We start from the raw sequence: 72,089 nt of genomic DNA on the forward strand, positions 1-72,089 counted from the left end.
TTCTCTTACTAACCCCAGTTTATTATTGCCTTTTATAATTTCCATAATGATGTAGTCCATGAAGATGGCAAACATATCACACTCTTAGGTGACTCCTTCCTAATTTTGAACCACTCACTTTCATACTTTACAAAGCTACATAATCCTTGCATGATCTTCTATGGTATGCAAATGCTATAGTGTTCAAGGACCCATTGCATGCTTTCTCTTCGAAGCAAATCATATGCTTTGGTTATGCTGATAAAGAATAACTACCCAAATAATGGTTGGATGTACTGCCACTTCACCTCAATGACTTGTTTGATGGTAAATGTCTGATCAACTCTAAATCCTGTTTGCCGTTCCCTTAATTTACCTAATGCTAATGTTTTGATACAATTCAGAGGTACTTGCATGAAGAGCTTGCTGAATAACTACAATTCTTTATTAAGGTGGAGAGTGACACAGTTAATTCAGAGACTAAGGTCCTGAACTTAAGGAAAAGTAACTTCGATGGTGTGAGATGTGAATTGGCTAGAATAGACTGACGAATGATACTTAAAGGGTTGATAGTGGCGAGGCAATGGCAAACATTTAAAGGTGGAGGCCCAAGCTTTCGTCGCTTGGAATAGGTAATACCCCCCTAGTGGTTTGCCTTTGGTGGGAATTGTGTGGTAAAGATCACATGGGTGAACTTCAACAATTTTACATCCCTGTCTGGAATAAAAACAAAATGGGGAAGGTGGCTCAACCGTGGCTAACAAGGGAAATTAAGGATAGTGTTAAATCCAAGGAAAAGGCATATAAATTGGCCAGAAAAAGCAGCAAACCTGAGGACTGGGAGAATTTTATAATTCAGCAGAGGAGGACAAAGGGTTTAATTAGGAGGGGGAAAATAGAGTATGAGAAGAAGCTTGCTGGGAACATAAAAGCTGACTGCAAAAGCTTCTATAGATATGTGAAGAGAAAAAGATTAGTGAAGACAAACGTAGGTCCCTTGCAGTCAGATTCAGGTGAATTTATAATGGGGAACAAAGAAATGGCAGACCAGTTGAACAAATACTTTGGTTCTGTCTTCACGAAGGAAAACACAAATAACCTTCCAGAAATACTAGGGGACCGAGGGTTTAGTGAGAAGGAGGAACTGAAGGAAATCCTTATTAGGCAGGAAATTGTGTTAGGGAAATTGATGGGATTGAAGGCTGATAAATCCCCAGGGCCTGATAGTATGCATCCCAGAGTACTTAAGGAAGTAGCCCTAGAAATAATGGATGCATTGGTGATCATTTTCCAACAGTCTATCGACTCTGGATCAGTTCCTATGGACTGGAGGGTAGCTAATGTAACAGAATCAGGCCACTCGGCCCAACAGATCCATGCCGGTGTTTATGCTCCATTACGTGTCTCCTCCAACCCTTCTTCGTCTAACTCCATTAACACATCTTTCTATTCCTTTCTCCCTCATGTGTTTATCTAGCATCCCCTTAAATTCATCTATACTAGTTGCATCAACTCTTCCGTGTCATAGCGAATTCCACATTCTAACTACTCTCTTGGTAAAGAAGGTTCTCCTGAATTCCCTATTGGATTTATTAGTGACTATCTTATTTTTATGGCCCCTAGTTCTAGTCTCTCCCGCAAGTGGAAACATCTTCTCTACATCTACCCTATCAAATCCCTTCATAATCCTGAAGACCTCTATCAGGTCAACCCTCAGTCTTCTCTCTTCTAGAGAAAAGAGCCCCAGCCTGTTTAATACTTCCTGATAGGTATAATCTCTCAGTTCTGGTATCATCGAGTAAAGGATTTTGCACCTTCTCCAGTGCTTCTATATCATTTTTATAATATGGAGACCGGAACTGTTCACAGTAGTCGAAGTGTGGTCTAACCAACTTTCTGTACAAGTTTAACATAACTTCTCTGCTTTTCAATTCAATCTCTCTAGAAATGAACCCCAGTGTTTTGTTTTTTTATGGCCTCATTAACCTGTGTCGCTATTTTTAGTGATTTATGTATCTGTACCCCAAGATTTCTCTGTTCCTCTACTCCATTTAGACATTTATATTCCAAATAATATCTGACCTCCTTATTCTTCCTCCAAAATGTAACCCCTCACACTTATCTATGTCATCCGCAAATTTTGAAATTGTATTTCCGGTTCCCGGGTCCAACTCATTCATGTATATGGTGAACAGCAATGGTCCCAGCACTGATCCTTATGGAACACCACTTCCCATCTTTTGCCAGCCTTTTAACCCCTACTACCTTTTTGAGGAGATTTATGTTCTTGCAATGTCACTCAACCTCTCTGGTCCAGAAAGGGAACAATTTAAACTGTGGATTCTCATTTCTACAGGTATTAAATTGTTGTTAGAGACTTTCAAAGGAAAATTCCTTTTTTTTCTGTCTTTTTTTTCTTTTTCTCTTTATCCAGCTTTATTTTCCTTTTTTAATTTTACTTTCTGTTCCTGATTTGACTTTAATTGATGCTATTTCCTTCTCCATTGTTCCTCTGTTTCTTTTTCAATCCTTCAATCTCATTGGTTATGGAGATTGACTGCTGGTTTTGTCGTTCGTCAAGGTCCTAGATGCCCTGTTGACCTCGCCGCCTTGATATGAGCTTGCACATCCAGTGCAACAATTTTTTGAGCTGCTGGGTGAAGGAAAATGTCTAACTAACGATGCCCCATGCCAGCAAGTTCTGGATCATAGTTGCCAACCCTACAGCATAGTACAATAAACAGAAATTGGTGATTCACTAAATGTTAAAAAAAACCTTGATTAACTGCATAATTATTGGCCTGGATTTTATAGATAGATAGATCATAGAAAATAGGTGCAGGAGTAGGCCATTCGGCCCTTCGACCCTGCACCACCATTCAATGAGTTAATGGCTGAACATGCAACTTCAGTACCCCATTCCTGCTTTCTTGCCATACCCCTTGATTCCCCCTCGTAGTAAGGACTACATCTAACTCCTTTTTGAATATATTTAGTGAATTGGCCTCAACAACTTTCTGTGGTAGAGAATTCCACAGGTTCACCACTCTCTGGGTGAAGACGTTTCTCCTCATCTCGGTCCTAAATGGCTTACCCCTTATCCTTAGACTGTGACCCCTGGTTCTGGACTTCCCCAACATTGGGAACATTCTTCCTGCATCTAACCTGTCTAAACCCGTCAGAATTTTAAACGTTTCTATGAGATCCCCTCTCATTCTTCTGACCTCCAGTGAATACAAGCCCAGTTGATCCAGTCTTTCTTGATAGGTCAGTCCCGCCATCCCGGAAATCAGTCTGGTGAACCTTCGCTGCACTCCCTCAATAGAAAGAATGTCCTTCATCAAGTTAGGAGACCAAAACTGTACACAATACTCCAGGTGTGGCCTCACCAAGGCCCTGTACAACTGTAGTAACACCTCCCTGTCCCTGTACTCAAATCCCCTCGCTATGAAGGCCAACATGCCATTTGCTTTCTTAACCGCCTGCTGTACCTCCATGCCAACCTTCAATGACTGATGTACCATGACACCCAGGTCTCGTTGCACCTCCCCTTTTCCTAATCTGTCACCATTCAGATAATAGTCTGTCTCTCTGTTTTTACCACCAAAGTGGATAACCTCACATTTATCCACATTATACTTCATCTGCCATGCATTTGCCCACTCACCTAACCTATCCAAGTCACTCTGCAGCCTTATAGCATCCTCCTCGCAGCTCACACTGCCCCCAACTTAGTGTCATCTGCAAATTTAGAGATACTACATTTAATCCCCTCGTCTAAATCATTAATGTACAATGTAAACAGCTGAGGCCCCAGCACAGAACCTTGTGGTACCCCAGTAGTCACTGCCTGCCATTCTGAAAAGTACCCATGTACTCCTACCCTTTGTTTCCTGTCTGCCAACCAGTTCTCAATCCACGTCAGCATAATACCCGTAATCCCATGGGGCCGATGACTGCGTACGCACAGCATACGCCATCGTAAGTGCCCAGAATGGCTTCGCAAGTTCCGGTTTTCCGCATGTGCTTGGACAGATCCTTTGCTTCCATGACAAAATTAATTTCGCTGGTGCAGAGTTGGGCTACTTGCCAACTACTGCCCAGCGAATGTCCATGAATCCCTCATGCCTGGTAAAAGCAGATATAAGACCTACTTTTACCAGCGTTAGGGTTCAAATAAATGTTAAAATAATTTTTTTTAATGATTTAAACATTCACATGCATTTCAAATTAGTTTATTTAAATTTTGGCCCATTTTAAAATGTTTAAATTTATTTTTGAAAAAATTTACATTTTTATTTTAAATGCTTAATTACAGGGTCTTTTAATTAATTTTGAACATGGAAACATTTATTTTTATTTAAGTGGTTTGAATTCTTGTTTATTTGGGGATTTCTAATATGCTTATGGGAATTCCATATGTAAATGAAATCCCCATAAGTATCATAGGAAACCCCTTTTTGATTGGTTGGCCTGGCCCATGTGATCCCAGGGGCGCTTGCGAACCGCATGCATCCTTGGGATCCATGGGCCTGTACGCCTGCATGCCGAGGACCTGAAGAATCTCAAGATCCGGAGACACCAGGAATGTTCGGAATTTTTTTTTAGTTCGTTGCCGTGTTCTTTTGGTACACCTTGACCGCAAATTCAGGGCCATTGTCATTAAACTGTTTTGAATGAATACAAGTTTGAGAAAATCAGTAATAGCACTGATTGAAAAGTTTAACACAAAGAAATAATCCAAGTGGTATTATTTACGTTTAGTTAAAATAACTAATTAATATTCTCTTTAGTGAGTATTCTAAGAGTCTGAGTACTTACAATTTCCATGTGATTTTCTGGCCTCCAGGTGTCCAATGAGAACTCGCAAAACACAAATTGTTTGATGAATAGAAATACGGCCTTAGCTTCTGAAAAAAGCAGCACCTCGGTCAAACAATGCGGTGGAACAAATACAGAATTTCAAAACCTAAAACCAGGTACAGTTACATTATACCTTGGGTTTTATTTATTTTGACCAGGAAGATAGAGGATATACAGTTTCATTATTAAAAGTCCCTCATTCAATGACTTTCTACAAACATTTCAGCACACCAATAATGGGTTCTTTGTATAATGCTACTGTAATTTTAATAGCCATGTATGAATGGATAGTGCACTCTTAGTATCATATTGCCTTCTTTAGAATAGGACATTGTTGTTCTCTTCCTAAAGATGCAAGATAACATCAGGGCAAGTATGCTTTTGGCATGTAAGTACCTATCCATGATCTGTGAATACAGACTAGCCATATACTATTTATGCTGCAGAGAACCTGAATGCAGAGTAAAGGCAGGGGTTGCTTAACATGCAAGCTTTATGAGAAGCCGTAGGCAGAACAGTACTGCAGATTATATACAGAGACAGAGAATAAGGATGTGTTTGCTTCCAGTCTCAAGTATGCATACCTCATCCAGGTGCCGCAGACCAAAACAGGTACAAGCTTACGGTGGGAATTTACAACTTTTTAAGACCATCATTGTCTTTTTCGATTTGAATCATTTAAAAGAGCACTGTTTTCATGGTGAAAGTTGTAGGGCAAATCTTTTAATATTTTAGGAGGAAAATACCAATGCATTGTTTTTTCATACGAAATTCATATGCAAGTGATAAGGTGATGTGCTGGAACACAATTTGTCATTGTATTATGCATTTGTAAACAAAGATTTGTCAATTCCTTTTTCATGAAGATGGTCCTCCTTTTTAAAATATATAGTGAAAACTTGCTGTTGTAAACATATCTCTTATTAAGATTTGATTATTAAGTGTGAATGTGCCTTATTGGAAGCATTGTCTTAAAGTGCATATCAGACAGTGTTCGTTACATATAGGACACAAAGGATATCTTATCTTGTTCTGACAGGTGCTGGTTTTCATCCCCAAGCAAGCAGAGACTGCCCCCAAAACACCGATTGTCCTTAAAAAGCAATTGGCTTATATACTGTTTAAAGGATAATTTCAGCTCTGTACATTATTAAAAAAAAACAGGGACATGTTTGAGGAAACGTGATCTTATTTGTTTTAATTCTTGTTATGTATTATTGTCATTTTATCTCAGAAAGATTTGCTTTACTTGTAAAAACAATATCAACTCTCTTCAGTTATCCTAATTAAATTTGCCTGGCTCTGTAGAGTACCTTAGATTCATTAATAATGTTGTATAACATTAAATCAAAATGTAATTTAAATTTGTATGTTTCATGGTGAAACATTGCTTTTATGGAGGAATAAGTATCGAGTAAGTTATTAACTGAGAACTTAGAGGTTTGAAGCTGGTATCATAAAGTGAAGTGCAACTTCACAAGATTGCTGCGCACCAAGTAATGATTCCCAGATTGATAGTTAACCCTTCCAGCATCAACTGCAAGCAGTTAGCTAATATTTACATTACTTTGAAGGTACTTCTCCTAGAAGCCTGCCAAATATGCCAGTGTAACATATTCCTTTGCAGAAAATAATTTTATGTTGCTAAGAAACAACTTTCACACAGCCAATTAAGTACTCTTGAAGTTTAGTCATAATTGTAATGTAGGGAAACGTGGTAGTCAATACGTGCATAGCAAGGTTTGACAAACAGCAATGAGGGAAATGACAAAATAATTTGTTTGAGGGATAAATGTTGGTCAAAATACCTGGAGACCTCTGCTGCTCTTCTTCAAATAGTACCATGGGATGTTTTATATATACCTGAGGTTAAATCTAGGAGTTTAACATCTCATCCAAGAGGCAGCACCTCTGACAGTGCAGCCCTCCCTCAGTCCTGTACTGAAGTGTCAAGCTAGATTATGTGCACAAGTCTCTGGAGTGGGGCTTGAGCACATGGCTTTCTGGTTCAGAGACAAGAGTATGACCACTGAGCTAAGGCAAACACCTAAATGCAATACTTTAGGATTTCTATCATGATTTCCATGACTTCAGTGCCCTATATCTAGATATTTGACCTCAAAATGTGATGTCAGCTGTACACCTTTAAACATATTAAATAATACTGTGACAATATATGTTCTATATAGAAAAACATTGGGCTAAAACCTCCACTTTTTTTGCATGCTTACCGCCCGCTTTACCGCTGAAATGACGTATAACGTCCAGATATCGCCCATTTAGCCACAAAATGGAAACTGACGGGCATTTTTCAGAAACTTATCGCCAAGCATTACTTTCCCCATGTGCTTAATGACGGGAAAAAATAATACCGACTGCCCACTTTTTTTGGGCGGAATCATCAGAATGGTCGAATAAACACCTATAATATCGCCCAGTGTTAATTTACGCACTGATTTAATGCCAAAATTCAATAATACCGCCCACCCACTTTTTTTGGTTGTAAAGAGCATATTTGAAACTAGCGGCCATGCGTCACTTTCACCACTTCGCACACATATCGCCCATAATATCGCTTGCCCAAAAAACCGCCCAGAAAAAGTGGAACTAACCGGAACTAATCACAGCGTTATGGACGCCATGTTCTACATCACATGTCGCATCCTTTAAAAGGCTGCTGTGCTTCAACCTCAGGGGAGTTCGGATGTACTCTGCAGGTCGTTGGAGTTGATGTGAACATTTCTACAAACATCTTGACCATACTGTGACCGATCTGAATTTAATAGATGTCTTCGTCGGGACAATCATTGTTTGTGACCAATCGGTGGAAATCAGAGTGCGATTGCAATGGGGCCTGTCCTTTCCAACCCTCTCTTGATGACCAATTACATGTACTGACTCGAGATCGCCGAAGGTAGGCTCCACAGCATTATGTGCCCAATGTAAGACGTGCCAGACTCATGAGGAGGACCAGACGTTACACCCCCCGCAAGTACAGCGAGAAGCAGTCTTACCTCAATGGCAGACATTTAAAGATCACATGGATGAACTTCAACAATTGTACATCCCTGACTGGAGTAAAAATAAAACGGGGAAGGTGGCTCAACCGTGGCTAACTAGGGAAATTAGGGATAGTGTTAAATCCAAGGAAGAGGCATATAAATTGGCCAGAAAAAGCAGCAAACCTGAGGACTGGGAGAGAGTATGAGAGGAAGCTTGCTGGGAATATAAAAACTGACTGCAAAAGTTTCTATAGATATGTAAAGAGAAAAAGATTAGTGAAGACAAATGTAGGTCCCTTGCAGTCAGAATCAGGTGAATTTATAATGAGGAACAAGGAAATGGCAGACCGGTTGAACAAATACTTTGGTTCTGTCTTCACGAAGGAAGACACAAATAACCTTCCGGATGTACTAGGGGACCGAGGGTCCAGTGAGAAGGAGGAACTGAAGGAAATGCTTATTAGGCGGGAAATTGTGTTAGGGGAATTGATGGGATTGAAGGCCGATAAATCCCCAGGACTTGATAGTCTGCATTCCAGAGTACTTAAGGAAGTGGCCCTGGAAATAGTGGATGCATTGGTGATCATTTTCCAACAGTCTATCGACTCTGGATCAGTTCCTATGGACTGGAGGGTAGCTAATGTAACACCACTTTTTTTTTTTAAAAAGGGGGGAGAGAGAAAATGGGTAATTATAGACCGGTTAGCCTGACATCGGAAGTGGGGAAAATGTTGGAATCAATTATTAAAGATGAAATAGCAGTGCATTTGGAAAGCAGTGACAGGATCGGTCCAAGTCAGCATGGATTTATGAAAGGAAAATCATGCTTGACAAATCTTCTAGAATTTTTTGAGGATGTAACTAGTAGAGTGGACAAGGGAGAACCAGTGGATGTGGTGTATTTGGATTTTCAGAAGACTTTTGACAAAGTCCCACACAAGGGATTAATGTGCAAAATTAAAGTACATGGTATTGGGGGTAATGTATTGACATGGATAGAGAACTGGTTGGCAGACAGGAAGCAGAAAGTTGGGATAAACGGGTCCTTATCAGAATGGCAGGCAGTGACTAGTGGGGTGCCGCAGGGCTCAGTGCTGGGACCCCAGCTATTTACAATATACATCAATGATTTAGATGAAGGAATTGAGTGTAATATCTCCAAGTTTGCAGATGACACTAAGCTGGGTGGCGGTGTGAGCTGTGAGGAGGATGCTAAGAGGCTGCAGGATGACTTGGACAGGTTAGGTGAGTGGGCAAATGCATGGCAGATGCAGTATAATGTGGATAAATGTGAGGTTATCCACTTTGGTGGCAAAAACAAGAAGGCAGAATATTATCTGAATGGTGGCAGATTAGGAAAAGGGGAGGTGCATCGAGACCTGGGTGTCATGGTACATCAGTCATTGAAAGTTGGCATGCAGGTACAGCAGGAGGTGAAAAAGGCAAATGGCATGTTGGCCTTCATAGCTAGGGGATTTGAGTATAGGAGCAGGGAGGTCTTACTGCTGTTGTACAGGGCCTTGGTGAGGCCTCACCTGAAATATTGTGTTCAGTTTTTGTCTCCGAATCTGAGGAAGGACGTTCTTGCTATTGAGGGAGTGCAGCAAAGGTTCACCAGACTGATTCCTGGGATGGCAGGACTGACATATGAGGAGAGGCTGGATCGACTGGACCTGTATTCATTGGAGTTTAGAAGAAAGAGAGGGGATCTCATAGAAACATATCTGTCGGGATTGGATAGGAAGAATATTCCCAATACTGGGGAAGTCCAGAACCAGGAGTCACAATCTAAGGATAAGGGGTAAGCCATTTAGGACCGAAATGAGGAGAAATTTCTTCACTCAGAGTTGTTAACCTCTGGAATTCACTACCGCTGAAAGTTGTTGAGGCCAGTTCATTAGATATATTCAAGAGGGAGTTAGATATGGCCCTTATGGCTAAAGGGATCAAGGGGTATGGAGAGAAAGCAGGAAAGGGGTACTGAGGCGAATGATCAGCCATGATCTTATTGAATGGTGGTGCAGACTCGAAGGGCCTATTTTCTATGTTTCTATATTTACCTCAACTTGTCCAACACCACCTGCCTTCGGCGACTGTGCTTCCACAAAGAGGTTAACACAGGTATGCCCGCTGATAAGGGGAGATCTGCAGCCTGCCAGCACCATTAGTACTGCACTGTCTGTTGAGGTCAAAGTCACCGCGGCATTGTCCTATGCCTCGGGTTCTTTTCAGGCCACAGCTGGCAACACTTGTGGATATCCCACACATTGCTGTATTAGGCAGGTCACTGAAGCCCTGTACGCACGCAGGATGGACTTGATCAGCTTCCCTGTGACCAGAGTGAGAGGGCTCTAGGATTCTCCAGAATTGCAAACTTCCCCAAGGTGCAGGGAACAATAGACTGTACGCCCATCGTGATGCAGGCACCTTTTCAGGATGCAGAGATTTTCAGGAACCGCAAGAGATTCCACTCTCTGAATGTCCCACAGGTTGTCGACTGTCAGCAAATTATACTGGCGGTGAATGCTCAATTTCCGGGCAGCATCCATGATGCTCACATCCTGCGTGAGAGCACTGCATCTGACTTGTTTAACAATCAGCCACAAGGTCAATGCTGGATGCTTGATGACAAAGGATATGGCCTCACCACAAGTGATGACACTCGCAATATCGTGGAGAAAATCATTGGAGTGCTTAAGCAGTGCTTTAAATACCTGGACCACTCAGGAGGCGAGCTCCAATACCACCCTGAGCAGGTAGCTCAATTTGTGGTGGTGTGTTCCATACTGCACAACTTGGCTATCAGGAGGGGACAAGAATTGCCTGATGAGTCTGACAGTCCACCTCACCAGAGAGAGGAAGAGGAGGATGAGGAGGCGGATGCTGAAATGGGCCCAGACAGTCAGACTGATGCTGAAGCCATGCCCCCTCCTCCCTGTAGACCGCATGAAAGGGCCGGTGGTGGCATGATAGATGGAAGAGCCTTACGTCAGGAGCTCATCAATGATCGTTTTGCCTGAAAGAACATTGGTGTTATTTACAAGACTGACACACTGCTGGGTGTGCAGGTGATACATCAATGGTGGGCATCACCTTGGTGACATTTAAAGTTTAAGTTGATTGAAGTTAAGTGTCATTATATCTTTTGATGTTAAGGAATCACCAGTGTGTAACGGTGCAGCTATCTGAGCCAATGCGCAACAAGGTTTTGTTAAATAAAAAACATTTAAACCGAACATTTGTCTGAAATCATCAGTATTTCTGTAAAAACCAACCCTCCCCCCCCCCCCCTTTTCCTCCCCACCTGTACCCCTTCCCCTTCCCCTCCTGACTCCAAGCCGTCTGGCTGAGGAGCTCCACAGTTGATGCTTCATTGTGGGTGGGGGGAGATGACGGCCGAAACGCTGCTTGGACAGATACGGGAGAGGACAGTCCCAAGGTGGGAACCCGTGCTCTGAGCCAGAAGCAAGATGTGAGTTGCTGGCTCTGATGTGTGGTTGGCAATGGGGGTGTGGCACCTTGGGGTGTAGTGCCGCGCTCCGGGACCACTTGGACCCCTCTGCTACCAGTGTTCTTGGCTACCAGCTTCAGTGCCTCCACCATCCCTTCCATGTTATATCTTATTTGTTGGACAAAAGCTCGGTGCCAACTATGTTCGTGGTGCTTAGTAAGCTTTTTGCTGCTGGTCAATCTCCCTCGTGCCTCCCACAACAGCCAAGCAAGCACACACCACAGTCACACACGCCTTCAGTCCCTCTGAGCTCCCTCTCTCTCTGTCTCTTCTTCTGCGCATGTCATGATGCCCTTGACCTCCTGAATCACGGGAATCGAGCGTTGCCATGTCGTTGATAAGGACGGCAACACTTTACGGCAGAAGGTCAGCGAGATTTAATGCTACCGCCCATTTCATATCGCTCGCGGTAACGCCCATTTTCAAAAATGGAGTCTAGATGCTTTGGGAATGGGCGAGAAGCCAGCGATCTGAAAACCATTTTTTACCACCCACGCTGGAAATAACACCCATTTTTGGACGATAAGCACAAAAGTGGAAAATCTAGCCCATTGAAACCAACATCATTTTTGAAAGGTTGGTTATACATCTGTTTTTAGCTGGATTCGTGGTTACATGGGGAGGAAGAGGGAAGAACCAAATAATTTGAATTCTTTTAAAGAATGAAAGGTACCGTTAAATGGATGCAGCCACTTAAAGTTAATTGCATATGGGGACAAACATGTTGGTAGCCTTTCCTAAGGCTGGTAATGTCTTTAATTTAGATTTTAACCTTTTCATAAATTGTTTGGATTTAAAATAAAATGGTTAGTAAAGCCAGTGGCTAGCACAGTAAATGTGTAGTCAACAAACAGAGTCTGTGGCTAAGTGATGTAGTAGCATAACACTTGAACCCTCTGTTTCTTGGATGACAAAGTGCAGATGGTAGAGAGGATAGTGATTCTTATTTCCCCTTCCAGGCAACCTCCCCATAGGTAAGTGATACACTCATAATAAATGGTCAGTCTGAGTACTGTGTGTAATGAGCAAGTGTGACCTTTGCTTCTTTATTAAGGTTCCAGAGTGCAGGTACCTCTTGGGTGGCCTGCTTATATACTGAGCTCCCAAGGGATGCTGGGATCCCTTGGGACTCCAGCAGGTGGGCCCTCTGGTGGTCAGGTGTGATGCAGGTTACAAGGGGTTAAATATATAACATCACTCCCCGTGAAGTCAACAATACACTTATTTACAAGGTGAGATGATCTGGGGCTTTGCACTCCCTTGTCAATCGTCTCGGTACAAATGCTGGTGTGGGTGGGTTGGTCAGTTCTTCACTGGGCTGTTGGGCAGCCAGCCTTGCCGGGCTGCTGGGGATGATGAGTTCGGTTTTGTGGTCAACTGTGATGTCAGTTGCCACTTGTGTGTGTGTTGGAAGGTCACAGTTGGTGGTGTCCTCTTCAGGTTGTTCGTAGCTGTTGGTGAACCACAATTTGATTTGGTCCAAGTGTTTTCTGTGCGTTTGTCCTTTGGTCAGTTTGACCTGAAATACCCTACTCCCCTCTTTGGCTGTGACCGTGCCAGCAAGCCATTTGGGACCATGTCCATAATTGAGCACAAACACAGGATCATTGATCTCAATATCGCGTAACAAATTTGCATGTTCATGGTACAGACTTTGTTGATGCCGCTTGTCCTCCACCTGATGTAGCTCAGGGTGGACCAGAGAGAGCCTTATTTTAAGCGCCCTTTTCATGAGCAGCTCAGCTGGGGGAATTCCGGTGAGTGAGTGGGGTCTGGTGCGGTAGCTGAGCAGTACTCGGGACAACCGTTTTTGCAGGGAGCCTTCCGACACGCGTTTCAAACTTTGCTTGATGGTCTGAACTGCCCGTTCTGCCTGGCCGTTGGATACGGGCTTGAACGGGGCAGATGTGACATGTCTGATCCCGTTGCGGGTCATGAATTCTTTCAATTCAGCACTGGTGAAGCACGGCCCATTGTCGCTGACGAGGACATCAGGCAGGCCATGCGTGGCAAACATAGCTCGTAAACTTTCAATGGTAGTCATGGATGTGCTTACAGACATTATTGCACATTCAATCCACTTTGAGTAAGCGTCCACGACAACCAAAAACATTTTTCCTTGGAATGGGCCCGCATAGTCTACATGGATCCTCCACCACGGTTTGGATGGCCAGGACCACAAACTTAGCGGTGCCTCTCTGAGTGCATTGCTCAACTGAGAGCAAGTGTTGCACTGGCGCACACATGACTCTAAATCTGAGTCGATGCCAGGCCACCACACATGGGATCTGGCTATGGCTTTCATCATCACAATGCCTGAGTGGGTGCTGTGCAGTTCGCAAATGAATGTGTCTCTGCCTTTCTTGGGCAAGTCTATGCGATTGCCCCACAAAAGACAGTCCGCCTGCAGGAACAGCTCATCTTTGCATCTGTGGAATGGCTTAATTGCTTCCTGCCTCTCCAATGGGACACTGGTCCCATGGAGGACACAGTTTTTTCCAGGGACAGTAAAGGATCCTGGTTGGTCCAGGTCCTGAATTGGCAGGCCGTAACGGGGGATTTCTCATTCTCAAATGCCTCCATGACCATGAGCAAGTCTGCTGGTTGTGCCATTTCCACCCCGGTGGTGGGCAATGGTAGCCGACTGAGAGCATCTGCGCAGTTCTCTATGCCCAGTCTGTGACGGATTACATAGTTGTATGCCGACAGCGTGAGCGCCCATCTTTGGATGCGGCAGAGGCATTGGTATTAATCCCTTTGCTTTCCGAGAATAGCAATATGAGCGGCTTGTGGTCAGTTTCAAGCTCGAACTTGAGGCCAAATAAGTACTGGTGCAGTTTTATTACCCCGTAAATGCACGCCAGAGCCTCTTTTTCAACCATGCTGTAGGCCCTTTCGGCCTTCGACAAACTCCTGTATGCATACGCAACTGGTTGCAACATTCCCGATTCATTAGCCTGTTGTAACACACACCCGACCCCGTATGATGACGCATCGCAAGCTAACACCAATCGTTTACATGGGTTATACAGGACAAGCAGTTTGTTAGAACACAATAAATTTCTGGCTTTCTTAAAGGCAGCTTCTTGTGAAATCCCCCATATCCAGTCATCTTCCTTGCGCAGTTGCGCATGTTGGGGATCTGGCAGGGTGCTTAACCCAGTTAGGAAATTACCGAAGTAGTTAAGGAGTCCCAGGAAAGACCGCAGCTCCGTCACGTTCTGTGGTCGCGGCGTGTACTTGATGGCCTCCGTCTTGGCGTCGGTGGGTCTGATGCCGTATGCTGCGATTCTCCTTCTTAAGAATTCGACATCCTGTGCCAGGAAAACACACTTCGAGCGTTTCAACCTGAGCCCCACACGATCCAACCAACGAAGAACCTCCTCCAGATTCTTCAAGTGCTCCATGGTGTCCCGACCTGTAACCAATATGTCGTCCTGGAAGACCACTGTGCAAGGAACCGACTTTAGCAGGCTCTCCATGTTCCTCTGGAAGATCGCTTCGGCCGACCGAATCCTGAACGGGCACGGGTTGTAGATAAACAGACCTTTGTGCGTGTTGATGCAGGTGAGGTCTTTCGAAGACTCCTCCAGCTCCTGCGTCATGTTGGCCGAGGTCAGGTTCAGCTTTGTGAACCTCTTCCCTCCAGCCAGGGTCGCAAATAGGTCGTCTGCCTTGGGTAGCGGGTACTGGTCCTGCAGCGAAAAACGGTTAATCGTTACTTTATAGTCCCCGCAAATTCTAACCGTACTGACCTCCTTGAGTACCGGAACAATTGGACTGGCCCAGTCATTGAATTCCACCGGCGCGATGATGCCTTCACGTTGCAGCCTGTCCAGCTCGATTTCCACTTTTTCACGCATCATGAACGGTACCGCCCGAGCCGTGTGGTGAATGGATTGCCTACCCGGAACCAAATGGATCTGCACTTTCACCCTCGAGAAGCTTCCGATGCCTGGCTCGAATAATGTAGGGAATTTTCTTAGAACCTGGGTACATGCGGTGTTGTCGACGAATGAGAGCACTCGGATGTCGTCCCAGCTCCAGCGGATTTTCCCCAGCCAGAATATGATATAATTGGGATTACGGAGACATGGCTCCAGGGTCACCAAGGCTGGGAACTCAACATCTAGGTGTATTCAACCTTCAGGAAGGATAGACAGAAAGGAAAAGGAGGTAGGGTAGCATTACTGGTTAAAGAGGAAATTAACGCAAGAGTAAGAAAGGACATTAGCTTGGATGATGTGGAATCTGTATGGGTAGAGCTGCCAAATTCCAAAGGGCAGAAAACGCTAGTGGGAGTTGTGTACAGACCACAAAACAGTAATAGTGAGGTTGGGGACAGCATCAAACAAGAAATTAGGGATGCATGCAATAAAGGTACAGCAATTATCATGGGTGACTTTAATCAACATATAGATTGGGCTAACCAAACTGGTAGCAATACGGTGGAGGAGGATTTCCTGGAGTGTATTGGGGATGGTTTTCCAGATCAATATGTCGAGGAACCAACTAGAGGGCTGGCCATCCTAGACTGGGTGATGTGTAATGAGATAGGACTAATTAGCAATCTTGTTGTGCGAGGCCCCTGGGGGAAGAGTGACCATAATATGGTAGAATTCTTTATTAAGATGGAGAGTGACACAGTTAATTCAGAGACTAGGGTCCTGAACTTAAGGAAAGGTAACTTCGATGGTATGAGAGGTGAATTGGCTAGAATAGACTGGTGAATGATATTTAAAGGGTTGACGGTGGATAGGCAATGGAAGACATTTAAATATCACATGGATGAATTTTAACAATTGTACATCTCTGTCTGGAGTAAAAATAAACAGGGAAGGTGGCTCCAACGTGACTAACAAGGGAAATTAGGGATAGTGTTAAATCCAAGGAAGAGGCATATAAATTGGCCAGAAAAAGCAGCATACCTGAGGACTGGGAGAAATTTAGAATTCAAGAGAGGAGGACAAAGAGTTTGATTCGGAGGGGGAAAATGGAGTATGAGAGGAAGCTTGCTCGGAACATAAAAACTGACTGCAAAAGCTTCTATAGATATGTGAAGAGAAAAAGATTAGTGAAGACAAACATAGGTCCCTTGCAGTCAGAATCAAGTGAATTTATAATGGGGAACAAAGAAATGGCAGACCAAATGAACAAATACTTTGATTCTATCTTCACGAAAGAAGACACATACAACCTTCTGGAAATACTAGGGGACCGAAGGTCTAGCGAGAAGGAGAACTGAAGGAAATCCTTATTAATCAGGAAATTGTGTTAGGGAAATTGATGGGATTGAAGGCCGATAAATCCCCAGGGCCATATAGTCTGCATCCAAGAGTACTTAAGGAAGTGGCCATCAAAAAAGTGGATGCATTGGTGATCATTTTCCAACTGTCTATCGACTCTGGATCAGTTCCTATGGACTGGAGGGTAGCTAATGTAACACCACTTTTTAAAAAAGGAGGGAGAGAGAAAATGGGTAATTATAGACTGGTTAGCCTGACATCAGTAGTGGGGAAAATGTTGGAATCAATTATTAAAGATGAAATAGCAGCACATTTGAAAGCAGTGACAAGATCGGTCCAAGTCAGCATGGATTTATGAAAGGGAAATCAGGCTTGACAAATCTTCTGGAATTTTTTGAGAATGTAACTTGTAGAGTGGATAAGGGAGAACCAGTGGATGTGGTGTATTTGGACTTTCAAAAGTCTTTTGACAAAGTCCCACACAAGAGATTAGTGTGCAAAATTAAAGCACATGGTATTGGGGGTATTGTATTGACGTGCATAGAGAACGCGTTGGCAGACAGGAAGCAGAGAGTGGGGATAAATGGGTCCTTCTCAGAATGGCAGGCAGTGACTAGTGGGGTGCCACAGGGCTCAGTGCTGAGACCCCAGCTATTTACAATATACATCAATGATTTAGATGAAGGAATTGAGTGTAATATCTTCAAGTTTGCAGACGACACTAAACTTGGTGGCGGTGTGAGCTGTGAGGAGGATGCTAAGAGGCTACAGGATGACTTGGACAGGTTAGGTGAGTAGGCAAATGCATGGCAGGTGCAGTATAATGTAGATAAATGTGAGGTTATCCACTTTGGTGGCAAAAACAGGAAGGCAGAATATTATCTGAATGGTGGCAGATTAGGAAAAGGGGAGGTGCAACGAGACCTAGATGTCATGGTACATCAGTCATTGAAAGTTGGCATGCAGGTGCAGCAAGCGGTGAAGAAGGCAAATGGTATGTTGGCCTTCATAGCTAGGGGATTTGAGTATAGGAGCAGGAAGGTCTTACTGCAGTTGTAGAGGGCCTTGGTGAGGCCTCACCTGGAATATTGTGTTCAGTTTTGGTCTCCTAATCTGAGGAAGGACGTTATTGCTATTGAGGGAGTGCAGCGAAGGTTCACCAGTCTGATTCCCGGGATGGCGGGACAGATATATGGGGAGAGACTGGATCGACTGGGCCTGTATTCACTGGAGTTTAGAAGATTGAGAGGGGATCTGATAGAAATATATCAAATTCTGACGGGACTGGACAGGTTAGATGCAGGAAGAATGTTCCCGATGTTGAGGAAGTCCAGAACCAGGGGTCCCAGACTAAGGATAATGGATAAGCCATTTAGGACCGAGCTGAGGAGAAACTTCTTCACTCAGAGAGTTGTTAACCTCTGGTATTCTCTACCGCAGAGAGTTGTTGATGCCAGTTCGTTAGATATATTCAAGAGGGAGTTAGATATGGCCGTAATGGCTAAAGGACTCAAGGGGTATGAAGAGAAAGCAGGAAAGGGGTACTGAGGTGAATGATCAGCCTTGATCTTATTGAATGGTGGTGCAGGCTCGAAGGGCCGAGTGGCCTACTCCTGCACCTATTTTCTATGTTTCTATGTTTCTGCCAAACAACATGGGGCCATCCCCTGGCACAATCCACAGGGGAGTTCGTGTACTGCTCCATCATAGGAGACTTTGACTTCAGCACTGCCAATTACAGGAATTAGTTCCTTTGTGTAAGTCCTTAGTTTGGTGTGAATGGGGCTGAGCTTGGGTCTGTGTGCCTTCTTTCCCCACAGCCTATCGTAGGCCGTTTTACTCATTATGCACTGACTTGCCCCCGTGTCCAGCTCCATAGACACTGGAATACCGTTCAGTTCAACTTTCAACATTATTAGTGGCCATTTCTTCGTGAACATGTGTGCCCCGTACACCTCTGCCTCCTCGGTACAAGTTTCCAATTCCGTCTGATCCACTGTGGATCAATCTTCCTCTGCAACGTGGTGGTTTGCAGGGTTTTCAGGGTTTGCAGCTCGCCTGCACATTCGTTGGAGGTGTCACATTATTCTGCAGCCATTGCACACATAGTGCTTAAAGCGGCATTGATGGGGCCGGTGATCACCTCTGCAACGCCAACAGGGTGTTAACTGCCTCTCATTAACAGATGATGGTGGACTCTGGGTCAATTGATGCCGGGCCACAGCAGCCGGCTTGTACGTTCTGCCCTGTACATTTCTGCTCAAAGCCGACGTTACTTTATGCACAGTACTGGCCGAAACTTCTTTGTTCTGCGAAATCTGCTTGGTGTTGTCGCCGGTGGACATAAATGCCTGGGCTATCGTTATGGCTTTACTCAGATTCGGAGTTTCTACAGTCAACAGTTTGCGAAGGATTGTCTCATGTCCAATGCCCATTACAAAAATTCTCTGAGCATTTGTTCTCGGAATCCCTCAAACTCACAATGCCCTGCAAGGCGCCTTAGTTCGGCAACGTAGCTCGCCACTTCCTGGCCCTCCGATCGTTGACACGCGTAGGTCCGATATCTCGCCATCAAACCACTTTCCTTAGGATTTAAGTGCTCCCGGACCAGCGTATGCAGTTCTTTGTAGAATTTCTCTGTTGGTTTTACCGGGACCATGAGATTCTTCATGAGACCACAGGCTGTTGCCCCACAGACAGTTAGGAGGATCGCCCTTTGTTTGGTCGCGTTCTTGTTCCCTTCCAGCTCATTGGCCACGAAGTATTGGTCGAGTTTCTTCACGAAGGCCTCCCAATCGTTCCCCTCTGAGAACTTCTCCAGAATGCAGATTGTTCTTTGCATTTTCGCGCGGTTGTTCATTACCTCGTCGCCAATTGATACACTCATAATAAATGGTCAGACTGAGTACTGTGTGTAATGAGCAAGTGTGACCTTTGCTCCTTTATTGAGGTTCCAGAGTGCAGGTACCTCGTGGGTGGCCTGCTTATATACTGTGCTCCCAAGGGATGCTGGGGTCCTTTGGGACTCCAACAGGTAGGCCCTCTGGTGGTCAGGTGTGATGCAGGTTACAAGGGGTTAAATACATAACAGTAATCATTGCAGCATCTCTGGCGGAGCAGGCTCGAGGGGCTAAATGGCCTAATCCTGTTCCTAATTCTTATGGTCTAAGAAGGCAGAGAGTGCCAGTCGTGTGGTGTATGTTAGCTGCAAGTGCCCTTGCAGTAAATAGCACAGCTCTGCTCATGGTTATCTGCTGATTCATAGCTTGTCTATCCAGTTCCACATGGTCATTGCCAGGTAGGTGCACCTCAGTCTGTAAGTGTGGGTGGGAGGATACAGCAAGTGTGTGGGTGTAATGTGGCTCTGGTGCAACCAGTCCTGCTTGGCATTCTTCGTTGTGCCTCCTCCTCTTCCTTCAAAGAAGACATGTTAAGGGCGATTTCCATTGCGAAAGCAATGTTCCAGTGTTATGGATGTACTAACAAATGTCAGAGCCAGAACACTTGGCATAAATAAATGGAAATAGGAATGAAAAAAGAAAAATGGCTGAGAAATAGCTGCAAAATGCTGCTACAGATTTTACTGTAGAGTTTTCTAAATCCATTTCTGTAAACAATACACTCTTATAATTTTATATGGGCAGGTAGATGTTTGAGCACTATACTGGTTTAATGATATTATTGGGGTCTAATTTCAATTTAATTACAAACTAGCAGTTGCTTCTGGCACTAGTACAAAGCTTGATTAGAAAATTGGATGTGATGCTAAATGAATATAATGGATCATTACCCACTTTTCCAAATCGGTTATGCCTACTTTACACCCATTAGTTTGGTGTAGCTAATCAGAAAATCTTCCCTCCAGCAATTACATAAGAACATAAGAGCATAAGAAATAGGAACAGGAGTAGGCCATATGGCCCCTCGAGCCTGCTCCGACATTCAATAAGATCATGGCTGATCTGATCATGGACTCAACTCCACGTCCCCGCCCACTCTCCATAACCCCTTATCGTTCAAGAAACTGTCTATTACTGTCTTAAATTTATTCAATGTCCCAGCTTCCACAGCTCTCCGAGGCAGCAAGTTCCACAGATTTACAACCCGCTGAGAGAAGAAATTCCTCCTCATCTCTGTTTTAAATGGGTGGCTCCTTATTCTAGGATCATGCCCTCTAATTCTAGTCTCCCCCATCAGTGGAAACATCCTCTCTGCATCCCCCTTGTCAAGTTCCCTCATAATCTTATACATTTCAATAAGATCACCTCTCATTCTTCTGAACTCCAATGAGTAGAGGCCCAACCTACTCAACCTTTCCTCATAAGTCAACCCCCTCATCCCCAAAATCAACCTAGTGAACCTTCTCTGAACTGCCTCCAAAGCAAGTATATCCTTTCGTAAATATGGAAACCAAAACTGCACGCAGTATTCCAGGTGTGGCCTCACCAATACCTTGTAGCAAATCTTCCCTGCTTTTATACTCCATCCCCTTTGCAATAAAGACCAAGATACCATTAGCCTTCCTGATCACTTGCTGTACCTGCATACTATCCTTTTGTGTTTCATGCACAAGTACCGCCAGGTCCCGCTGTACTGTGGCACTTTGCAATCTTTCTCTATTTAAATAATAACTTGCTCTGATTTTTTTCTACCAAAGTGCATGACCTCACACTTTCCAACATTATACTCCATCTGCCAAATTTTTGCCCACTCACTTAGCCTGTCTATGTCATTTTGCAGATTTTTTTGTGTCCACCTCACGCATTGCTTTTCCTCCCATCATTCTGCCTTGCCTGCTCGAAGAGGATGGCCACTGGCTTGTAAGATGAAAAAACAGGAGAATACTGAACTAAGCACAAATGTATACTGTTAGTGATAACATTAAATCCATTAGGACTAGAAATTCATTATAGCCAAGGATTAAAAAAAAATTCATTTCAGGATGTGGGTGTCGCTACCAAGACCAGCATTTATTGCTCATCCCTAATTGCCTTTGAGAAGGTTGTGGTGAGCCGCTGCAGTCCTTGCGGTGAATGTACTCCCATGCGCCTACTGCCCTTGTCCTAGGTGGTAGAGGTCGCGGATTTGGAAGCTGCTGCCGAAGGAGCCGTGGCAAGTTGCTGCAGTGCATCTTTTGGATGGTACATACAGTGCGCCGATGGTGGAGGGAGTGAATGTAGAAGGTAGTGGATGGGGTGCCAATCAAGCGGGCTGCTTTGACCTGGATGATGTCAAGCTACTTGAGTATTGTTGAAGCTGTACTCATCCAGGCAAGTGGAGAGTATTCCATCACACTCCTGACATATAGATGGTAGAAAGGCTTTGCGGAGTCAGAAGGTGAGATACTCGCTGCAGAATACCCAGCCTCTGACCCGCTCTTGTTGCCACAGTATTTATGTGGCTGGTCCAGTTAAGTTTCTGGTCAGTGGTGACGCCCAGGAAGTTGATGGTGGGGAATTCGGCAATGGTAAGGCCATTGAATATCAAGGGGAGGTGGTTAGACTCTTGCTTGCTGGAGATGGTCATTGCCTGGCACTTGTGTGGTGCAAATGTTATTTGCCACTTATCAGCCCAAGCCTGATTCTCATCTGCGGGCATGGACTGTTTCATTTTCTGAGGAGTTGCGAATAGAACTGACCACTGTGCAATCATCAGCGAACATACCCACTTCTGACCTTATGATGGAGGGAAGATCATTGATGAAGCAGCTGAAGATGGTTGGGCCTAGGACACTGGCCTGAGGAACTCCTGTAGCGATATCCTGGGGCTGGGATGATTGATCTCCAACATCACAACCATCTTCCTTTGTGCTCGGTATGACTCTACCCAGTGGAGAGTTTCCCCCCGATTCCCATCATTTTCAATTTTACGAGGGCTCCTTGATGCCACACTCGGTCAAATGCTGCCTGATGTCAAGGGCAGTTACTCTCATCTCACCTCTGGAATTCAGCTCTTTTGTCCATGTTTGGGCCAAGGCTGTAATGTGGTCTGGAGCCGAGTGGGATTCCACTCCCTGAATGTGCAGCTCGTTGTCGACCACAACCGAATAAGCATGGCAGTAAATGCTAATTTTCCAGGCAGCATCCATGATGCGCACATCTTGTGTGAGAGCACTGTCTCTGACATGTTTAACAGTCAGCCACAAGGTCACGGTTGGATGCTGAGGGATAAGGGATATGGCCTTGCCAACTGGCTCATGACCCCCCTGTGTAAGCCTCGGACAGAAGCCGAGAAGTGTTACAATGAAAGCCATATAGCCACACGCAATATTGTCAAAAAGACAATTGGAATGCTGAAGCAGCGCTTCAGATGCCTGGACCGCTCTGGAGCCAGCCTGCAATACCACCCTGACCAGGTCGCTGAGTTTATTGTGGTGTGCTGCATGTTGCATAACCTAGCTATAAGGAGAGGACAACAATTGCCAGATGGGGCTGCCGGTCCACCTCAGGAGAGAGTGGAGGTGAAAGAGGCAGACGAGGATGAGAAGGAGGATGATGAGGACCTCATGGAGGACAAACAGCCTGGCGATGAACCCATGCCCCCATGCCCCTCTGCACGACTGGAAAAGCCCTGTGCGAGTTACGCAGCTCCCAAACTCTTGCATCAGCAGCTCATAAATGAACGCTTTGCATGAACTTACATTGGTGACAGTTACAGTTACAGTTACGGAAAGACAATGGTTACAGTTGCGTTATGTTACATCCTTGCCTGACTTGGTCATTGTTTTCCAACAATTGTATTCATGTTTTACTTTACCTTACGTTATTAGAAGACAACGCACAACAATTATAAAATTCACGAAAAATGTTTAATAATTTAACACTGTAACTATCTTTTTTTGAACTGTAACAACCATCACCCAACAATAAATTTAAAAAACAACAACAACAATAAGAACACAACAATAATAACAACAATAAAACACACCCCTCCCTACCTGCGACCTCGCTTCCCTCCAGATCCTGTACCCCTGCTGTGTCTTAGCTCCCCGTTTGAATCCTCGGGTAGCGGGACGAGGACAAGTTGCAGCAGGCGAGATCAAGACTTCCTGCTTTGCGAGGTGGGGGCGGGGAAGTGGTGATGGTGGCAGGATCCTCTCGGGGTGGTGGAGGAGAAGACGTTTCTGAGGAAACTACTTCCGAGCCAGAAGGAAGTTCTTCCTCCTGATTCGCATCTGTACTGGCGGTTGGTGGGACGGCACCTTGGAGTGCAGTACCGCCTCCCACCAGCCTCGCATGCCACAAGGCATGGATGGTGGTGGCCTGCTCACGTATCTCCCTGATCATCTGCTGCATATCCTCCAATATGCGAGTGGACATCCGGGCAATGCTCCCCGTGAACCCACCAAATGCCTGGAGGAGCTCGCGACTAAGGAAGGACATTAGCTTGGATGATGTGGAATCGGTATGGGTGGAGCTACGGAATACCAAAGGGCAGAAAACGCTAGTGGGAGTTGCGTACAGACCACCAAACAGTAGTATGAGGTTGGGGACAGCATCAAACAAGAAATTAGGGATGCGTGCAATAAAGGTACAGCAGTTATCATGGGTGACTTTAATCTACATATTGATTGGGCTAACCAAACTGGTAGCAATGCGGTGGAGGAGGATTTCCTAGAGTGTATTAGGGATGGTTTTCTAGACCAATATGTCGAGGAACCAACTAGAGGGCTGGCCATCCTAGACTGGGTGATGTGTAATGAGAAGGGACTAATTAGCAATCTTGTTGTGTGAGACACCTTGGGGAAGAGTGACCATAATATGGTAGAATTCTTCATTAAGCTGGAGAGTGACACAGTTAATTCAGAGACTAGGGTCCTGAACTTAAGGAAAGGTAACATCGATGGTATGAGGCGTGAATTGGCTAGAATAGACTGACAAATGATACTTAAACGGTTGACGGTGAATAGGCAATGGCAAATATTTAAAGATCACATGGATGACCTTCAACAATTGTACATCACTGTCTGGAGTAAAAATAAAACAGGGAAGGTGGCTTAAATGTAGCTAACAAGGGAAATTAGGGATAGTGTTAAATCCAAGGAAGAGGCATATAAATTGGCCAGAAAAAGCAGCGAACCAGAGGACTGGGAGAAATTTAGAATTCAGCAGAGGAGAATAAAGGGTTTAATTAGGAGGGGGGAAATAGAGTGTGAGAGGAAGCTTGCCAGGAGCATGAAAACTGACTGCAAAAGCTTCTATAGATATATGAAGAGAAAAATATTAGTGAAGACAAATGTAGGTCCCTTGCAGTCAGATTCAGGTGAATTTATAATGGGGAACAAAGAAATGGCAGAGCAGTTGAACAAATATTTTGGTTCTGTCTTCACGAAGGAAGACACAAATAACCTTCCGGAAGTACGAGGGGACCGAGGGTCTAGTGAGAAGGAAGAACTGAAGGAAATCCTTATTAGGCGGGAAATTGTGTTAGGGAAATTGATGGGATTAAAGGCCGATAAATCCCCGGGGCCTGATAGTCTGCATCCCAGGGTACTTAAGGAAGTTGCCCTAGAAATAGTGGATGCATTGGTGATCATTTTCCAACAGTCTATCGACTCTGGATCAGTTCCTATGGACTGGAGGGTAGCTAATGTAACACCACTTTTTAAAAAAGGAGGGAGAGAGAAAACGGGGAATTATAGACCAGTTAGCCTGACATCAGTAGTGGGGAAAATGTTGGAATCAATTATTAAAGATGAAATCGCAGCGCATTTGGAAAGCAGTGACAGGATCGGTCCAAGTTAGCATGGATTTATGAAAGGGAAGTCATGCTTGACAAATCTTCTGGAATTTTTTGAGGATGTATCTAGTAGAGTGGACAAGGGAGAAACAGTGGATGTGGTGTATATGGACTTTCAAAAGGCTTTTGACAAGGTCCCACACAAGAGATTATTGTGCAAAATTAAAGTACATGGTATTGAGGGTAATGTACTGACGTGGATAGAGAACTGGTTGGCAGACAGGAAGCAGAGAGTCGGGATAAACGGGTCCTTTTCAGAATGGCAGGCAGTGACTAGTGGAGTGCCGCAGGGCTCAGTGCTGGGACCCCAGCTCTTTACAATATATATTAATGATTTAGATGAAGGAATGGAGTGTAATATCTCCAAGTTTGCAGATGACACTAAACTGGGTGGCAGTGTGAGCTGTGAGGAGGACGCTAAGAGGCTGCAGGGTGACTTGGACAGGTTAGGTGAGTGGGCAAATGCATGGCAGATGCAGTATAATGTGGATAAGTGTGAGGTTATCCACTTTGGGGGCAAATACACGGAGGCAGAATATTATCTGAATGACGGCAGATTAAGAAAAGGGAAGGTGCACCGAGACCTGGGTGCCATGGTTCATCAGTCATTGAAAGTTGGCATGCAGGTACAGCAGGCGGTGGAGAAGACAAATGGTATGCTGGCCTTCATAGCTAAGGGATTTGAGTATAGGAGCAGGGAGGTCTTACTGCAGTTGTACAGGGCCTTGGTGAGGCCTCACCTGGAATATTGTGTTCAGTTTTGGTCTCCTAATCTGAGGAAGGACGTTATTGCTATTGAGGGAGTGCAGCGAAGGTTCACCAGACTGATTCCCGGAATGGCTGGACTGACATATGAGGAGAGACTGGAGCAACTGGGCCTTTATACACTGGAGTTTCGAAGGATGAGAGGGGATCTCATAGAAACATATAAGATTCTGACAGGACTGGACAGTTTCAATGCGGGAAGATTGTTCCTGATGTTGGGGAAGTCCAGAACCAGGTGACACAGTCTTAGGATAAGGGGTAGGCCATTTAGGACAGAGATGAGGAGAAACTTTTTCACTCAGAGAGTTGTTAACCTGTGGAATTCCCTACCGCAGAGATTTGTTGATGCCAGTTCATTGGATATATTCAAGAGGGAGTTAGATATGGCCCTTACGGCTAAAGGGATCAAGGGGTATGGAGAGAAAGCAGGAAAGGGGTACTGAGGGAATGATCAGCCATGATCTTATTGAATGGTGGTGCAGGCTCGAAGGGCCGAATGGCCTACTCCCGCACCTATTTTCTATGTTGCTATGCTTCTATGTTATCGCGACACTCTCCATGCACAGTTTGTACTTGCCCTCAATGCGATCTGGCAGTAGCTGCGTGTGCTGACCTCGCTGACTCGACCTCTGTGGGTTCGGCGTGAGCACTAAATGCCTTGAAGTGGCTGGCTGCAAGCCGCTTGGTCCCGCTACTTCATCTGTTGAAGATGACGAAGTGGCCGCAGGTACAACTGCAACAGGGATGCAAGGGGCATCCTCGTCCATTTCCAGAACATCCTCCTCTGGCTCGGTGGTGTCCTCCTCCTCTTCAACACCCATGGTGGTGACCACCTGTAAGTTGACAGACGCAGGGGCAGGGGTGGGTGCAGGTGTAGGTGTGGCCTCCCTTTAAGCCTCTGGTGGTGCGTGACCTGCAAAACAATTGAGCTTATTGAGCTTATTAGAACAGAAGAGTACATATGAATCTTGTGTGATGCTGGCATACGTAGGGGGTGACGACATTAAATGTGACCGAGAGATGTTACATATTAATGCATCATATGGTAGTACATATGGTAGTACATCTATGTGGAGAGCTGTGGAGGCTGGATTGGTCGGAGATTTTTGAGCGATAAGGGAGTAAAGAGTTATGGGGAGCGAAATGAGCCCTACATCAGATCAGCAATGATCTTATCAAATGGCGGAGCAGGCTCGAGGGGCCAGATGGCCTGCTCCTGCTCCTATTTCTTATCTTATGTTGTTAACCTGAGAGTAGCAGAGAAGTTGCTTGCATAACATGACATTCGTATATTATAATGAAATGACGTTACATTACTTTAACACTGCTTTACACATTACTTACGTGACGCAAGGGACGGTTCTGCAACTCCATGGGTGCTGGCCGAGTGACTGTGGGTTGCCACAAGTGCCGCCGCACGTTCCTTGAGGTCGGTGGGCAGGACGAGCTGAACAAGGCCTCCTCCGGTGTGCCTCTGCTGTGAGCGATTGTTAGATATCTTCCTCTGCAAATGTGACACAAGCATGGCATAAGCTAATTGACTATGTACTATCATGGAAAGATAACAGGTTTCAATGTTATACGCTCATATGGTTTGTATCCACAATTGATACATGGCTTTAACATCTACGTTCGGATAAAATATTTCATAAGATCGTGTTTAGTTAATGCTGGACACAAAACATCTTGACTACAATCTCCATAAGGGCCCCCGGGGGGATGGGGGTGGGGTGGTAATCAGGACCGCTCGGGAATGCCAGGAGCTAATGTCCGAAAGTGTCCCAGGGCAGACAGTGAACAAGGGCAGCTCTCCCCCAGTCCAGGCTGGCTCACTGTGTAAGTGACAGCAGCCGGAGAGACTGACACAGTCTGGGTAAAGATCACCGGACCCCTCATTGCTCAGTCGTGCCCCATCCACCAATGTAATCCAAAAGGAGATGGTGCCAAATTTAGACTTAAAAAGACTTAAAAAGGGTGCAAATTCCAAGCCCTGCCCAGATCTTAGCAGGGAATTTATGCAAGAATAACCAGCTTAATTTCAATCTGGGAGATTTACATATTATGTGGATCATTACAATTTAAAATATATTTCATAATTACTCTTGCCGAAGCAACGAGGTTGTTCCAGTGCTTGTGGCACTGGTCCGACCTCCTCGCCTCGTGGGACGCCGATGAGACCAATTCGGCAATCTCGCCCCAAAGCTTACGGTAGGCCCAGGGTGGAGGTTTCCCGGCCCACCTCAAGTGCACCTCGTTAACCAGGGCCTCGTTCGCTTCCTCTGAAAAGGGCTTTGCCCTCCTTCTCTCCCCTTTACATCTTGCATACACTGACCTGACTCGTGCCCTGACATTTTCTTCACGATTATCTCTTTCTCTCTCTCTCTATTTCTTTTGCTCTCTCCTCTCTGACTCTCCTCTCCTCTCCCTCTCTCTCTCCCCCACCCTTTGCCTTCTGCACATGCCTGGATGACCCCTGACCTCCCGAAAAAAAACGCATGCGCAGACAGGCCATTGCTAGGGATGCCTTGCCTTCCACATCGCTAGGGCCCATTTCGCATCGCTAAGGCCTAATTCACATCGCTGAGCTATCGCTGGGCTATCGGCAGGAAAAAAAAGCCGAAAGTTGCTATCCGAAAAATGGGCGCTCTTCCAGCAATCCTGAGAGCTGAAACATCGCTCAGGCTGGATCATCGGCCATTTTTTGGGCCCTAGCGATCTAAGTGGAAAGTCCAGCCCATGGAGCCTCTTCCTCCCATTAGTTGTTTAATCTTCCACCACCATTCACAAGTGGATATGGCAGGACTGCAGGGCTTTGATCTGATCCGTTGATTATGGGATCGCTTAGCTCTGTTTATAGCATGCTGCTTCCGCTGCTTAACATGCTTGTAGTCGTGTGTTGCAGCTTCCCCAGGTTGGTACCTCATTTTTAGTATGCCTGGCATGCTCTTCCACACTCCTCATTGAACCAGGGTTGGTCTCCTGGCTTGATGGTAATGGTAGAGTAAGGGATATGCCGGGCCATGAGGTTACAGATTGTGGTGGAATACAATTCTGCTGCTGCTGATGGATGTCCAGTTTTGAGCTGCTAGGTCTGTTCTGAATCTATCTCATTTAGCATGCTGGTAGTGCCACACAACACGATGGAGAGTGTCTTCAGTGTGAAGGTGGGACTTCGTCTCTACAATCACTGACGTCACGATCTTCCTGGCGTTGACGTTCCTGGTGATATCTTTTCCCAGTGGCACTACGGGGAGTGGGGGGGGGGGGGTTGCCAGATTTAGCATGAAGCATTGGATTCGCCTCGCCGATACTAGTCTAGCGCCCGATTAGCACCATTTACTAGTGCTAAAAGGAGGCACTAAGGGGATGAATTTTCCCACCTTTAGGTCTCAAGGCATCCCAAAATGAAGAAAATTGCTATAGTTGCTGGCCTTTTGGACATGATCCTATGAATGATCAAATATTGGTGACTGCTGTATACCAATGGCATCTTTACTTAAATGAATATTAAAAACTTAGTTTTTAATTCTATAAAACAAAGTGCTGAAAACATCTATAAATAAAATACTGATAGGGTAGGTGTTGGACCCTATTTTGCAGTAGAAATAAGGGCGAGGCCAACAGTACTCTGTTATTCACATGGACATCATGCAGTAACTTCCAACGATCACACATGCATAGTTAACATGTAAATCAGGAAGTTGCTGTCCGAGATGCCTGTGCTCCTCCAAAAGCTGCATGAAAACGGCATCTCGCTGTCTGACTCACCATTCAAATACATTGAACAACGTGAAGTTGCTGTACTTACCAGATATATATGAACTAAACTCACTAGAAAAAGTTAAGAGTTGGTCGATTCCAGTTTACACTCTTAACAGCATGGTAAGTCTTAATTATTGCCAAACAACCTCTCTTGCACGGAAAATTATCTTTTACAAGTGTGGGGTCTCATTCTTTCAGATTTTAATTATTATTGGAGATTTAAAAAAAATATTTTTTTACTTTTACTTTTTGTGTCTTTTATCTCTCTCTCCCTTAATTCAATCTTTCTTTTCCTTTAGCTTTCTGTATCTGACTTAACATTGAATTCAATATTCTAACTGATACTTCCTGGTTCAGAGTCTGAGCTGCTCATTAACGATTCTTCAGTCTGATTGGTTAAGGAGATATACAGTTGCTTACCCTATTCACACAGGTTGCAGATGCTCTGTCGAAGGTGCTGCGCTTTTTGACAACTAATTTTTACAGCTAATGAAGTACTTTTGAAGTGCAGTCACTGTTATAATACAGGAAGCATGGCAGCCAAATTGCACATAGCAAGGTCCCACAAACAGCAATGTGATAATGACCAAATAATCTGTTTTTGTGATTTTTTTAAATTCACAGGCAAGGCCTTGCCTAATTGCCCTTGAGCAGGTGGTGGTGGTGGTGAGCCACCATTTCAGAGGGCAGCTAAGAGTCAACCACATTGCTGTGGGTCTGGAGTCACATATAGGCCAGTCCGGGTAAGGATCGCAGATTTCCTTCCCTAAAGGACATTAGTGAATCAGATGTGTTTTTTTACAGCAATCCTGTAGTTTCATTGTTACCATTACCGACACTGTATTATCTTTTGAATTAACTGAATTTAAATTTCTCAGCTATCATGATGGGATTTGATCTCATGTCTCCACATCATTAGTCCGGGCCTCTGGATTACTAGTGCAGAGTAGTAATAACCACTATATTACCGTACCCTTGGTGATTGAGCGATAAATACTGGCCAGGATACTGAGGGGAAACTCCTCTGTTCTTCTTTGAAATAGTGCCATGGGATCTTTAACATCTACCTGAGAGAGCAGACATGGCCTCGGTTTAACATCTCATCCAAAAGATGGTACCTCTGACTGTGTCAGCGCTGACTGGAGAATCGGCCTAGATTTTTGTGCTCAAGACTCTGGAGTGGGACTTGAACCCACAACCTCCCAACTCAGAGGCTACCAACTGAGCCACAGCAGACACTAATTTACTGTAGGTTCCAGTGCAAAACCCCATAGAAAGTCTATGGGCAAATGCAAGTGTGACAAACATCTGGTGCCATTCGTTCACCAATGACAGTAAAATCCAGCCGATTAATCTATTCATTAATAAATATTTAAATCATGATCTATTGACATCATTCAAGAATGACGTTTCATGACACTTTTATTCTCTATTATATAGACAGTTGGTTGAGCTGCACTAGAATGTAATGTTGAATAATGTTTTAAAACCTCTTTAATAGGTCAGCAAATTCTTCTTTATTTGAACACTGGGAAAAATACATTGCAAGAGATGATTTCTGTTTACAATGAGTTAGAAATAAGTCGGTAAGTACAATAAGACAACTGATTTTAGTGGACATGCTGTGGATTTTAAAACTTATGAGGTTTTAAACGTATTTGTAGCTTAAAGTGAAAATATGATCCATGTGAATCAATCAAAACATAATGGAGATAGCTGCAATTAGACCAAAAAGAGTTATAATCACGTTTAGCAGTAACTTTCCTAAAATATTCTTTATTGTCTGGTGGTTGCAGAGTGAATTACTGGCTTTCATAAATAGAGAGAAATTTGAATGTCAGCCTCATTTTAGCTTATATCCCCTTTTATTACAAACCACTTTTATTACTCATGGTCCTCTCATATGTTAGGGGGTTCTGGTGTTGTGAAATCTGCTCCCAATTACATTGTGAGCCAGACTCCACAGCACCAGTCGCAACACAAAACAACTGGGCAGGCATGATTTTCATTTCACAGCCATGATTTTTACCCAATAGCTGAGGAGGCTTTTACAAACCAGCCAGTGGGAAATCATCTAATTTGCCAGTACAAGTGGGCTGAGCATTCAGACTGTCTGTAATCAGAAAAATGGCAGCCAGTGTGTACATAGGCAACAGTTATATTTGCTTCAGCTAGTACAGCTGTCGCCAGGAACAAAATGGAAAATTGTCCTCTATATTTTGAATTACCAGACATTTTTAAGTCAGATATTATGGGGAGCACCAATAGAAAGATATCAGTAGACAAATGTTCTTTGAAATCAATGGAATGATTATCGAAGCGTTCTTTAAAGGGCGGATGATCTGTTCTGCCAGATTAATGCCCAATCGCCGAAGACAAAAATCTATTCCAACATACCTAAATGATGTAACCTGGTAGATAACAAGGGAACAATGGGCTAATTTAGTGAAGGAGCCGTGCTCAAAGGGATCAAGGGTCAGAGTTGGGGCTTCAACATTGTAGCTCCGACTCTCCAACCTACACTCCCTGTTTACTGCTACGAACAGGATCATGGAATTAGCTCATCATAATCTTGGATGCATAAAATTCCAAGAATTTGTGGTTAAATGTGTTAATGCATTAATTAAAATAGCACATAGTTTCCATGTTTTACAATCACAAATTTTATATTGACTACTTTGAAATCAATATTAAACAAATTGCAATGTAATTATGTACATGTGAATTCAGTGCCCAATTCTTTTTTTTAAAAAAGCATCTTGTTATACCTGGATTGTGGTTACAAATGGGAAATTAATTTCCAGAAAAAAATGAACTAGCTTAGCTCTCATTTGGAACCATAAACAGCAGAAATGTATTCTGTTCATAGTAACAATAACAATATTTTTCTGGATTTCATTTATCCTGACTGCTATAAAGCCAAATGTTTCCCCATTATAAAGGCTCATCAACTAGGTTTATGCGGCAAATCAAAACAAGGTAGCTGCCATTCTACTTGAATCTCACCCCTGTCTCTCTGCCATTGCAAATGCTGTATTGGCATAGAATTGAGTTTCTCTGTCACTGTTGGTAAATGGAGCTGCTGAAAGGTTTTTGAAATTGTGCATGCATCAACACACAACGCACAGTGCTGATATATACAATTTTTCTTAAAAAAATTAATTTCTTGTATTTTTCATCTCATGTTTACAATAATACATAGAAAAGCCTGAAAGTTAAACTCATGCAGTGGAAAACAAGAACAAATTATCAGTGCACAGATGAGTCTTATGTTTGATGTACTTTTGATTATTGATTCCCTTGCAGTTTTTATGTAGTCATATAAATTACATTTAAAAGCTGTGGGTAAAGTTAACTTGGGTACAAGGATATTAGGTATAAAAGTAGTAATGATGGCGAAACTGTCAGCGTTCGCCATCATTATTCCTCTGAAACTAACAACAAAGTCTGGAGTTTGCACGTACGGAGATAAATGTAGAATTCCAGAATTTGCTGTCAATGATTTTTAGCTTCTCCACAGGCTGCGCTGTTGAACTCCCTGGAGCTCACAATCAATTAAAATCACTGAACTGACAAAATCATCCGCTTTTATGCTGGAATATTGCTGTTAAAAACCCCCCGAAAAAGTTAAGTCTTGTTGAAAAAGGTGTAACTGAGTTTTTAACAGTGTGCTGTCTGCTGAACAATCGTTCTGGCCCTGAAAAACTAATTTTATATTTGTGGCATGTCAAATGTTTCCATTATGATAAAAATTCCATGTTTTTTATTTTACATACATATATATATATATTTTTTAAGTTTGTTTATATTTCAGCTTCTACCTTTAATCCCATGTGTATATCCCAATTTTTATTTTGCTTTCTGTAAAATGATTAAAAGGTGAAGGAAAATCAGTGCATTTTATTTCGTGGTTTGCTGTCTGTGGGAATTCTTCAATGTAACTGGCTGATTAGCCAGCTTAATGACATCACTGTTGCTGGACACTGAAGATCCCCTAGACTTGGCATCAGATTCAAATTAACATTGAGAGATGAAATTGATGCCACAATGATTGCTAGATCTTTGAGGGCAGCTTTCTTCAAGGTCAGAGGCGAGTGCCATCACTTCACCACTGATCGCAAATTCCGGCCAGTGTAAAGTAATTTATGATATATTCCACAGACCAGATACTACGTTGACAATTCCTTGGAAAGTTCTTAATAAAGAAAAGTTACGTCTTTCATCACTCCCAAATGAAATACTGCTGGCTCCTATGAAGCTAAGGAAACCATCTTCATTAAATGTATCCACCAGAACGAACAAGAAAGTTAAAAATGTGCCCAGTATTGAAGGAATACCCAGTGGAATGCAGGGCTCACAATCTGAGCGAAATATCAGTAATACTGAACTTCACCTGGATTCCTCACAAGACACAAAACCCCATATTCAGCAAAGTAAGCAGACTTCCATGTTTTTCTCATTCTCTTTCTTTAGTATAGTACTATTTTGCAGAGATGTTAGAAAATATGTAGAGATTAATGGATACCTGGAAGTGATTACAAGGCAGTAATCTCATCAGGTGTTCCAGTAATGTATAAATTGTGAGTACAAAGCTAGAACGACTTATATTCATTTTGGGAACATACAGGGTTAGAAAATACCATTGTGGTAATCTAACCATTCCTAAAGTTAAAAAAAAAATCACTGTATTGTAGAAATTCTGATTCTTGCAATCCCAGGGCAGGAATAATAATCAATAGAATATATTTCAACTTATTGTACGTGGCAATTCCAACCTCAATTTCTGCTTTGCAATGTAATGCTGGAGTCCATTATTAAGAAAGCAGTAGCAGGACATCTGGAAAAGCATGATTCAATCAAGCAGAGTCAGCATGGTTTTATGAAAGGGAAATCAGGTTTGACAAATTTTCTGGAGTTCTTTGAGGATGTAACGAGCAGGATGGATAAGGGAGAACCAATGGATGCGGTGTATTTGGATTTCCAGAAGGCATTTGATAAGGTGCCACATAAGAGGTTATTGCACAAGATAAAAGCTCATGGGGTTGGCGGTAATATATTAGCATGGATGGAGGATTGGCTAACTAACAGAAAACAGAGAGCCGGGATAAATGGGTCAATTTCCGGTTGGCAAACAGTGACTAGTGGGGTGCCGCACGGATCGGTACTAGGTCCTCAACTATTTACAATCTATATTAATGATTTGGATGAAGGGACCAAGTATAATGTAGCCAAGGTTGCTGATGATACCAAGATGGGTGGGAAAGCAAATTGTGAGGAGGACACAAAAAATCTGCAAAGTGATATAGACAGGCTAAGTGAGTGGGCAAAGATTTGGCAGATGGAGTATAATGTGGGAAAATGTGAGGTTATCCACTTTGGCAGAAATAATAGAAAAGCAAATTATAATTTAAATGGAGAAAAATTGCTAAATGCTGCAGTTCAGAGAGACCTGGGGGTCCTTGTGCATGAAACACAAAACGTTAGTATGCAGGTACATCAAGTAATCAGGAAGGCCTTTATTGCAAGGAGGATAAAGTATAAAAGCAGAGAAGTCCTGCTACAACTGTACAGGGTATTGGTGAGGCCACACCTGGAATATTGTGTACAGTTTTGGTCTCCGTATTTAAGGAAGGATATACTTGTATTGGAGGCAGTTCAGAGAAGGTTCACTAGGTTGATTCCGGAGATAAGGGATTTGACTTATGAGGATAGGTTGAATAGGTTGGGCCTATACACATTGGAGTTCAGAAGAACGAGAGGTGATCTTATTGAAACTTATAAGATAATGAGGGGGCTCGACAAGGTGGATACAGAGAAGATATTTCCACTCATAGGGGAAACTAAAACTAGGGGACATAGAATAAGGGTCCGCCCATTTAAAACTGAGATGAGGAGACATTTCTTCTCTGAGGGTTGTAAATCTATGGAATTCTCTGCCCCAGAGAGCTGTGGAGGCTGGGTCATTGAATCTGAGGAAGGACGTTTTTGCTATTGAGGGAGTGCAGCGAATGTTCACCAGACTGATTCCCGGGATGGCGGGACTGATATATGAGGAGAGACTGGATCGACTGGGCCTTTATTCACTGGAGTTTAGAAGGCTGAGAGAGGATCTCATAGAAACATATAAAATTCTGACGGGACCGGACAGGTTAGATGCAGGAAGGATGTTCCTGATTTTGGGGAAGTCCAGAACCAGGGGACACAGTCTAAGGATAAGGGGTAAGCCATTTAGGACCGAGATGAGGAGAAACTTCTTCACCCAGAGAATGGTGAACCTGTGGAATTCTCTACCACAGAAAGTTGTTGAGACCAATTCACTAAATATATTCAAAAAGATGTTAGATGAAGTCCTTACTACTTAGGGGGATCAAGGGGTATGGCGAGAAAGCAGGAATGGGGTACTGAAGTTGCATGTTCAGCCATGAACTCATTGAATGGCAGTGCGGGCTAGAAGGGCCGAATGGCCTACTCCTGCACCTATTTTCTATGTTTCTATGTTTCTATTCAGGAGAGAGTTAGATGTGGCCCTTACGGCTAAAGGAATCAAGGAGTATGGAGAAAAAGCAGGAAAGGGGTACTGAGGTGAATGATCAGCCATGATCTTATTGAATGGTGGTGCAGGCTCGAAGGGCCGAATGGCCTACTCCTGCACCTATTTTCAATGTTTCCATGTTTCTCTATGTTTCTATATTTAAGGCGGAGATAGACAGATTTTTGAGTGATAAGGGAGTAAAAGGTTATGGGGAGCAGGCAGGGAAGTGGAGCCGTGTTCTTGATCAGATCAGCGATTATCTTATTGAATGGTGGAGCAGGCTCGAGGGGCCAAATGGCCATTCCTGTTCCTATTTCTTATGTTCTTATGTTCTTAAATAACCTCTTACCCATTTGTCCATCCAGTGGGCTGCCTCTGGGAGCTCACTTGCACCTGATCAGAATTTCTGAGTGATAATGCAGCTTTTTAAAGAGTTGGAACAGCCATTTAAAGGGAAGCAGATTAGTACTGAAAAATTTTTCGTGCAATGAAAATGAGTTTCTTGATTTGTTATGGAGCACTGAAGCAGAACAACTGCCAGGTTCATTGATGCAGGAGTGCAGTTACTGCTGTGTGGTAGGTACGAGGAGGGCTACGCTGTTTGCTACTCTGGGGCACATTCCTCAGAGCAAAGCAGTGGAGAATCCCTGGGAGGAAGTGGTTGCCAGAGAGAATGCTGTCTCCAACACCTAGAAGTACACAAAATATACAAGAAGATGGCAGGCCTGAAGAAAATTACCAAGGTAAGGCTACCTAACAGTTTGCTATACCTAATAGATTGACCAGGTCATCATCATAGGCAGTCCCTCAAAATCGAGGAAGACTTGCTTCCATTTTAAACGTGTGTTCTCAGGTGGCAGTACAGTCCAATGCGGGAATTACAGTCTCTATAACTGGTGGGGCAGACAGTGGTTGAAGGAAAGCATGGGTGAGGAGCCTGGTTTGCCACATGCTCCTTCTGTTGTCTGCGCTTGTTTTCTGCACGCTCTCGGCAATGAAACTCAAGGTGCTCAGCACCCTCCCAGATGCTCTTCCTCCACTTTGGGCGGACTTGGGCCAGGGATTCCCAGTTGCCGGTGGGGATGTTACACTTTATCAAGGAGGGTGTCCTTGAAGCATTTCCTCTGCCCACCTGGGGCTCACTTGCCATGTAGTAATTCGGAGTAGAGCATTTGCTTAGGGAGTGTCATGCCGGGCATGCGGACGATGTGGCCTGCCGAACGGAGCTGGTCGAGTGTGGTCAGCGCTTTGATGCTGGGGATGTTGGCCTGGGCGAGGACACTGACACTGCTACATCTATTCTCCCAGTGGATGCAGGACCTTGTGGAGGAAGCGCTGGCGGTACTTCTCCGGCGCTTTGAGGTGTCTGCTGTATATAGTCCACGTCGCTGAGCCATATAGGAGGGCAGGTATCACTACTGCCCTGTAGACTATAAGCTTGGTGGTGGATTTGAGGTCCTGATCTTCAAACACTCTCTTCCTCAGACAACTGAAGGCTGCGCTGGCACACTGGAGGCGGTGTTGGACCTCGTCATTGATGTCTGCCCTTGCTGATTGTAGGCTCCTGAATATGGAAAATGGTCCATGTTGTCCAAGGCCGAGCCGTGGATTTTGATGATCGAGGGGGGCAGTGCTGTGTGGCGGGGTCAGATTGGTGGAGGACCTTTGTCTTATGGATGTTTAGCATAAGGCTCATGCTTTCATACGCCCAGTGAAGGTGTTGATGATGGCTTGGAGTTCGGCCTCTGAGTGTGCGCAGATGCAAGCGTCATCCGCATACTGTAGTTCAGTGACAGAAGATGGGATGACCTTGCATCTAGCCTGGAGGCTACATAGGTTGAACAGGCTCCCAGTGGTTCTATAGTTTAGTTCCACTCCAAAGGGGGGCTTGCTTATAGTGAGATGGAGAATTGCAGCAAGGAAGATCGAGAAGAGCGTTGGTGTGATGACGCAGCCTTGCTTGACCCCAGTCCGGACGTGAATTGGGTCTGTGGTGGATCTGTTGGTCAGGATCATGGCTTGCATATCATCGTGGAGCAGGCGGCGGATAGTGACAAACTTTTGGGGGCAACCGAAACAGAGGAGGACGCTCCATAGTCCCTCACGGTTGACAGTGTCAAAGGCCTTTGTGAGGTCAAAGAAGGTCATGTACAAGGGTTGGTGCTGTTCCCTGCATTTCTCTTGTAGTTGTCGCGCGGTGAAGATCATGTCCGGTGTACCCTTTAGTGGATGGAATCCGCACTGTGACTCTGGGAGGAGCTCTTCAGCCACAGGGAGAAGACGGTTGAGGAATATTCTTGCAATGACTTTCCCAGTGGCCAACAGCAGGGAGATTCCTCTGCAGTTGCCGCAGTCGGATTTGTCCCCTTTTTTGAAGATGGTCACGAATACAGCATCTCTGAGATCTCCTGGCATGCTCTCCTCCTTCCAGATAAGAGAGATAAGGTTATGCATTTGTGCCAGTAGTGCTTCTCCACCATACTTTAGTGCCTCAGTGGAGATTCCATCTGCTCCTGATGCCTTGTTGTTCTTGAGCTGACGGATGGCCTTTCATGCAGGGCTGGGGTTTTGCTGAGATGGTGGCATCTCCGTCATTAACATCAATATAGTCCCAAAGCAGCAACGGCAGCAGAAACAATGTCGCAGAAAAATCAACGGCGGGGCACTCAAAGACCCAGTTAAGAAAGCCCTATACAGCCAGCACCTCACTGCCAATCTGGTGACCCTCGATGACCCCGAGACGCAGAGTACCCACAGCGCCTGCTCTGCCCTCATGGCCTCCATAACCAGCGCCTGTGAAGAGACGCTTGGTCATTCAACCAGGAAACACCAAGACTGGTTTGACGAGAACGACCAGGAGATCCAGGAGCTAATAAGCTGCAAGCGCAAGGCATTTCTGAACTTAAAGCAGTAACCCAACTTGGGAACAACAAAGCAGCTTTACAGGAGGCTGAAGGCCGAGGTCCAACAAAATACCCATGACCTAAAGAATAGATGGTGTGTGGAGAGAGCACAGGAGGTCCAGCAGTTGGTTGACAATCATGACGTGCGAGGATTCTTCAGCGCAGTCAAGACCACCTACGGTCCAAGCATCCAAGGCCCCACCCCACTGCTGGCCAAGAACTGAGAGGCACTCATTAAGGACACCGAGGCAGCCTGCTGGAAGGAGCACTTCGAAGATCTCCTTAACCGAGACTTTCTCTTCGACACGAATGTCCTCGATTCCATCCCGCAGCATGCTACCCGCCACCATTGACCCGGTATTCACAACAAAAATGCTTCCTCTCAGCCTGTTACACACTTGATGCTGCCCCATGCAAACTACTAATTACATTCAGGACGGAAACAGCAGGAGATGAGGTGAAATTGTGAGGAATCAGGGAGGGTCAGGTTGGGAAGAGAGAGCAGGAACCTTGGACTCCACTTCCAACTGCAGATTTGAGAAGGTCCTGTTATTTAAAGCCATTTCCATTTAAATAAAAGATCTTCCAAGTTGAGGGGAAGCTCTTCAGGAAATTCCCTTTCTGTAGTTCAAAAGCCACTTACTGTCTTTAACCAAGATCGTGAACTCTAGAGAAGGATTTCTCCAACGAGCTTCCCAAAACCTGGGAAGGCCCTATTATTTAACTTGCTGATGAGTTAAATAGCTGGGCCTTCCTTTAGGGAATCCCACTCACTTATGTTTCAAAAGCCCATTCCCAGGCTTTCAGAGCAGAGTATGGCGGAGGAGAGGGTCTAGAGGCCAAAGTGGAGGCTAGGAGGAGTTGGAGTCGGAGAATGAGCCTGTAGAAGCTACAGGAAGTGAAAAGTAGGGCTGGAAGGAGACCTTCAGGATAGAGTGTGGTTGGAGAGCATGGACAGTCAGAGTGAGTTTCAGGTGTGACATGGAGCTTTTATAGGTCCTTGATCACATTAATATTAGAAAGCATGTTTGAACACCACCTCGTGGCATTACAAACAAATGTTACGGGTAAATGTAACTAGTGTGGACAGTTTGAATGTTCTCATTGGAGTTTTTAAAGAAGTCAGCAATCTACATAACAATTTCAATATATTATAGATATACTGTGGAGTTGTTTGGGTGCTTTTGTTTAGTTTTGGCATCAGTGAAATATTGATGTATGATGACACTCAAACTGGAGGATTCACAGTTGTGACATAATCACTGCACTTTTATGAGGTAATAATCAAAATGCGATTACTGCAAAATAAAACATTGAGGGACCAAAATTCCCCCCCGCCGGAAATGGGGTGCACTTACCGTGTTTCCGCTGTTTTCACTGCTGTGGTGGATGCGGTAGCCTCTTGCGCGAAATTGGTCATAATGGGGGCGGAAGTGGGAGCGGGCGCAGAGTGTCCGTCAAACTGGGAGTGGAAGTGGGGGCGGGCAGAGTGTCCGCCACTGTCAGTCATCAGCGTAGTGCTGATGAAGTCATCATGCTGGCGCATCACCAGGTCTCTCCCCTTCACTTAAATGGGAGGGCCGCTGTGAGCTCTGCGATTCTTTTAGTTAGGTCCACAGGGCCACAAGGAAGTGTACTGGCCAAGCCAACGGCCTGGCACCAAAGTGGGTGTCAGGCTGCCTGTTAGTGGCGCAGCCGAACCCAGGGGGCATAATTGTCGGGCCGACCTGGCAATTGGCTGACAATAAAAAAATAAGATGGCGGGCGCGGCAGAACGCCCTCCCCTTTAATGGTGGCCGCACCGCCATTTTACACACAGTGCAAACACAGTGCACCGACAGAAAAAACTGTCGGGGGCATCGAACGGCGGTCACAAGATTTTTAAATGTAAATTTTGCTTCAGGGCAGGAGATCAGCGCTGCGCAGTTTAATGAGGCACTTAGGAGGGTTCGGCAGCAGCGGGGCAGAAGTGGGGACCGCCAGACAAAGCACCGAGGTGAATTTCACGAGTGGTGGCCATTCTACAAAAAAATCGGCAGACATTCGACACCGCCGCATGGCCGCCGCTTTCTGGCGGCCTTATTGGGAGGCTGAATTTTGGCCCCTGAATTTGCATATATATTGTGTATTCCCTATCAATTAAAAAAAAAATGTTTATCTCATCTCTGGATGAAATAAATATAGTGAGAGAGGAAGTATTAAGGGGTTTAGCAGCTTTGAAAGGCCCGGATGAAATGCATCCCAGGCTGTTGAGCGAAGTAAGAGAGGAAAAAGCAGAGGCCTTGACCATCATTTTCCAGTCCTCTTTGGATTTAGGCATGGTGCCGGAGGATTGGAGGACTGCTAATGTAGTACCCTTGTTTAAAAAGTGAGAAGGGATAGGCTGAGTAATTACAGGCCTGTCAGCCTAACCTCATTGGTGGGAAAATTATTGGAAAAAATCCTGAAAGATAGGATAAATCTACATTTAGAAAAGCAAGGATTAATTAGGGACAGTCAGCACAGATTTGTTAAGGGAAGATCGTGTTTGACTAACCTGATTGAATTTTTTGAGGCTGTACCAAGAGGGTTGATGAGGGCAGTGCGTACGATGTAGTGTATATGGACTTTAGCAAAGCTTTTGATAAGGTCCCACATGGGAGACTGGTCTCGAAGGTTAAAGCCAGGGCAAAGTGGCAAGTTGGATCCAAAATTGGCTTGGAGGTAGGAAGCAAAGGGTAATGATTGATGGATGTTTTTGTAACTGGAAAGATGTTTCCAGTGGGGTTCCACAGGACTCAGTATTGGGTCCCTTGCTTTTTGTGGTATATAACGATTTAGATTTGAATATAGGGAGTATGATTAAGAAGTTTGCAGACGACACTAAAATTGGCTGTGTGGTTGCTAAAGAAGAGGAAAGTCATGGGCTGCAGGAGGATATCAATCTACTGGTCAGGTGGGCAGAGCAGTGGCAAATAGAATTTAATTCAGTGAAGTTTGAGGTGATGCACTTTGGGAGGGCTAATAAGGAAAGTGTATACACATTAAGCGATTGTGTAGATGAACAAAGGGACCTTGGAGTGCTTTTCCTCAGATCCCTGAAAGTAGCAGGCCTGGTGGATAAGGTGGTTAAGAAGGCATATGGAATGCTTGCCTTTATTGGCCGAGGCATAGAATATAAGAGCAGGGAGGTTATGCTTAAATTGTATAATACTTTGGTTAGGCCATATCTGGAGTACTGCGTGCAGTTCTGGTTGCCGTATTATAGGAAGGACGTGATTGTACTAGAGAGGGTGCAGAGGAGATTTACTAGGCTGCTGCCTGGATTGGAGAAGCTTAGTTATGAGGACAGACTGAATAGGCTGGGTTTGTTCTCATTGGAACAGAGGAAGTTGAGAGGAGACCTCATTGAGGTGTACAAAATATTGAGGGGCCTGGCCTATTTCCATTAGTGGAGGGGTCTATTACGAGGGGGCATAGTTTTAAGGTGGTTGGTGGAAGGTTTAGAGGGGATTTGAAGGTGGGGTTCTTTACGCAGAGGGTTCTGGGGATCTGGAACTCTTTGCCTGGAAGAGTGGTAGATGCAGAAACCCTCACCACTTTTAAGAGAGTGTCGTAACCCGCAGGTTTACAGACCTAGAGCTGATAATTGGGATTAGACTGGAAAACCTCTTGTTGGCCGGCACAGATATAATGGTAAGTACTGCACAGAATCGAATACAGCCAGAGTGATCTCCTGGACTAATTTTGATAGCCTGGATGGTTCGGAGAGGAATTTTCCCAGATTTTTTTCCCTAAATTGGCCTGGGTTTTTATCTGGTTTTTGCCTCTCCCAGGAGATCACATGGCTCCGGTTGGGGTGGAGTGTAGAATGTTTCAGTGAAAGAGGTGTCGCAGTTGTGTGGGGCGGACTGGTTGGGCTGGGTGCTCTTTATCTTTCTGCCATTGTTCATTGTTCATAAGTTTACGTAACCTTTAGGGCTGCTGACCGAGTGCCGTGCGGCTCTTTGTCGGCCAGTGCGGACACGATGGGCCGAAATGGCCTCCTTCTGCACTATAAATTTCTATTTTTCTATGTTTTTATTTGATATTAGAAATTAAAAGTCAGCTAATCTCAACAGAAAGTTCTAAAATATGATTTTCAGACAGATTAACAACTAACCTTTGCTGCAAAGACAATTCAAATAGATTTACAATGTTGTGATTTCACTTACAAAACCTTATTAAATTGCAGCTTTATTTGAACTACAGAGCTTGATACAATATTTCTGATTCCATATGTAATTTTGTTTTTCATTATTGTTTAAAAGAGTTAGAAAAGCAAGTGCCAGCAGCTTTAGAAAGTAGCAGCAACAACACTCTCAAGGTATTGTGCAATTCCAAAATGTATTTTCTTCTTAAATGTCAACTGCACATAACTAAGGTTATAACTTTGTTATTGGCATCAAGGGAGTCATAGATACCATAATTTTCACTCTCTCCCTCCCTTTTCATGCTTCTCTTGTTCCATTTTACTTTTACTTTTCTTGGGAGGCAGGTGAACCTGGAGCTTCTGATCCTTGACAACCCACTCCTATCTGGGACCTCAGTAAAATTGCTGGCCTTGGTCCCAGCAGTGATTTATTCCCCCTCTCCATTTAAGGCAGCCCCCCAAGGTTCAACCAAGGCTGTGGAACTAGAGAACGTTTTGAAGACTACCAGCTGGGACACTCTTTGCCCCCCCCCCCCCCCCCAATACACAACAGTATCTCCAAGGCTTAAATGTAATATTCAGTGGTGAACCCAGAAAAAAAATCATGTCTGTCTAGCTCCAAATAGAATGCACCAAGAGTACTAGCAGCAGCAAGAACAACCCACAAGACATTGGTTGATGTTCATGATCTTTACTATGATTCCACTGGCTCTTAACATTCTTACTATGATTTATCTATTATTTTCATTGATATTTTCCATAACAAAATCACAACCCTATGCATAACTGTACCAGTAATTCTTTTATATGCAATTTTATTGGTTGTTCCCTTATAACTGAAAAGGGCATTAACAAAGCATTGAATATGTGATGTCACTTCTGCTTTAAACATAATAAGAAAAACATGATAAATTGTGGCCCTAAAAGATATGCATGATTTCAGATGAAATCTAAATCTTAAACTTTTGAAAATTGCAGATTTCTTTACCACAACTGAGCACCAGCATTGTAAGGTCTCCAGCGCCTCTGCGACTTCTTCCAATGGAGGGTAAAAGAGTCACTGATAAAGAAAATGAAAGTGATATCTCTACTACCACTGTTATAACATTGCCTTCAAAACGATGCCCACATTATTCTTTGTCACATGAATCAATCACAAGGAAAAAAAGACTGAATAGACAATCCTTAGCACAGTCCCACAGACAAAAAACTGCAAATGAAAACACTAGTGACAGTGCATCAAGCAACCAAAGCTCTGTAAATATGGGTGAGAGTCCTAAACACTCACAGAGCCACGACACACAGTACTTAAATGTACAGCCATCAGAAACAGGATTTGACATTGAGAATAGTGACGAATTGTTAAGTTTACCTCCTCCTATGTTTCTCAGTAAATGTGTGGACTGTGTAGCTGCTGATACAAAAAGCAAAAATGAAGAGCTTCTAGGTCAAGAAATGGCTAAATATTTGTGTGCAAAGGATATCACTCACATGATCCCTTTAGAAAATAATACAGAATGTACTTCAGTTGGATCAGATAAAAACAAATACAAATGCGAAGAACCTGATATTGCAGGAACAAACTTAACAATTGAAGAAGTGTTAAATGCTAGTTATTGCAAAGATGATATTGTATTATTGGATGCAATTCTATGTAAAGAGCGTAATTTACAGACTGGCAAATCATTGCCCCTTGTTAAAGAAAATATGATTGCAGATGTTCTTAAGTCTTCAGCTGTGGGTCCAAATCAAAACATAAATTTGCAGAATGCACACACCAAAATATCAGCCAGTGAGGCTCTTGCATGCAGACAAGAGACCAAATCAAGTGATTATCTGATTCAAGGAAACAAAGCAAGAGAAAGTATAAGCCACAAATGCACTGCTCAAAATTTAGCAGACTATTTTGCACAAAGTGTAGCTGTACCAAAACAGATTGTCAGGACAAAATATGGCACTTATGTAAAAGGAGAAAACCTAGCACATAAGAATATGAAAACTGAACCAGAAAGTAATTGTGTTGTGTATGTCACAGTGGCAAAACAATCCCCCGCCAAAGCACAGTATTTTTCAAAAAAGACTCCTGTTAAAATGAAAGATACCGGTTATGGTTTGTCTCACAATGTCAATCACAGCTTCAATATTTTAGCATGGAAAAAAAGAGAAGAGATAAAGAAAATGAACAAGATTAATTGTATCAATCAAAGGAATAACTCCATTCCAGAAAAAAATAAATCTAGTTCTAAGTCATTACAATGCCTCCCCATTCCAACACAAAGTTGGTTGAGGAAAAGTACACATGTGCCATCAAATGCTCATTTTTTAAAATGTAAAAAAGGTCCATGCCTCCCTTCACTGGAGAATCGTGATCTGCAGCAAGTTTCATCAAAAGTACAAAAAAAAACACATGGTGGAATTAAATGCTTCTTGAAAAATGAGTCACCTTCTAATGAACAAGCTCTTCCATGTATCAACAGAAATTCAAATAGTCTTAACAAATCACCAATTCTGCACATTCCAAGATCACATTCTACGAATGATTTCTCAGCATTAAAGTATAGTGATATGTTTCAGGAAATAAATCCAACTGACAAAGGCCCAGGAATTTATGAAATGTTTGGTACTCCAGTGTATTGCCTCATGCGAGAGTCCACAACATGTGAAACTAATCACAGAGTTATTCATTCTGCGCCACCGAGACGACGATCGACATGTAAGAATTCAAAATCAAATCGAGCAATTGAAAAAAACAGTGCAAAGAATACAAAAAACAACCTGAATTCTAAACATAAGAACATTTACACAAATGTAAAGAAAAAGAACATTGATGTATTACAAAGTGGAGAGAAAAACACCTCTTTGTTCAACAGTGATGAAGAACAAGAAAATGTTGTGGTAATTCCTGACCACGATTGGCACATAAAAACTTTCAGGAATGAGGTGCTATTTCATGACTTAAATAGCCAGGAAGATTCAAATAGTAGCCATCTCTCCAGTGGCTCTAAGTCCCCTCATCCATTACCAGATGATGAGACTCACCTAGCCAACCATTTGTCAACCATTATGGAAGTTTCACTTGAGCAAACTTCAGTCAAATCTGTCACTTTAGATGGTCAAGAAAATATATGTAAGGAAACATCTAGTACTTGTGTTAATGGAGGAGATCTGGGAGATAATGCGTCTGATCAGTGCAAGCCCTCACTGCTCCCAAAGACCAAGAACGCAGATTGTTTTACTGCAGATTTCTTTGAGTTACAACAGCATCGGAGTAAGAAAGATAAAGCTGATGAAGAAACAGATAAAATAAGTGAATTTGTAGAATGCAAAGAGACTACTGATGCACATGAGTCTACAACTGTTTTGTCTAATAGACTTAACTGGGATGTTGTAGACGATGAGACAGAATCTACTGCCTTATGTACTTTTGAAGACCAAGATAACACTTCTAGAGTAAAAGCTACTTCAGGTCCAGATTTGGATCAAACAAGTTTTCCAGTTCAACCACTGATTAACACGTGGACAGCAGAAACAATGACCCCAGCATATCGTTTTGAATGTGATCAGGACAATCTTACAGATGAGCTGCTCAGTTGTCTGGCATCAGCATTGCTGTTAGAGGAAAATGATACTTGTGATTGCACAATGCAAATATCCAAACATGTCCAACAAAAGGAAAATTACGATAATAAGGACAATTTGTCTCAAAATGGAAATGGAAAAGTGATAAATGAAAAAAACCTTCAGGTAAATGATTTTTAAAAGTTTTACACTGATCTTTAGCACAACGGCTCATAGCAGTAGTAAACTTTAAACACACTAAATTGTGCTGGAGGAAAAAAGAAAACACTTTATTTAGAAAAGCTCATAAACATGGTTATTTTGTTCCAAACAGAGTGTTGAATATACAGTTACAAAACTATTCAAGACTTCTAGCAGGCCTAGCAGTTCACTTGGTAATTCCATAAAGTCTGAGTGGAGCTCCAGTTGTGAGGATGCCATTATATGGACTAAAGGCAATGTCCTTGGCAAAGGAGCCTATGGCACAGTGAGTAACTGTAAATTACTGTTGACTTCAAAGATCAAATGGTAACACTCAATAATGTAGAACATTGTAACATTTTCCTTCTCTGCTTTGTTACAGAAATAGACTGAATAGCTTTAAAATGCTCCTTGTTTATAGGGATTCCAGTATTTTGTATGAAAAAAGAATCAAATGATTAGGGAAGAAAAATGTACTAAACCCACCCCATTAACTTGATTGTAAAAATTGTTTAGCTTGTTTAAGATGCCTAGTTGTAACCAAAATGTAGTTTTGGTCCTTCAGGCTTACTTTTTAACTTTAAGAATTTACATAAGATAAAGTTGGTATTATAGGCAGGCAAGTATATTTTGATTCTCTCCTTCCAAGCGTACATAATAAACACTGTGTACTTACAGTCTATTTTCAATTTGTTTAGGTGTTTTGTGGTCTAACCAGTCACGGTCAATTAATTGCTGTTAAGCAGGTTGCTTTGAATGCAACAAATCAGATTGCAGCAGAAAAGGAGTATCAGAAATTGGAAGATGAAATAGAGCTACTAAAAAACCTAAAACATGTCAACATTGTGAGTTTTCTAGGTACAAACCTAGAAGCCAACGTTGTTAGCATTTTCATGGAGTTTGTTCCTGGTGGCTCCATTGCTGGTGTCATCAGTCGATTTGGGCCATTACCAGAGCCTGTTTTTTGTACATATACTAAACAAGTTTTAAAAGGAGTGGACTATTTACACGATAATAGGGTGATTCACAGAGATATAAAAGGGAACAATGTCATGCTCATGCCTAATGGTGTGATAAAACTCATTGACTTTGGATGTGCCAAACGTATGACATGTGTGAATATGAGTGATACACACAGTGAAATGTTTAAATCAATGCATGGAACTCCTTATTGGATGGCACCTGAAGTGATTAATGAGACTGGACATGGCAAGAAATCTGACATTTGGAGTATAGGCTGTACTGTGTTTGAAATGGCATCTGGAAAACCACCTTTGGCTCATATGGACAAAATGGCAGCCATGTTTTATATTGGAGCACATCGAGGTTTGATGCCTACCCTGCCTGAGCAGTTTTCTGAGAATGCAAGAGACTTTGTACAGATTTGTCTAACAAGGTAAGTGTATTTTTAAAATACTAATCAATCCCTTGTGGTATTGCAAAGCGAGAGGAATTTTTTAATTCAGCACCTGGGTGGTAATGTGGCAGAGCGAGTTGTCTGCCCATTGTAGAATTTGCCCAATTTTTATTCCATTGAAGCTGGGGGGAGGGGAGGGGTAGTTGGATGTAGTTGTGATTCAGTCTCCATTTCAAAATCACACATTATTTTTATATATTGGTTTACTTATTACTTATAGTTAAATAGCAAAACCTACAGCAATTCGGTAAGCGGTGATGTGGAGTTGGTGTGCTTCGACAATACAGATTGAGGAGCTGGGAGATGTAAAACAGACTACAGTGCTATCATTGGTGAGGAGTGTAATTACAGCCTGACAAGCTTACACAGCCAGTTTTCACTGGCCCGGATTTTCCGGTAGAAATAACGTTGAGGCTACCATCGCTCACCGTTATTAAGGAGCAAATCGGACAGCAACTTGGAAATCAGGAAGTTTCTGTTCAATTTGCCCTGCTCCTCTAAGTCTTGCTACATCAGTATCTCACCGAGAGATTCAGCATTGAAACTCATGAATATTCAGGCGTGAAGGTCATAGAATCATAGAAATTTACAGCACGGAAGGAGGCCATTTCGACCCATCGTATCCGTGTCGGCCAACCAAGAGCTATCCAGCCTAATCCCATGTTCCAGCTCTGGGTCTGTAGCCCTGTGGGTTATGGCACTTTAAGTGCACATCCAAGCATCTTTTAAATGTGGTGAGGGTTCTGCCTCTATCACTGTTGTGTATAGAAGAACTCCACGAGGCTGAATCCTGTGAGTTAAACTTAGTGTGACCTTAGTCTTCTTTATTACAACCCCAGAGTGCCTAAACAACATGGCAGCCAACCTTTTATACTGGCCCTGCACGTGTGTGCAGGTGACCATTAGGACTCCAACAGTCACATCCTCTGGTGGCAAGTATTACATAGTTACATACATAACATCACTCCCCACCCGCTCCCCCCCCCACCCAAAGTCTTCAGTACAAGTTATTTACAAGTTGAGGTGATCCGGAGTGTGTGTTGGTGGATCGTCGATGGTGATGTCCTCTTCAAGTTGTTCCTGGTTGTCAGTAAATCGCAATTTGGTCTGATCTAAATGCTTTCTGCACATTTGGCCATTTAACAGTTTGATTATAAACACCCTATTCCCTTCCTTGGCCAAAACAGTGCCAGCAACCCATTTGGGACCATGACCATAATTCATGACAAACACAGGGTCGTTAATATCAATGTCACGTGAAACAGCTGCGCGATCAAAGTACATGTTCTGCCGGTGTCGCCGGGTGATCATTAAGATCCGGGTGGACTAGGGAGAGCCTGGTTTTGAGGGCTCTCTTCATTAACAAATCTGCCGCGGAAACGCCGGTGAGTGAGTGGGGTCGCGTCCGGTAACTGAGCAGAATGCGAGACAAGTGGGTCTGCAGGGAAGCGTCTGTCACGTGTTTCATGCTCTGCTTGATTGTTTGGACTGCCCGCTCCACTTGACCGTTAGACGTGGGCTTAAACAGAGCAGACCTGACATGCTTGATGCCACTGCGGGTCATAAACTTGTTGAATTCCGAGCTGGTGAAACACGGTCCTTTGTCGCTGACAAGGACGTCGGGCAAGTCATGGGTGGCGAACATGGCCCGGAGTCTTTCAATGGTGGCTGTGGACGTGCTGGATGACATGATTACGCATTCAATCCATTTAGAGTAAGCGTCCACAACTACTAAAAACGTCTTTCCTAGAAAGGGGCCGGCAAAATCTACGTGGATCCTGGACCACGGTTTGGAGGCCCATGACCACAGACTCAGTGGCGCCTCACTTGGTGCATTGCTCAGTTGCGAGCAAGTGTTGCACTGATGCACGCATGACTCCAAGTCCGAGTCAATGCCGGGCCCCCAAACATGCGACCTGGCAATTGCCTTCATAAGAACATAACATAAGAAATAGGAACAGGAGTAGACCATACAGCCCCTCGAGCCTGCTCCACCATTCAATAAGATCATGGCTGATCTGATCATGGACTCAGCTCCACTTCCCCGCCTGCTCCCCATAACCCCTTATCCCCTTATTGTTTAAGAAACTGTCTATTTCTGCCTTAAATTTATTCAATGTCCCAGCTTCCACAGCTCTCTGAGGCAGCGAATTCCACAGATTTATAACCCTCAGAGAAGAAATTTCTCCTCATCTCTATTTTAAATGGGCAGCCCCTTATTTTAAGATCGTGCCCTCTAGTTCTAGTCTCCCCCATCAGTGGAAACATCCTCTCTGCATCCACCTTGTCAAGCCCCCTCATAATCTTATACGTTTTGATAAGATCACCTCTCATTCTTCTAAATTCCAATGAGTAGAGGCCCAACCCACTCAACCTGTCCTCATAAATCAACCCCCTCATCCGGCAGAATCAACCTAGTGAACCTTCTCTGTACTGCCTCCAAAGCAAGTATATCCTTTTGTAAATATGGAAACCAAAACTGCACGCAGTATTCCAGGTGTGGCCTCACCAATACCTTATATAGCTGTAGTAAGACTTCCCTGCTTTTATACTCCATCCCCTTTGCAAAAGGCCAAAATACCATTGGCCTTCCTGATCACTTGCTGTACCTGCATACTATCCTTTTGTGTTTCATGCACAAGTAGCCCCCAGGTCCCGCTGTATTGCAGCACTTTGCAATCTTTCTCCATTTAAATAATAACTTGCTCTTTGATTTTTTTCTGCCAAAGTGCATGACCTCACACTTTCCAACATTATACTCCATCTGCCAAATTTTTGCCCACTCACTTAGCCTGTCTATGTCCTTTCGCAGATTTTTTGTGTCCTCCTCACATATTGCTTTTCCTCCCACCTTTGTATCGTCAGAAAACTTGGCAATGTTACACACAGTCCCTTCTTCCAAGTCATGACAATGCCTAGGTGGGTACTGTGTAGGTCGCATATAAATGTTTCCCTGCCTTTTTTTGGCAAAACCATGCGATTACCCCATGAGAGACAATCCAACTGGATGGACATTTCATCTTTGCATCGGTGAAACGGCTTAATTTCATCTTGCATTTCCCCGGGAATGGCCGACCAGTTCCCATTTAGGACACAACTCTTTACTAATGATAGCACAGGATCCTGGCTGGTCCAGTTCCTGATCTGACGAGCTGTGACGGGTGACCCCTCGCTCTCAAAAGCATCAATGACCAGTAGCAAGTCTGCGGGCTGCGCCATTTCAACCCCAGTGGTGGGTAATCGTAGCCGACTGAGAGCATCGGCACAGTTTTCAGTGCCTGGTCTGTGGTAAATAACATAGGCATAAGCGGATAATGTTAGTGCCCATCTTTGGATACGGGACAAAGCATTGGTATTTATACCTTTACTCTCTGAAAACAACGAAATGAGTGGTTTGTGGTCAGTTTTAAGCTCAAACCGAAGTCTAAATAGGTATTGGTGCATTTTCTTAACCTCATATACTCATGCTAATGCTTCTTTCTCAACCATACTGTAGGCTCTCTCAGCCTTAGACAGACTTCTAGACGTGTATGCAACCGGTTGGAGGTTGCCCGGATACATTGGCAAGCTGCAACACACAGCCGACCCCGTACGACGAGGCGTCACAAGTTAGCACTAGACGTTTACATGGATCATAATGTATAAGTAACTTAGTTGAACATAGCAGATTCCTGGCCTTCTCAAAGGCTGTGTCATGAGATTTGCCCCAAACCCAGTCGTCACCCTTACATAGCAACATGTGCAAAGGCTCTAATAACGTGCACAACCCAGGTAGAAAGTTACCAAAATAGTTGAGTCCCAGGAATGAATGCAGCTCCGTCACATTCTGTGGTCTAGGTGTATTCTTGATGGCTTCTTTGAGTCCGTGGGCCTGATGCCATCTGCTGCAATCTTTCGCCCCAAAAATTTGACTTCTGGCACCAGGAAAACACACTTGGAGTGTTTCAGCCTGAGTCGCACTCTGTCTAGACGATTTAGAACCTCTTCCAGGTTGTGTAGATGTTCGATGGTGTCATGACCAATGATCAGGATGTCGTCTTGAAACACAACGGTGCGTGGAACAGATTTCAGCAAACTCTCCATGTTTCTCTGGAAAAAAAATGGCTGCAGCCGGGCGAATCCCGAAAGGGCACTTGTGGTATATAAACAGCCCTTTGTGTGTGTTGATGCATGTCAGTCTTTTCGAAGATTCAGCCAACTCCAGTGTCATGTAGGCGGAGGTTAGGTCCAACTTGGTGAAAGACTTCCCCCCAACTAACGTTGCGAACAGGTCATCCACCTTGGGCAGCGGGTACTGTTCCTGTAGTGAGACTCGGTTAATCATTACCTTTTAGTCTCCACAGATTCTGATCATGCCATCGCTTTTCAACACCGGTACAATTGGACTGGCCCACTTGTTGAACTCGACTGGTGATATAATTCTTTCGCGTTGGAGTCTGTTCTGTTCGATCTCAACTTTCTCCCTCATCATGTACGGAACCGCCCGAGCCTTGTGATGGACGGGCCGTGCATCAGGGCCTAGATGGATCTGTACCTTGGCGCCTGTGAAGTTGCCGATGCCTGGTTCGAATAGTGAGGGAAACTTGCTCAGCACTTGAGCACACAAAGCGTCATCCACTGAAGATAGTGCTTTGATGTTGTTCCAATTCCATCTAATCTTTTCTAGCCAGCTTCTGCCGAACAGCATTGGGCCATTGCCTGGAACAATCCACAATGATAGGTCATGCACAGCTCCATCATACGATACCTTCACTGCCGCACTTCTAATTACTGGTGTGAGCTCTTTGGTGTAGGTACGCAGCTTTGCATTGATCAGGCTCAGTTTGGGCCTTTGTGCTTTATTGCCCCACAGTTTCTCAAAAGCCTTCTGGCTCATAATTGACTGACTCGCACCCATGTCCAACTCCATGGATACTGGAACTCCATTTAATTTGAATTTCAGTTTTATAGGAGGGCTCTTGGTGGTGAAGGTATGTACCCCATACACTTCTTCCTCGGGTTGAGTTGCCTGTGCTGTGTGATCCGCTCCGGATCGATCATCCTCTGCCACGTGGTATGTCGCAGCAAGTTTGCACATTCGCTGGAGGGGCCCCATCGTTGTGCAGCCTTTGCACATGTTGTGCTTGAATCGACATTGATGGGCCCGATGATTACCCCCGCAGTGCCAACATGGTGCTAATGGATTCTGTTATGTATGTAAACCTGTAATTACCATGTCTAACCACCAAAGGGCTTATCCCCTGGAGTCCAAAAGGATCCCACAATCCCTTGGGAGCACCTGTATATAAGGAGGCCTCACAGGATGGAGAGGCACTCTGAGATCTGTAATAAAGGACTATGGTCACACTTACTTTAGTCTGACTCCTTATCCAAGACATAACAACTGGTGACAAGATGCAGATGACGAACCCCAATGCAACAATGCAGAGAATGGTGGGCATCCTGGAGAAATTTTCGGTGGGAGATGATTGGGAAACCTTCGTGGAGCAACTTGACCAATACTTCATGGCCAACGAGCTGGAAGGAGAAGGGAATGCTGCCAAACGAAGAGAGATCCTCCTCACCATTTGTGGGGCACCAACGTATGGCCTCATGAAAAACCTGCTCGCTCCAGCAAAACCCACAGACAAGTCGTACCATGAGTTGCGCACACTGGTCCGGGAACATCTAAACCTGAAGAAAAGCGTTCTGACGGCGAGGTATCGGTTCTACACGTACAAGAGATCTGAAGGCCAGGAAGTGGCGAGCTACGTTGCTGAGCTAAGGCGCCTTGCAGGACATTGCGAATTTGAAGGACATTTGAAGCATATGCTCAGGGACTTTTGTACTTGGCATTGGCCATGATGTAATACTTCGCAAACTTTTGACTGTAAAGACCCCAACCTTGAGTAAAGCCATAGCGATAGCCCAGGCGTTTATCTCCACCAGGGACAATACCAAACAAATTTCCCAGCACACTAGTGCTGCTGCAAGTACTGTGAACAAAGTAACGTTATTTTCGAATCAAAATGTACACGGCAGGACTTACACGCCTGTAGCTGCACGTCCACAGATGATTCAGAGTCCACCATCAAGGGTGGCGAATACAAGGCAATTAACACCTTGTTGGCGCTGCGGGGGTGATCATTGCTTCCATTCATGCCGCTTTAAAGGATATGTTTGCAAGGGCTGTGGAACAATGGGACACCTCCAACGTATGTGCAGACGAGCTGCAAACCCTTCTAATCCTGCAAACCATGTTGCAGAGGAGGACAGATCCACGATGGATCATGACGAACCAGAGCCTCAAACCGAGGAGGCAGAGGTAAATGGGGTGCACACATTTGCCACAAAGTGTCCCCCGATAATGCTGAAGGTTGAATTAAATGGACTCCTGGTGTCCATGGAGCTGGACACGGGCGCAAGCCAGTCCATAATGAGTAAAAAGACTTTCGATAAGTTGTGGTGCAACAAGACGTCATGGGCAGTCCTGACTCCCATTCGTACCAAACTAAGAATGTGCACAAAGGAACTGATACCCATAATTGGCAGTGCTACCGTAAAGGTCTCCTACAATGGAGCGGTGCACAATTTACCACTCTGGGTGGTACCGGGCGATGGCCCCATGCTGTTCGACAGAAGCTGGCTGGGAAAGATACGCTGGAACTGGGACGACGTTGAAGACACCTCATGTGCCCAGCTCCTAAGCAAGTTCCCCTCGCTGTTCGAACCAGGCATCGGAAGTTCTGAGGAGCAAAAGTGCAGATCCATTTGATACCGGGGGCGCGACCCATCCATCACAAGGCGAGAGCGGTACCGTATATGATGAGCGAGAGGGTGGAGATCGAGCTGGACAGGCTGCAACGAGAGGGCATCATTTCGCCGATCGAATTCAATGAGTGGGCCAGTCCGATTGTTCCAGTTCTCAAGGGAGACGGCACCGTCAGAATCTGTGGTGATTACAAAGTAACTATCAATCGTTTCTCACTGCAGGATCAATACCTGCTACCAAAGGCAGACGACCTATTTGCGATGCTGGCAGGAGGGAAAACGTTCACGAAGCTGGACTTCACCTTGGCCTACATGATGCAGGAGCTGGAGGAATCTTCGAAAGGCCTCACCTGCATCAACACGCACAAAGGTCTTTTCGTTTACAACAGATGTCCGTTTGGGAGTCGATCGGCTGCGGCGATATTCCAGAGGAACATGAAAAGCTTGCAGAAGTCGGTCCTGTGCACCGTGGTCTTCCAGGACGACATCTTGGTTACAGGTCGGGACACCGTCGAGCACCTGCAGAACCTGGAGGAGGTTCTTAGTCGGCTTAATCGTGTGGGGCTCAGGCTAAACCGCTCGAAGTGCGTTTTCCTGGCGCCTGAAGTGGAGTTTCTGGGGAAAAGCATCAGGCCCACCGATTCAAAGACGGAGGCAATCAAAAACACACCAAGACCAGAGAACGTGACGGAGCTGCAGTCATATCTAGGACTCCTGAACTATTTTAGTAACTTCTTAGCACATTGTTAGAACCCGTGCACTCTTTACTGTGTAAAGGAGATGAATGGGTATGGGGTAAAAGCCAAGAAAATGCCTTTGAGAAAGCTAGGAAGCTGTTATATTGAAACAAATTGCTTGTGTTGTACGATCCATGTAAACGTTTGGTACTAGCATGTGATTCGTCATCGTACGGGGTCGGGTGTGTATTGTAACATGCTAATGAATTTGGGAAATTACAATCAGTTGCTTATGCATCCAGAAGTCTCTCTAAGGCCGAGAGGGCCTACAGTATGATCAAAAAAGAAGCGTTAGTGTGTGTTTACAGGGTAAAGAAAATGCATCAATATCTGTTCGGGCTCAAATTTGAATTGGAAACCGACCATAAGCCGCTTATATCCCTCTTTTCTGAAAATAAGGGAATAAATACGAATGAATCGGCCCGCATCCAGAGATGGGCGCTCACGTTGTCTGCATACAACTATGCCATCCACCACAGGTCAGGCACAGAAAACTGTGCCGATGCTCTCAGTAGGCTACCATTACCCACCACCGGGGTGGAGATAGCACAGCTCGCAGATTTAGTTATAGTAATGGAAGCATTCGAGAGTGAGCAATCACCTGTTACCACCCGACAGATTAGAACTTGGATGAGCCAGGACCCCTTACTGTCCTTAATAAAAAAACTGTGTGCTCCACGGGAGTTGGTCTAGTGTCCCATTAGAGATGCAGGAAGAAATAAAGCCGTACCAGCGGCGCAAAGATGAAATGTCTATACAGGCAGACTGCCTCCTACGGGGTAATCGGGTAGTTGTGCCAATAAAGGGCAGGGACACTTTCATTAGTGATCTCCACAGTACCCACTCAGGCACTGTAATGATGAAAGCGATAGCCAGATCCCAAGTGTGGTGGCATGGTATCGATACAGACTTAAAGTCCTGTGTGCACAAATGTAATACATGTTCCCAGTTAAGCAATACACCCAGGGAGGCACCACTAAGTTTATTGTCTTAGCCCGCCAAACTGTGGTCTAGGGTTCATGTCGACTATGCAGGCCCATTCTTGGGAAAAAATGTTTTTAGTGGTTATGGATGTGTACTCCAAGTGGATTGAATGTGTGATAATGTCGGCAAGCACATCCGCTGCCACGATTGAAAGCCTACAGGCCATGTGTGCCACTCACGGCCTGCCTGATGTCCTTGTAAGTGACAATGGGCCGTGCTTTACCAGTGCCGAATTCAAGGAATACATGACCCGTAATGGGGTCAAACATGTCACGTCTGCCCCGTTTAAGCCAGCGTCCAACAGTCAGGCAGAACGAGCAGTTCAAACAATCAAGCAGACCTGAAAATGGTAACTGAAGGCTCACTGCAGACTCACTTATCCCGAGTCCTGCTTAGTTACCGCACAAGACCCCAGTCGCTCACCGGGGTCCCTCCCACTGAACTGCTCACGAAAAGGGCACTTAAGACAAGGCTCTCGTTAGTCCATCCTGATCTAGACGAACAGGTAGAGAGCAGGCGGCTTCAACAGAATACATATCAGGATCGCGCAAATGTGTCACGCAAAATTGAAGTAAATGATCCTGTATTTGTGTTGAACTATGGACAAGGTCCCAAGTGGATTGCTGGCACTGTTTTGGCCAAAGAGGGGAGCAGGGTGTTTGTGATCAAACTCGCAAATTGACTCACCTGCAGAAAACACTTGGACCAAACTAAACTCAGATTTACAGACTATCCAGAACGACCCACAATAGACTCTACCTTTTTGGACCCCCCAACTGACCCAGTGGTTGACCACGAAGCAGAATCCATCACCCGCAACAGCCCAGCAAGACTCACCACCCCCAGCAGTCCATCAAGGCCAGTTGCCCAGCGAAGGTCCAGGAAACGACTCACCAACACCAGCATTTGCACCGAGACGATCAACCAGGGAAAGGAAGGCCCCAGATCAACTCACATTGTAGTTACACTATTGACTTTGGGGAGGGCGGGGTGTTGTTATGTATGTAAACCTGTAATTACCATGTCTAACCACCAGAGGGCTTGAATTCAATTTGCCACTGTTCTGCCCACCTGACCAGTACATTGATATCTCCATGCAGTCTGCAGCTTTCGTCTTCATTATCAACCATACAGCTTATTTTAGTGTTATCTGCAAACTTCTTAATCGTACCCCCAAAATTTAAGTTGAATGGGCTAAACTTTCACCTTCATTTTTGGCATTTTTCTCGGTGATACAGCTGTTTTTGGTAGAGAAACTGCCCGGTGAAAGTTTCCCCTTGGTTTTTTAATACCACCGCCCAAATCTCAAAACACCTGCCAGGAGCACACCGCCGACGTGCACTGCCGAGAAAATCGCCAGGGCGTAAGTTTGGCTTCAATGGAAGCCCGTCCAGATCGCCGAGAGAACTGTCCTGTGAAAGCTGCTTAAACAGAGCGGCAGGTGAATACTCGGCAAAGAAAGGTAAGTTAAAGGTTCTTTATTTTTTTTAAATTGTAAAATGGCGATTATCTTTAAAACTGTCTTGGGAATGTTTTTTTTAAACTTTTTTAAAGTTTTCCCCCCTCTTTCAGCCTCGAACTAAATGTAAAAAAAAATGTTAAGAACCACCTATTTCACTTAGTTTCCCCTTTAACCACTGAGAAACCACCGAGAATACTGGTGCAAGATCGTTTTAACTTAATTATGGAAATTTTCACCAGCGTTACTTGCGTTAACAGTTGATAGCGTTAATGGTTTTTCTGGGCGGACAATCAGGCGTTGAGGGGCTCTCGGGAAAGTCTAGCCCCAAGTCATTGATATATACCACAAAAAGCAAGAGACCCAGCACTGAGCCCTGCGGAACCCCACTGGATACAGCCTTCCAGTCACAAAAACACCAATCAACCCTTTGCTTTCTGCCTCCAAGTCAATGTTGAATTCAACTTGCCACTTTATCCTGGATCTCATGGGCTATTACTTTCATGACCAGTCTGCCATGTGGGACCTTATCAAAAGCTTTGCTAAAATCCATATACACTACACTAGTTGCGGTACTTATCAACTTCACACACAAAAGATTAGGGCATATCTATTCAAGTGTAAGTTAATTTTTAATGGTGTGATTATTATCCCAGTTAAGCAATGCCTCGATTTAAATATTCGCATCCTTGCTTTCAAATCCCTTTATGGCCTCACCCCTCCCCATCTCTGAACCTCCTCCAGCTCCACACCACCACCCTGCCCCGCAACCGCCCCCCTCCCAAAAAAAATACCTGTGCTCCTCTAATTCTGGTCTATTGATAAAATCTCTGATTTTAATTACTCAACCGTTGGTGGCCGTGCCTTCATCTGTCTTGGGCCTATACCTATCTGCCTCTATTTCCTCCTTTAAGACGCTCCTTAAAACCTTCCTCTTTGACCGAGCTTTTGGTCATCTGCCCTAATTTCTCCTTATGTGGTTCGGTGCCAAATTCTGTTTTATGACACTCGTGTGAAGCACCTTGGGACGTTTTACTACATTAAAGGTGCTCTATAAATACAATTTGTTGTTGTAAGTATTCTTCAATCTGGTTGGTTGAAGAGACATACTGTTGCTCGCCCTGTTCACACAGGTCCCAGATCCACTGTACAGTGTGCCACATTATTTCAGATGTACAATGACCATAGGTGGTTGCTCAAAATCCCACAAAATGTCTGTGGGCAGCTGTAAGCGCAATGAATGGCGAGAGCTGTTTGTTTGCCACTGACTGCAAAATCCGGGCCATTATAAATGTATTTTAACACACTAAAATGCTATAGGCAAGTTTAATTTACTTATGTGAAGCAGATTTTTTTCCTACACTTATTAGATATGAAAGCTTATATTGAACCCTGGACATTTCAGTTTTTGAAAAGGAAAATTGGCAGATGAAAAGGTTTGAAAGAAAATTTTTGAACAATTTTATTGGTTGAGTTGTAATTTTTTTTAATTGGTAGCTTTATCCATTTATTGTGACTGAATTCTGATTCATTACTGTCAAATAATTTTTTTTAAAGCATGGTGTGCTGTACATTGGGCTTTTGGTAGAATTTTGTGCCTGCTCAGTTTGAGTTTGATTTGTCTGTTATTTATAAATATTTACTGTCAGCTGCAAAATATTTGCATATTAACAGATATTTGCCAAGTCTGATGGACAGGAAATGAACACAGATGTGATCACAGCTATGCTCCAGGCTGATATGATGCTCCAGGCAGGAGCACAAGAACTGAATGCCAAAAAGACAAGAGTAACTGCACTTGATAAGACAGCATTCTAATGTATATGCACCAAGAAGCTCTAGCAAAATTAAGGTCAATGAAGATCAAAGGGAAAACTTTGCAGTGGCTATACTATACCAGAGGAAGACTGTCATGGTTGTTGGAGGCCAATCAACGTAGCCCCAACACATCACTACAGAAGTTCCTCAGGGTAGCATCCTAAGCCCAACTATTTCTAATTGCTTCTTCAATGATCTTCCTTTTGTAAGACCAGTAAGGTGTTGACTGATGATTTTAAAGCATTCCGCTCTATTCATTATTTCACCAATAATGATGCAGCCTATGCCAGCCTGCAGTAGGACCTGGACAATAGATGTGCTTGGGCTGACAAGTGGCAGGTAATATTCACTTGAAGCAAGTGACGGGCAATAACCCTGACGAGAAAAGGCTCAACCATCTCTCCATGTTAGAGTTTAAGTTTTTCAAAAGTTGCAATTTTTCAAGTTTTGAAATTCATTAAACCCACAAACTTTCTCTTTAAAATGTATCTGACTGGATTCAAATGCATAATCATGCAATTTTGTAATAATATGAATGAGTCATTGTTGGATTTGGTGTAACTGGGATTTTAATAGCCTATTGCCTGCTAAACAAAGGCTATGGCCCTGAAAAATGAATTTTAATTTTGTGCAATGTCAAATTCATCCATTTTCATAAAAAAATAAGTTTAAAGAAACTTAGGGGGAACAATTTGGGTCGTTAGCATCCCCTAATGAGAGACACAAACGACTTTTCACCGGGGCGCGGCACTGCTACCGACTCCCGCGGGAGTATAGTGGCGGTGGTAACCAGCATTGTCCTGGACCGCTGTAGGCCGCTTGCGGAGCAAAAATTAAAGGGGTGGTGCAACAGTAAAAAAAAACAAAAATGGCCGACTTACCGGTCACGGTCTTCTTGATTGTAGATCACGGGGTCCAAGCCGAGATCTTTCAACCCGGCACTCCGCTTGTGTGCCAGACTGCTGCTACAGTACCCCACTCCCTGGCGGTCCAGCGACGGTCCCGTTTCCCACCCGCAGAGTTGGCAGCTTGGCCCTCCTCTTTAATGGAATGAGGGGGCCCGGTCTACCCGCCAGCACTATGCGTCCCATCATGTTGCACTGGAAACTTCGTGTCCCTTTGTGCCCAGGTTCCCGCACCAGACAGGAACTGCAGTTGAAGAGTTTGCGCTGCAGTTTCTCTCGAGAGCGATAAGCCCAATATAGCTCTCGGGGCAGGACTTCCGTGCCTGCCGTAGGGATTCCCATTTCACGGCTATAACCACCTCAAAACGTGGTGGTAGCAAATTTTTGGCTTTTAATCTTGTTTTAACTTTTCTTTAAAAAAAAATTTAGTTCATCTTTATTTCAGGTTTACATTTTACGCATGCGAGAGCCTCAATCTTGAATTTGCTCTAACATTTTTTAGGAGCTTACCCACTTCCTGGTTCACTAGCTGTGAGACTTCTGCATTTTGATTGGCTGCTTAGACAGTTTGTTAACATCACTGCAGCTCTTTGGTGGGAATCCCCATTAATTTCTATTGATTTGAATAACTCATTAGAAAACCTGAAATTCCCGTCAGAAATTGCGAGATCTTTGTGTGATGCTCACAGTGAGGCCACCAGCATCAAATGGCTTTGCTTAGTCGCTAACCACAATTTCTGGGCCATTAATATTTGATGCTGCATTTTTTTTTTAAAACTTGTAATATGATTTCAAGAACATGGTAAATGTTGAAACTTGGTGAAACAGATTTCTTAGTAAGTAATTGATCATTCTTGCCTCCATTAAAACAATGTCAGCAAATTATTTCGTAGCCAAGTCACCCATGGAATGGTTAATATGAATACATGTATCCTGTTGTCTAGTATAGTGTGTGATAGCATATCAATTTTATTTAAAAATAAAACAAATTCTCTTGAATCCAGTGACCAGCATGAACGCCCTTCAGCAAAACAGCTCCTGCAACATCCATTCATCAAAAAGAAACAAAAGAAACAGCCATTCCAGGAAGACAAAATTGTAGCAGAAACAGAATTACAAGCAACAATAGTTTCAAAGAAAGAACCACTGGGCATCACAAAAATATTCAACAGGAGCAAGAAACAGTAACTGATATGAATGAAATGATGTATTTTCTATGTAGAATCATATCTACACAATCTAAACCAACTACTTAATTGTTATCAGACAATTTTGTTAACATTTATTGAGTTCATTATATTTCCATTGCAGAATTATTAGGGAAATATGATGCTTTTGGCAATATTAGCATTGAAAACATATGACATACCCACCATGTATATAAAAACCAAAATTCTATCAGCTCCCTCTCCCAACCAAAATATACAAGTTACTATCTGTCGTTGGGAAAATGCTGAAGTCCATTAATAAGGAAGCAGTAGCAGGACATTTGGAAAAGAATAATTGAATCAAGCAGAGTCAGTGTGGTTTTATGAAAGGGAAATCATGTTTAACAAATTTGCTGGAGGATGTAACGAGCAGGATGGGTAAGGGGGAAACCAGTAGATGTGATGTATTTGGATTTCCAGAAGGCATTCGATAAGGTGCCACATAAGAGGTTCCTGCACAAGATAAAAGTTCACAGGGTTGGGGGTAATGTATCAGCATGGATAGAGGATTGGCTAACTAACAGAAAACAGTCAGGATAAATGGGTCATTTTCCAGTTGGCAAACAGTAACTAGTGGGGTGCCGCAGGGATCGGTGCTGGGGCTTCAACTATTTACAATCTATATTAATGACTTAGATGAAGGGACTGAGTATAATGTAACCAAATTTGCTGATGATACAAAGATGGGTGGGAAACCAATTTGAGTACACAAAAAAATCTGTAAAGGGATATAGACAGACTAAGTGAGTGGGCAAACATTTGACAAATGGAGTATAATGTGGGAAACTCACAGAAAAAATAAAAAAGCAAATTATAATTGAGAAAAATTGCAGTGTGCTGTTGTACAAAGGGACCTGTGGGTCCTTGTGCACGAAACACAAATAGTATGCAGGTACAGCAAGTAATCAGGAAGGCAATTGGCCTTCATTACAAGGGGGATAGAATATAAAAGCAGAAGTTCTGCTACAACTGTACAAGTTATTGTTGAGGCCACACCTAGAGTATTGCGTACCGTATTTAAGGAAGTATATACTTGCATTGGAGGCTGATCAGAGGTTCACTAGGTTGATTCCGGAGATGAGGGGGTTAACTTAAGATAGGTTCAGCCTATACTCATTGAAGATCAGAAGAATGAGGTGTGATCTTATCGAAACATATATAATGGGGATATTTCCACTCATTGGGGAAACTAAAACTAGGGGGCATAGTCTCAGAATAAAGAGGCCACCCATTTAAAACAGAGATGGAGGAATTTCTTCTTTGAGGGCTGTAAATCTATGGAATTCTCTGCCCCAGAGAACTGTGGAGGATGGGTCATTGAATATATTTTAAGGTGGAGAGACAGAGATTTTTGAGCAATGAGGGAATAAAGGGTTATGGGGAATGGGCAGTGAAGTGGAGCTGAGTCCATGATCCGATCAGCCACGATCTTATTAAATGGCAGAGCAGGCGCGAGGGACCAGGTGGCCTACTCCTGCTCCTATTTCTTATGTTCTTATGGTATGAAAAGACATATTAAACAAAAACACACAGAAATAGTTGAACTGCCACTTCATTTTTATGGGTCATTATTGCAATTATCATCATGGAATGATCACATTGCAGTGACATGACCGAGTGGGAGGGGGACAGACAGCTGTAAGAGTTTTGGTTGAAAGAACATTAGGATTAAGATACAAATTTACAGAATCTTTTTCCAACAATCTTTGCGCACCTCCACAGAACGCGTTAAATCTTTGCTCAAGTATGGCTGCACAGGTTCCTGCCGCCTTCTGGTGCTTAGCCAAGTGAGTTGACAAAGAAAAGGCAGGCTATCTGGAACCCTGCTGATTTTTCTCTCCAACTAAGAGTGCAGAGGCCCATTGCAGCATCCTCTTGCTGCCAAGCGGATTAAATAAATTGAGCCGACATATTACTAACCTGTACATCTCAATCAGCCTTAACCAGCTGAGTAATCAGGAGTGCCATCAAAACACATTCTTTAACTTCAACACAATGCTAGGTCATCATTATCAAAGGATCCGTTTTTTGTCAAGCTCTGATATTTGTTGTGAGCAGAGTTGTAGGAAGTATACCAAGAACTTTACATAGCCATTAATATGCAGTGTCAGCTGCGGTGTAGTGGAGCACTTGCCCGAGTCAGAAGGTTGAGGGTTCAAGTTCTACTCAAGACTTGAGCACAAAATCTAAAGTGACACTTCAGTATGGTGCTGAGAGTGCTGCACTGTCAGAGGTGCTGCTAAACCAGGTGGATGTAAAAGGTTCTATGGCACTATTTCAAGGTAGTTCTTCTGATATCCTGGCCAATATTTAACCCTCAAACACCTAAAAATTAATCTTGCCATTATCACATTGCTGTGTTCAAATTGGCTGCCAAGTTTCCCTACATTACAACAGTGACTATACTTCAGAATTACTTCATTGGCAGTAAAGCACTTTAGGACACCCAGAGGTGGCAAAAGGTACTTTATAAATACAAGTCTTTCTTTCCAAGAATTTATGGAATTGTTGCAGGAAGACTTTGCAAAAATTTTAGAACAAATTTTAACAATGTGGAATATAGGTACCAGTCAGTTTCTTGTCGTAACTATAGTTTGTTTTAGATTACATGAGCGTGACTGTTTTTTGATGCAGTGGAGTTCCTAGTCAGGGTAGTTCCTAAGTAATGAGCATGATTATTGGCAGATATTGATTTATTTAGAATGCATAGCTAGGACATTTTAATGAGAATAAGACCACTGAATAACCAAATGTTAAAGAAATTGGCAGCCCAGCAATTTCTAGTTGGACGTCATTCTTTGTTGATATGCAGATTTGTGTAGAAAAATTACAGGCTTATTCTGGTAGAGGCTAGCATGCAGCCCTGATCTAACTTATCTGTGTAACTCTTTTTGCATGCTAGTTCTTAAAGATACACTTGCATTTTTAGCTTGAAACACTGCAATTATTTGAGAACACAAAAGTCCCCTTAAAAATGATAAATCAAAGTGCGGTAGGAGAATGAGCTTAATAAATGTATTAGCACTGTAGGAGTAAGTTTATTAAGAATTTCCTCAAGATGTAGCATATCTTACTGGGTTTGGGAGAACTTGTCAGGATATAATTAGTAAACTAGAAGTGTTGGATATTTTGTGTACGCTTTGAATAGTCTTCCTAATTAGATGTAAAAAAGAAAATGTTGTAAATACTTAGGTTAGACAGCATCTGGGGAGAAACAGAGTTAACGTTTCAGGCCAATGACCTTTCAACAGAACAGTTCTGATTAGTGAAGACAAACGTCGGCCCCTTGCAGTCTGATTCGGGTGAATTTATAATAGGGAACAAATAAATGGCAGACCAATTGAACAAGTACTTTGGTTCTGTCTTCACAAAGGAAGACACAAATAACCCTCCCGATGTACTAGGGGTCTGAAGGTCTAGTGAGAAGGAGGAACTGAAGGATACCCTTATTAGGCAGGAAATTGTGTTAGGGAAATTGACGGGATTGAAGGCGGATAAATCCCCAGGGCCTGATAGTCTACATCCCAGAGTAGTTAAGGAAGTGGCCCTAGAAATAGTGGATGCATTGGTGATAATTTTTCAACACTATCGACTCTGGATCAGTTTCTATGGACTGGAGAGTTGCTAATGTAACACCACTTTTTAAAAAAGGGAGAGAAAACGGGTAATTATAGACCAGTTAGCCTCACATCAGTAGTGGGGAAAATGTTGGAATCAGTCATTAAGGATGAATAGCAGCACATTTGGAAAGCAGTGATAGAATTGGTCCAAGTCAGCATGGATTTATGAAGGGGAAATCATGCTTGACAAATCTTCTGGAATTTTGTGAGGATGTAACTAGTAGAGTGGACAGGGAAGAACCAGTGGATGTGGTGTATTTGGACTTTCAAAAGGCGTTTGACAAGGTCCCACACAAGAGATTGTTATGCAAAATCAAAGCACATGGTATTGGGGGTAATGTACTGACGTGGATAGAGAACTGGTTGGCAGACAGGAAGCAGAGTCGGGATTAACGGGTCCTTTTCAGAATGGCAGGCAGTGACTAGTGGAGTGCCGCAGGACTCAGTGCTGGGACCCCAGCTCTTTACAATATATATTAATGATTTGGATGATGGAAGAGAGTGTAATATCTCAAAGTTTGCAGATGACACTAAACTGGGTGGCGATGTGAGCTGTGAGGAGAACGCTAAGAGACTGCAGGGTGATTTGGACAGGTTAGGCGAGTGGGCAAATACATGGCAGATGCAGTATAATGTGGATAAATGTGAGGTTATCCACTTTGGGGGCAAAAACACGAAGGCAGAATATTATCTGAATGGCGGCAGATTAGGAAAAGGGGTGGTGCAGTGAGACCTGGGTGTCATGATTCATCAGTCATTGAAGGTTGGCATGCAGGTACAGCAGGCGGTGATGCGGCAAATGGTATGTTGGCCTTCATAGCAAGGGGATTTGAGTATCGGAGCAGGGAAGTCTTACTGCAGTTGTGCAGTGCCTTGGTGAGGCCACACCTTGCACATTGTGTGCAGTTTTCGTCTCCTAGGAGGTTCTTGCTATTGAAGGAGTGCAGCGAAGGTTCACCAGACTGATTCCTGGGATGGCAGGACTGACATGAGAAGAGACTGGACCGACTGGGCCTGTAGAAGGATGAGAGGGGATCTCATCATAAAATTCTGACGGGACGGGAGAGGTTAGATGCAGGAAGAATGTTTCCGATGTTGGGGAAGTCCAGGACCAGGGGACATAGTCTTAGGATAAGGGGTAAGCCATTTAGGACTGAGATGAGGAGGAACTTGGGTTCACTCAGTTGTTAACCTATTGAATTCCCTACTGTAGAGAGTTGTTGATGCCAGTTCATTGGATATATTCAAGAGGGAGTTAGATATGGCCCTTGTGGCTAAAGGGATCAAGGGGTATGGAGAGAAAGCAGGAAGGGGGTACTGAAGGAATGATCAGCCATGTTCATATTGAATGGTGGTGCAGGCTCGAAGGGCCGGATGGCCTACTCCTGCACCTATTTTCTATGTTAACTGTTTCTCCACAGATGCAGCCTGACCTGTGTATTCCAGAATTTTGTATTTATTTTAGATTTCCAACATCCACAGTATCTTGCTTTTGTCCCGATTTTCAGTATCCGCAGTACCTTGCTTTTGTCTTGAATTAAAATAGTTGGGGGAGTAACAAAAACTCTACATTCCCATAGCATTCCTCAAACAGATGTCGGAGTGTTTTACAAGCCATAAATGTGTGTGCAGTGAACAGAAACAAGGTAAGGAGGGGGTGAAAGCACGATGACAAAAGTTCTTGAACTCAAGAGGGCAGTGACAAGCCAGAAGTGTTCAGGGGAATCCAACAGGCAGAATATAATGGCTGAAGCAGTAGATATAATGGTACAGCAGAGATATATGCCAATTATCAGAGGAGCAGATGGTATATGCAGGGCTATTTGTTTGGCATTTTCTAAAGTAGGGTTAGACAAATCGAGAGGATTTGAAGGCAAGGTTCTTAAAATCAATTTTACTATAACTAGGGAGGCAGTGGAGATTGGTGATTGGGTGCAACCTTTATGCAGGCTGTGAGCATTAGAAAAATTTAATTTTGAGTTAATAAATGGCATGGATTCAGTTTCAGCAGGAACGAGAAGGCGGCAATGTTTCAGAGACAAAATAAATAAAATCGGCAAAGGTTAGATGTGGGGAAAGAAAGCTGAGCCCAGGATTGTGCTGTACTTCTAGGTATAGTGTGAGGGAGCCAGGGCGCTTGACATGAGTTGAGACTGGGGCAATGCAACATAGTGGCTATATTGGAAAATAAGGACAAGTTAATGTCGGCGAGCATGGGCCTAAGGATAGGTGGTTGGAATCTTTGGGTTTGGGGGCGGAGGTGGGGGCGGAGAGGGAGCCGAAGGAACAGGTGGTGCCTTCAAGGATGAGGTAGTTTTAGAGACATAGGCTCCGGGGCGATTGAAGGGGGAAACAGTACAGTTCTAAGATTATAACAGTTAATGACAAAAATCAACTGCACCTAATAAAACATTATCCAGTACAGTGGTAGCATAAATTTCACTTAAAGAACACTTTGATATACTTAAAGGATGAATCCAACATGCCTTAAGTCACACTACATTCAATTTTTAAAAAAAGTGTCTAAAGGATAATTACAACCTATAGTGCAGTTAATAATACAATGTTGCAAAGAGAGAAAAAAAAAGCTAACAACATATGCCCCCAGTACCTTGTGGCACTCCTATAGAAGAAGAAATGTTCCTGCTTCTTCTAATCACACCACTTGTTTCTGCAGTGGAGTATGTAAGTTTGGCATGCACATTTCAGCATCACCATTTAGAGACTCCTCTTACACCCCCACCCCCCAATATAGTGGTATGTTGCTGGCAGTTCAAGTGATGGTCAATAATATGCTCACTGTGCAACTTTGATAAGGTCACACTAAGGACATTACAGATCTTCATATAAAAAAAAAGATTGGCCTGTCAAAATCCAAAATGTTAGATTTTTGTAGTTTTAAAAAGTTTGTAGAAGTACAATGAATTTATTTAGAATTTTCACAGTAAGCATGCATCTTAACTAGGCAAGTAACTTAGTAGTTACATTCCAACAGAACTTCTGCTTGCTTATAATGTAACTGCAAGCTTTGGGTTCTGCAAGAACACCTTATTTGTCGATGCACAGGGAAACAGGCAAGTTAAATAGTGGGTTTCACCTGCACATTTTAAGCTGATCGTAAATAGATTCAGATGTCAAACATTACATATTAATTTACTGAAGATATTATGTTGCAAATAATAGCAAATGTAATATTATAAAAACTAATGAAAAGCCACCTGTCATTTTTCTGTGGGCATACAGGATATAAATATTCTAAGAAAAGATGGTACCTCATCCTCATTTTTCTTTTGCCATGTCTAGCACTTAAATTAAGGTGATCCATTTTCATAATCCGCAGCTATACCGTTATACAAAAAAAAATTATTCAAAAGATTTATCAAAATTTAAATGAAGGCCTCATTAGGATGGTCACCTATCTTTGACTTGATGTTAAGTAGAGGAAAAGGGGAAAAAAATTGTGGTTTTACCCTTGGCTGCACTTCAGCACAACCACCTCCCCCCACCCACACAAAAAAAGCTGCAGTCCTGTATTGATGAAGGCACCAAATGCATCCGCCTTGGTAGTTTAAAATATGCAACCCAAGTATCTAAAGGGGAAAGAAATCGAAGATTTTATCTATCCCTGCCACAAACTTGACAAGATTATCCAAATGTTCCAGTTAAGCAATCTATGCAGCTGTTATGGAACAGGAGCGATTGAGGGGAATTTTGGACAATGCCCAGACATTTGACCCCATAGCTGAAATATGCACAACCAGTAACAATCACAAAGAGGAAAAGGCCAATTTAAGACAGCTGGGCTTTTCCTCCATTCAGCATGGACCACTTAGAAAATCAGCCACTATCCAGTTAACTTTAATTAAGTGCTGGAACACACAGGGTAGAATCCAAGAATGGTCGGGGTATTTTTTTTTAAAAAGATAGGGATTATATGAAGTTCTGCAAATTAAAAATGATTCAGCTACATTAGGTATTTATACACAACATAGCTTTAAAAAGGAAGAAAACATAGGAGGCTCCAAGATTGCAAACATGACTACACAATGCACTGATTTATATATTCGTATTTGGACTAATGCCAAGTTGCGAAATAAATAGAAAGTTACCATTATGCTACTTGCATTGTGCATCTGATCTGAGTTTAAGTCTGATATTTCTACAAATTTTAGATCTTTAAATTGATCAAAAATTTGCCTCTAGCTTCCGCCATCAACATTTGCTCATCAATTTTGGTGAAAATCGGAGAGATTTATTTTAGATGTGCAGTACATTGAATGGCCCAGAATTTTAAAAGTGCACTTTCAAAGTGTGCAGTTTGTTGTTTGACAAGGAACTGATACTGGTGAAGCATTTTAAGTTAAAGTAGCAACTGGGGTTGAAAAAAAATCGTGGTACATAAAGCTTTTAAATAAAATTAGACTTATTTTAGAAGTCCTCAGAAATGAGATCTGAAAAAAAAATACAATTCTGTCAACAAGTAACTGACTTTTGTCAAACATTACTTCGCCACATTCTAGCTCGAAGCACTAAAAATTAAACAAGCAGCCCAAGAGATAAAACACCACAATTCATGTCGACATTCACAGGGTTGAAAGAAATCCTAATCTTGGACTATGTTCTTTTAATACAATTCACCTGTAGATTATGCTGAAGTATAGTATGATCCAGAATCTTTATGGGATTTAATGCTACATACAATACTTGAATAAATTTAACAGACTGAATTAGGTTTATGCCCATTCTTTGCCTTTGTCATAAAGAGCTATAGAACAGAGAGTCAAGATCTAATAAAAAATAATTGCAAACATTAAGCCAATCTTTGGTTTGTTGAGAATCTAGAAAAGTACAAAATCTGAGGCAAACTGTGTGTTGCAAAGTTCGAGACCAAAACATTCCATAAATGAGCGAGCGACATTGAAGGCAACTAATCTTGTAAGCATGAGGTTAAACATCAAGTTTTATTGGATTCGTATTATCTCAACTAAGCATTCTAGTATTTTAATACTAGTTTACAGAAAATTGCTTGTAATTAGGAAGGGTCCTTGATTCTCCCCCCCCCCCACCACCTTATGTCATAAATTTGGTCATAAAATGTAAATTTGTTTTATTTGGCATTTGACCATGGTAAATATTGCACTTGCAATTGTGTAGTTAACATTACTAGGTTATATTGGTCACTCATGTACACATGTTCAAAGACATACAGAGCAATGTTTATCAGCTGCAAGATGGTGTATTTCCTTTCACTGAAGGGACTGATGTGCCCAGCCTTTTAAAGTAGAAGCAAACTGGTGTACAGGAAGCAGTTTATCTTCAATAAAAAAAATCAGCTAACAAAACAAAATTAAAAGACCTCCCACTATGGTTACCAGAATTGAAATCAGGCCAGCTTGAGAAATAGCTGAAGGAAAAGTGGATTGATTAGACAAAGAAAAGCTTGTGTAGCATTGCACAAAACTATATATTGGCATCATCATGGGAGTAAAACAGAACTGTTGTACTTACCTCAACTTGATTTGATGCTTTAGACATTTTAAACACCTGCATATATGTACCCAGCAAGCATCATATAATGAATCCCAGTTTCTACCCAGTTAGTATAAAGCAACATAGTACATCAGCAAAGACAATCGAGGCACAATTATTTCTCGGAAGCTCTAGACCACTGGTTTTATGTTCACAGTAGGAGAATGCACTAGCAACCTATTAAGTTATGGACATGCTATTCGAAAAGCTTAAAGGATATTAGTTAAACCTATTTATGAAATGAAAGTGGTACAGGCAAGATACTTTAATTTACTAAATTCACCTGTTGCAGGCTACAAATACAGCCTGTTTGTGTAAGAATCTAATAATTTTAATGATTCATTCTATAATTAGATTTTCAAAGTAAACTGACCATTTCATGGGACAGTTAATTTTGGGTCAAGATAGCATAGGGAAGAGAAATTGAAAC

The sequence above is a fragment of the Pristiophorus japonicus genome, chromosome 3 (genome assembly GCF_044704955.1).
Source record: "Pristiophorus japonicus isolate sPriJap1 chromosome 3, sPriJap1.hap1, whole genome shotgun sequence".
Lineage (NCBI taxonomy): Eukaryota > Metazoa > Chordata > Chondrichthyes > Pristiophoridae > Pristiophorus > Pristiophorus japonicus.